The sequence below is a fragment of the Vidua chalybeata genome, chromosome 8, assembly GCF_026979565.1.
Source record: "Vidua chalybeata isolate OUT-0048 chromosome 8, bVidCha1 merged haplotype, whole genome shotgun sequence".
Lineage (NCBI taxonomy): Eukaryota > Metazoa > Chordata > Aves > Passeriformes > Viduidae > Vidua > Vidua chalybeata.
Genome location: NC_071537.1, coordinates 9,658,608 through 9,730,696, shown reverse-complemented (window position 1 = coordinate 9,730,696; position 72,089 = coordinate 9,658,608). Strand labels below are relative to the sequence as shown.

At 40.4% G+C, this 72,089-nt stretch overlaps 1 long non-coding RNA gene across 1 annotated transcript; it reads left to right on the top strand.

The window, feature by feature from the left end:
- The first annotated feature begins 26,964 nt into the window (after positions 1-26,964).
- LOC128791840 (uncharacterized) lies at positions 26,965-61,969 on the top strand. Its single transcript, XR_008432173.1, has 7 exons — positions 26,965-27,048; positions 29,926-30,361; positions 37,349-37,443; positions 48,751-48,863; positions 54,655-54,852; positions 56,260-56,330; positions 60,346-61,969. It is a non-coding gene; the product is annotated as an uncharacterized LOC128791840 (long non-coding RNA).
- The last annotated feature ends 10,120 nt before the right edge of the window (positions 61,970-72,089 follow it).

Genomic DNA, 72,089 nt, shown 5'->3' with positions numbered 1-72,089 from the left:
GAGGTGCCTGGCTTGTTTTTTATAAACTCCTTTCAGGTAGTAGAAAACAGCAACAAGTTCCTCCTGAGGCTTCTCCCTGGCAGACTGAGTGTCCCCTGTGCTTTCCTCCTCTCGTCACACAGCCTGTGCTCCAGCCCCAGCCTGACGTCCTCCAGCTGGGCCCTCCCCAGGATGGCAGCAAACGTGGCACTTCTTGTGTGTGCCACACATAAAGGGGAGTGGGGAGTTTCACTGCAGCTCAAGTGACACACCAGGTATGTCTGAGCCCTGAGCAGTGCTGGCCACATCCAGGCACCTATATTATTTCCTGATATATTCACCTATTTTATTTCCTGATCTCCAAATAAGTCTGCATTGGTAATATCTGTTGTCTGCTCCTTCACATCTCTGCAGAGAACTGGCTTTGAAGGACTAATGGTGGCAGGGAGAATCTTCCTTTTTAATATTTTACAATTTTTAAGATGCTACACTATGGAAGTAATTTCAGGACCTAGTTCATCACAGTTTCTCTCCCCCGGAAAATCCATCTTCAGAGAGCTGCTCCAAGGCACAAGGATGCCAAAAAGAGTATTTCTATTGACATTTGTCCTACTTGCTTTCTATTCTAAAGAAAATCCAATTTTCAACTAAGCTTTCAACTGCATTTGTCATAAAACATGGGCAAATTTCACTTCTCTATTACTTCAGGAGAGATGATGCCAAGGCTGAGCTTCTGTTTTCCTGAAGAACAACACAAAAACCAGGCTCCTTGTTAGCAACACAAAAAGCTCTGTATGGGGAAATGAGCTGTCCTTGGAATGGCACAACTGATATTTTAGCCTCAGAATCCTTTTCTAAAGGACACAGAACAATTTTAAGCTCAGAATATTGCAATGCATTTAAATATCTAAGATTGAGGTTAAACAAGATCTACTAATGCAAAACAGAAATGAAGAAATCACATCCACCTTCTTCATGACAGAATCAACTCATCCCAGGAATAAACAATTGCAAGCAGTGGGAAAATCAAACTGGCCTGTCCATGCCATGATCTTGGCTTTCAGACCTTCTTCCTCACTGCACAGAGGGATGATGATAACCTGTCCAGTGAGGTCCCTGGCTTAGTGGATGAGAGGAGGTTGTTGGTTATCTTAATTTTAGGGAGTGACTTTCAGCACAGACTTTCATGAGGTCCTCAGAAACAAGCTGATGAAGTAGGGAAACAATAAATAGAAATGACATGGAGTGAAACTGGCTCTGCTTAGAGAGAAATTCAGAGCAAGTCTTGTAGCTGAGAGTTTGTGTTTATAGCACAAAGTGATGATGGGCTCATCATCATTTAATTGTTAATTATTCTACAGCAAAATGTATGCTTTTCTGCAAACATTTTTATCCTAGGAAGAATATTTTTGCTAAAGTATTTGAACCTTCAAAACATTCCAGTCAATTTAGCTGTAAGATGGTGAACCCTGCAAAGCACTCTTGTCCTTACTAAAGGATCAATGAAATTGAAGCTATCTCAGTATGCAAGTATTGACTTTTATTCCTAACACTGATTTAAACTGTAAAGGCCTATTAAACTAGAGATCAAAGCATCTATCCAAGAGTTCACGTAGCTCTTTCAAAAAAAAAAAAAAAAAACAACAAAAACATACAGTATTTAGAAGATAATACAAGGAAAGTGATAGAAAATACAGGTTTAAAATGTAATTAGTGATGGAAGCTTAATAGGTGTTCAGTGTGCTAAATCTTGCCAAAGAGAAAGTGGCTTAGACTTTGCCTTGAAAGAAAAGAGCATGAAAAACAAAAGTTTTTTTGCACTTTTACATAACAGAAGATGAAAAACTGAGTTCCAAGAAGAGTTTGAATCAGTATTGAATGCAAAATCTGGGTGTGAGTCCTAATCTGATATATTCACCATAAAACAGTCCTTCCTTGTGCTGTACAGAGATGGGGATAAGATATTCCAAATAATCCCCAGACTGTGCACTTGAATTAAGCAGCATAAGGGAGGGGACACCACTGTGCAAGCAGCCATAGGGTGGTATGAAGATAGATGGTGTCTGGGATGAGACTGGGCTAAAAGAAGAGAAGCAGCATTATGTTTTTTCCATTACACTCAGTCACTAAAAGCAGGAATACACATAAACTGAAGATTTTTTTGTTTTCGACTGCCACAGAGAAGTCATATCAGCAGCCACACAATTAAAGCAACCTGGCTCCTTTCATGCACAGGGAGCAATTGTTCCTTTGCTTGCAGAAGAAAATGCACTCACGTGTGCACACACACACTTAAAAATGTTTTAAAAATGTTGTATTTGACTTCCTGGCTAGTTTGAAAATTCTCTTTAAAAATAGCTCTCATGATTGCAGGCTGGCAGAGCTGTTCCTGCCTGGATTTAAATGGGAAAACTCAATTAGAGTCTGAATCTGTTGCACTGAAATGGAATTGTCTCTTGCAGGCAGAGTACAGTCATGGACACAGTAGCATGAATGAGAGGAGAGGGAGACCAGGACACTGTGCCATTGTGGAGAGCAGGCTGGGGGGGCTCTGAGCTGGAATGTTCCATTTCCTGTCACTCTGGAATTGCACTTCTCCAAACATGTTCAAGGAAAAGTAGCTTCAATCAGGATTTTTCCTGCAAGGGGCCCTGCTGGGTCTGGGGGTGGCAGGGACTGAGCGCTGAGTAGCTCACAGACAGAGCAGTGACTTGTTCCATGAAGATTTTTACTTTTTACCTCCTTTTACTTTACCTCTCTGGCTTTGAACAAATATTCACCTCTCCCCAGGCTCTTTCCATCAGGTTTAAGGATGTTATTAGTACTTCTGTAGTCTAGAAATATTTGTGAGGATCTTGGGAAGGCTGTAGCTTGGGCACAGGAAAAATGGATTTTTGGTGGCAGGTTCACCACAGGGTCCCCCCCTCTCTCTCCCTCCTTGTCTCCATTGCAGTCCCATGTCTCTCCTTGTGGTTTCCACAGCAGGCTTTCAAGCTGTGAGGGTAAACCTTTCAATACTGCCTCTGCTCCTGAGAGCCCTGAGCTGGCCTCAACATTTTTCTCATCATTGTGCATTGAGATCTATGTCTAAAAATAACCTACTTTTCCTTGCCTCCCTTATCTGGGATCTCAGCCTGAGCCTCAGTTTCCACTTGCTCTCTAAGTCATCTGTGTTAAACTGCTCCTCATAAAAAGCAGCTTCCAGCATGAGTTCTTTCATCTGTGGCTTGTATTTGTGTGCGAGAGGGAGAAAACAGGTTCATTTCCATCAGAGCAGCTGGCTCCTCTAATCTGCCCCCTGGGGACTTGGCTGACAGGGAATGTGTGTCTGCAGGTGGGGCAGACCTGTCCTTCTCCAGCTGGGCCATCTCTGCTGTCATCCTGCTGGCAGGGGGCAAACACTCCTTTCCCCATTCCTTTGGGACCTGCTGGACACAGTTTCTGGATATTACGGGTTGGGAAGAAGATGCACAACTCCTTGCAGTGCAGCAGGCTTGAAGGATCCTCTTGTGAAACCTGCAGTGAAGAGATTCAAGTGTGTTCATTGAAGCAGACGACGAAAAAGGCTTCTTCATGTGTGGGAGGGGATGGTGGGCAGGCAGGGCTCAGTCCAGCTCTGATTCCTTGCCCTACTGTGACACTGCCATCCGGTGCTACAGACACCCAGCTGGAGATAGAGTGTGGGCTGCACTGCCCTTTGTCCAGGGGAGTAGGGTGACATTAATTAAATGTTTTGTTGTTGTCCTTGGAGAAATTGTTGCAGAAGAAGTGTTTATGTCTTTGGGCATGTTGTGCAGGTGTGAGCAGATGGAGATGAAGGAATTTTGACAGCCACACACTCAGAGGAGCCCCGGGTAAGGGTCAGTGCCCTGCACTGATGTAGTTATAGATGTCCATCCTTCAAACAAATGCTGGTTAATGCTGTAAAACTCCTCAGTGCAGGCTCCTGCTGCTCTTGCCTGCATGGATGGATGCACCTGCATGCTCCATGTGCTCAGGTTATCCTGTCTTTGACATGGGGCAGCCCGGGATGTTTAATAAACTGTGACAGTTATTGTAATAGCACTCTCCATACTCTGAATCAATAGGTTGAGATTTTCTGTGGTGTCACTTTCAAAAGAGTAAAGGAAAGAATTTTGAAAAAATGCCATCTATGACTTCTGATGGCTGGAAAAAGCAAGGGCAGTTAGCAAGGCAAGAGCCATGGCTTTGTGGTCCAGGGGAATTTTCTGAGGAGGGCATTCACAGCTGTCTGAGGCACTTTTGCAGGAACAGGGAGGAACACATCTATGCCTCTATGAGGTGTGATGGGGCAAGCAGCTACCTGATGTTCCGGGGCCTGAGTAGAGCCCTCAGCAAACGTCAGAGTTTGCCAGTGAAAAGGGGAGATTTTTCTCACTGTAACAAATCCCACAGATTTTTGAGACAAGCAGGGAAATTTTCCAGAAAGCTCTCCTGAAGAAAACTAGCTGAGCTGTGGTGGCAAAATGGTAAAATGAGAAACCAGCTCATAGCTCAGACTGTGGCTCCTGCAGCAAAAGTGGTGACTGCAGGTCCAGGGAGAAAGCCCAGGCTGGAGATGGGGATGAGGTGGGAACAGGCAGCAGGCCCAAGAGGGAACAGTTCTGGTCACGCACTGCAGACACCATCCACGTGGCCAGCTCTGCCTGCAGCAGGAGCTTTAATGATCGCACAAGAGAAAGAGCTGGAGTGAAACCAAGAGCTTTGCCTGCTCTGAGCTTCTCTAGAAAGAGACTCAAAAGAGGGGACAGGCACTTCCAGCGGGGGCCGTCTGCATCGCCCATCGCCTCCCGGGGCTGGGCTGCTCCTGCCCTGCTGCCGGCTCCCCGCCGAGCCGGGGCTGTGCGGAGCCCCTGGTCCCGCTCCCGGGAGCCGGGACAGCCGGAGGCAGGAGAAGGGAGGCTCCCTGCTCAGCCTGGACCCGTGGAAAGGGGGTGCCGGCAGCCAGCGGTGACCGCTCAGAAGGACCAGGTGAGGAGAGATCCATCGGAGTGTCAGGCGGCGGGACCGGCTCTGCGCAGCCACAGAGCCCTCTTGTGTTGCCTGCTGGGCTGCAGACCGGCCAGGAGAGCAGCCTGCTCCTTCCACCAGAGCGAGCGAGGTAAAAAAATGGGTGTCTCACGTTTATTTTCCCCTGTTTAGAAGTTTTCAGCTCGTGGGTGTTTCTAGAAGACAAGAATGGGAGGAGTGAAGTGATCCCTTGTTGGTAGGAGTAGGAGATGTATTCTGTACAACTTCTTAAAAGCCATACACCAGGAGGAAGAATTTACTCTGGAGCTGTTCCCATGTGCTAACCATTATTAATTAATTGATTTTTCAGACAATATTATAGCTTCTTGCAGAAACCCAAGCTGCAAGAACTTATTGTTTCATCTGTAAAAAATGTTTTTCTAAAATGAAAAAAAAAAAAAAAAAAAAACAAAACCCCCCAAAAAAGCAAAAAAAAAAAAAACTGTTCATTTTTTTTAATGTGGAAAATAGTTTTTTTTCTTTCTTTAAAGCAAAGTCTAAAACACACCCTTTGGCTGAACTGTCAAATCTCTGAAGACTTAAAGTTCAGGCAACCTTTCTTTGGACCCACCTCCCTTCACTGCTGTCTCTCTTTAAGGGAAGCCACCTCAGGCACAAGGACTTTGCAGTGGAGGCTAATGAGGTACCGGGAAGCCCTGCTCCAGTGGAGTCCCCAGGGACACAATAAAGTCTTCCCCTGGCAGTCATACATCATTGGACAGGTTCCCAGAAATCACAAGCAGATTAAACATTACAGGATCTTTTCCCTTCCTGGCTCAGGTATGCTTGGCTCTCTAATGGTTGCAGAAAGTACAAAGCCAGAAAGGACTATTAGATCATTTTAATTTACTCACTGATAGTTTTGTGTAATGTCTTCTATTAACTAGAAATTAATTAAACTAGCAGGCACCCACCAGCAAGGAAAAAAAGATGTCATCAAAGTTAAGAATGCTTTAAAACAACTGTGGGAGGAAAAAAAGGGGTAGAAAGGGATTGTGAAAACATCTTACCATGCTGCAGAAAAATGCAAATTTGTCTCTGTTGGCACTAAACTACAATGAATCTGAACAGGGAGGAAATTATTTCCTGCATTCAGATCCAATGGTCTCCAAACCCCTGATAATACAAACAAAGACTTTTCAACTCAATCAGCCAAATACAGTGCAAGGGAGGTCTTGTTTTCAATCACATCCACATTTTCTTATTTACAATCAGTGGAATAGACTCTTCTTGTATATGTCTAAAATGTTCACATGTTAGAAACAGGTGGTGAGGGTTCAGGAAGCTGATGTGTGTTTTGGAATTTCCTGTCTACTGAAATAGTTTTTCTATTAATTCAAGATGCTGTCACATTAAATAAAATTATCCCAATGATGATGCTCTGTATGTGTCAGCTTCTGTTTCAACAATGTAGCCTGAATTTTGGCTGCCTAGGATCAATTTTTGGATAAAAAAGTTATTTTTCTTTATATTGATGCCAGAATTGATCCTATTTGAATTCAGTGTTGGCAACAGAAATGCAAGAATGAGAACCTTTTGTAGTGCTCCCTTTAGTTTACATTGATTAGTTTACATTAATTTTCACCTCAGCTGTTGCAATATCACCTTACCAAAATATTTGGATTGGATTTTTTTTTTTTAAGATTTTACCTTCAAAGTTTAATTAAGTTAGTTTATGAAAACATTTTTACTCATTGCAGATTTGGGAAATACTGCATTATTTCCAAACAAAGCTCCTGGGTCTTTTTTTTTCCTGTCCTCAGAAAAATGTGTTCATACATGACTGAGAAGTATACAAATTTGAAAAGCAATCAAAAGAGCTGAGTATTACAGCATGTCTTTTTGGTGTCATGTCAAGGCAAATGAGGTCCTGCCCACAGTGTTCTTTGCTGTAGCTTTAGTAATTTTTTTTTAGTGGGATTCTTGGCCTTGCCCATGATAAAAGTAGTTATTTGTCATTTGTTAACTGATTCCTTTTCTTATTGTCTTCTTGCAAAGCCACCTCTTCTCCTATCAACTCTAATTGAATTGACTGCCTATATTAGGTTCTTAGATTCACCATATGCTCTCTGCCTAACAATATTTATTTCAGATTAATGGTAACAACACAAAGACCAAGTGGACCCAAAGCCTGGAGGAGAGGTCACAGAGCATCTTGTTGTGCCACATGGTGTTGCAGCTCTCCTGAAAGCTACCAGGTGGGTGTTGCAGAAAGTTATATTCTTCTTTTGAATTTGAGGAAAATTTAAGGAACTGCTATGAGATGATCACTAAAGGCTTCCTGTCCAGAGAAAGAGAGAAATGTCATTTAAACAGTCAGGGAAAGAAGCTGAAGTGCTGTGATTCTCAGTTCTAAGAAAGTCTGTAAAAAGGCCAGAATTTCAAGATTTATATCTGAAACGTGAATTTTGCTTCTCTATTCCCACTCTTCTCTTAGTATTTGGTATGTTTTCATGGATTACTTAAAAAAAAAGGATCTTATTTTCAAACTGTCTGTTTCTGTTTCATGTTGCCCTTGCCAGAAGGTGTCTCACTTGCATGATCATTGCAAGAACCTGTAGGATTATTTACACTCCATGAGCTATCTTTAAGTGCACTACGTATTGCTAGCTTGGTTTAAGATGATGTATTGCAGCCAGCCAGCAATATAATTAAGAGAATATATTAAGCTAACCTGGGTGTTGTGAGCAAGGCTTGAATAAGCACAGCACATCTCACAAATTCTATTTAGCAGCAGAAATATTTTTTCCGATGTAGATTGTGTTGAAAAGAGATAAAACCAACAAGGAAAAGTGAGAAAGAGAGAAGGAGGATGAAAGAAAAAAACTGACCAGTGAAGGGAGAGGAGGAATTTGGGTACTGCAGGGATTGGAGAGCTGAAGGAGATGGGAGAAGATGGGAGTTTGTGTGTGAGGGAAGAACAGAGCAGTGGAGTAATGAGGTCTGGCTGGAAGAGGAGATGGCAGTGGAAGGAGGAATCTGGAGGGATCTCTGATTAGAGGAGAAGGTGTAATCAGGAAAAGGGATTAAGTGTCCCAGACCAACAGCTCTGCTAGTTGTCACATCCCTCTGGTCCCTTATCCAGCTAGATCCCATCCACGAGAGATGTTCTCCCTGGGCTGAGTCCTGCCCTGGCAGGAGGCTCTGCAACTCCAATTACAAAGTAATTAGCTCACTTGAGAACAGGAGATATGATGGAATAAGTGGGAGAGAGAAAAGCATAGCTAAGAAGTTGCTTTAATGAATTTGGCTTTCCTCTTTGAAAGTCTGAAGACATGAAAGATGTTTTCAAGGAAGCAGGAAAGCTTGTTTAAGGAATGGATTATTCAGAGCTTAAAAAGCGTTGATTGCAAATTGCTCTGTGTATGCTTTAGGTTGTTAGGTGTAAAGAGCTCTTAATAACTAAGCTAATAAACTCCTCAGTGTTTCACCTTGATATTTTTATTTATGGTTCAGAAATATGCTAACTTGCTGCATAAATAGCAAGGCATACTTCCTTTTGGAGCAAATGGAAAACACACTCAAAAATTTCTTCAACATAGCAAGAAATGAGTGTTTTTTTAATTAACTTTATTGTCCTTTGGTATTTTTTGTGTTTCCTGTTGTCCTCAAGTGAACATAAACTTTACCTCTGTGATCTTTCTGGAATATCTAGCAGATCTCTGTTCACATCCAAGTGACACGTGAAACTTGACAGCACAGATATGGGGTGAAGGGAGGCCCTTTAAAATGTGGATTAATTTAAAATGCTTGAAGATTTAGGACTTTTTAAGATAACCCTAGCCAGTTAACTTGATCTCTTAATTCTAAATGAAAGCTCTTGGCATTTCTGTTTAAGGAAAAATTCACAGACTGACTTGCAAATAAGGTATTTTCCTGAGAAGTGAGAATTTACAGTGAGTTCCCTTTGTTTGGTGGGCAGAAAGATCTCGAAAAAGCTGTTACCCAGCTATTCTTAATGCCTTTGCCCTGAGGCAGACAGGGCATATTTGGGCTCTACTTATTGATCTGTGTTATGAAACAATTACAGTAGCATTCATGAGCCTTGAAAGCCATAAGCAAAGATAATACGCACACTTCACTTAATTCAATAAGTTTGGTGGGGGGTGTAATATGCCTCTTGGAGCGTAGCTTGAGGAAATCATCTTGGTTAGCACTGCTTGAGGAGGCTCTGATAATGTATTTAATAACAACAACAATAAAAATAAGGCCACCTGGGTTATGTGGTGTTGCAAAACCTCTGCTCCCAGCTGTCATTCACACCAGCCTTGGCTGACCCCAGACCTCCTCTGTGCCTATGCCTGTGGGAAGAGAGGGAACAAGTGCACCCCTGCCTTTCTCCTTTGTGTTGAGTTGGCAAAATAATTCAGGCAGAAACTGCCTCTGTCTGGCTCTGCACAGGACCTGCTAAAGAAAGGTCTCATTTTAGCTGTGGCTCTCAAACATTACAGTAGTACAAATAATTTCATGTAATGATTTCATTTTGTTTCCAATCCCTGGCTTTATCCAGAGACTCATAGTGGAACTATTAGGCATGTCTGGAGTTGTTATGAACCTCTTTTCCCAAAAGTGATTTATCTGACTGAAGGTAATACAGTGTAATTTTATGTTAGTTGTTCTATGTCCTGATTGTTCTAGGAAGGCTCAGCTCCTGTCCTTCTGAAAACCATCTCAAGAAAGAAGACAGGAGCTGCTCTAAACCCAGCCACTGTCCCTTCAGGCTGGGCTGGTGCTGTGCAAGCCAAAGCCTGCTGCTGGATGCATACGCTGTGTAGGTACCCGAGGAGCATCTCCAGCACAGAACAAGGGGGAGGAATGGGATCCAGTGACTGCACAGGGAGTAACAAGACTCTGAACTACTCTGTGAATGAAGCAATAGAGGGGACCAGCTTTGTCTTGATGGAGGGTACACATGGGTCTGCAGGAGTAGTTTGAAAGTGTTGGACTTTGAAAAATACTCTGCAGCCAAGCTAGGAAAGACAGCATTGGGCTGACCTTCTTCCTTAAGCTCCTGCTGATGTGTTGCAATGCCTTTCATAGCTCAGTTCTGAAAGCCTTCCTGTGCAAACATGAAACCTCTTTGTCACTCTTATACCCTAAGCCATCACACACAGCCCATTTTTTGCCATTCAAGTGGTCTGCCCACAGGAAGGAATGGAGCTTAATCTCACCTGGAGCTATCACCAGTGTTCACTGCTCTGTGGCCAAAGCTCATGCTGGGAACAGCCACTGAATGTCACACAGCTGATTGATATGGCAAAGTGGTAGATTTTGGGATGCACAGCTTTGGGTCCTGTCTCCCAGGCTTGTGGAACCTCAGAAGCCTAAGCAGAAACATGTGGTCTTCTTTGATGCTTTGTAGGTTCCATGTCTCAAATGCTGATAGCAAAACAGAGGTAATTGCAGGTGCTGAGAATGAGAAATTGTAAATTCTCATTCTCTGCATATGTACTGCAAACAATACACAGCTATTCAGGAGCACCTGCCTCTTTGACTAGTTGACTCGAAGTCCTGTAGCTTCAGTGAATTTTAAAACAGGCCTTTTCAGGGCATCTTCAAAATACTGGCCTCTGGCAAGAAAGATCCTCATTTGCTGAAATAGTCAGAGCTTGGCATATAACAGCCTCAGCATCCTTTCTCCCTTTGCCCCAGCCCTATATTGAATGAATTTAATGCCCTGCAAAATACCCTGGTAGTTGTGGGGTCTTTCTTCATACAAGTAACTTGCAGTGAGCTGGTCCAACAGCTGTGCTGGAAATACCAGGCTGTCTCTTTTCCCCCCTCCTTCTCTTCAACCTGCCTGTCATTTTTGTTTGTTTGTTTGCTTTTGTTCTTCCTTCTTGGCATGGGAGACCTGTCATATTTGGGATATAGATTTCTGGGGCCATGAAAAGCAAGAGAAAACGGTAAAAATGTAATTGGAGGCTCAAAATTCAAAATCTTAAGCTTGGTTAAGTAAGCAAGTCTGGGCAAACAGTGAGTGCCAGTGATCTGCTCATTTGAAATGGAGAGCTATCTTAGTGGAATAGACTCTGCTTTGAAGCAGGTAAAATGTATAAAATGTACCACCTCAGACACACTTCACGCTGACAGGCACGAGCTATGTGCAGATTGGTAAAATCTGTCTGTGTTTCCCTGGTGTTTTTCTTGAGTACAAGCATTTGTTCTACTTTGACTTTAATTAGTCCCTCATAGCACTGCTCTGACAGACTAAATTAGATGTCAGTAATAATACACTTTGTAAATGCTATGTCTGTACAGAAATTCTCCACGCCCAGGCTAGGATTGTTTGCCATATCTATCCACTGCACGTAATTATACATTAATGTAGGAATAAATGTGAAACACTGGCTAGATCTTAAATTGTGCTATTTCTCAGGTTTTACTCCTGTTACTGATGGCATGTCCACAGGACAGTAAGTCTGCTCCTCAGTCAAGTGAAAGAAATGTTTAATATGAAGATAAGGTGCAGCAATTAGCACTGGAGTCTATTCAGAGCTGATGTGTTTATTTAGTAGAGCTGATCATGAAGTGCAGACACTGAGATTTTTTGCAAACATTTTCCTGTCTGCTGCGTTTCTCAAGCTATGATCTTTAACATGATGCCCAATTCCACTTTACTGTCCAGGTACCCTTGTTATGGGTCAAAATCAGTTCAAGCCAACTCCTTTCATCTGCTGCTGTGAACTTTGGCTGAGGCACTTGTTCTGTTTCAGATCACAGGCATGAGCATGAGTTCAAGTTGCAAGGTAACACATAGGCTGTCAACTGAGATTTTAAGATCAAAATGGATCTTTGAGGTATTTATAACATTAAACACAGAATTTCTTCTGATTAGTCCTGTTTGGAGTCCAGCAGGTCCTGTCTTCATCAAAACAGAGCTTCTAGTGCTGCTCCTGTCTTAACCAGAAGACACCAAGAGGCAGAGATCCTGACATCTCCCTTTGCTGGTTGTTCTGATTCCAGGTCACCCTTTTGGTTATATAATTGTGTACTGAGACAATGGAGAACCACAAGAAAACAGAAAAACATTTGTAGCCTGTAAAAAGCAGCCCCCTCCTTTCTACCATGGAAAAGATGCTGATTTATACATCATCAGATGTTTTGTAGGAAAATGAGGAGTATTCCTAACTGAAGCCCTCTTTCTGGTTGGATTTTCTTGTAGCTGACAATGAAAAAGGTAATCACTGTGTGTTGAGACTTCTCTGTGACAGTTCAGAAAGAGGTACAACGTAAAAACAATATTATGTGGTTTTTTATAAAAAGTTTAATAGGAGAACTTTGTCTACTTTTCTTTCTTACTTGATATACTTTGAATTTATTCAAGGAATTTAGAAAATTCTGGGTAAATAGCAAGTCAAATGACAAGTTTTATGTTTTCTTTTTCATCCTTTAAAAACAGAGCTATACCCTTGTCTGTGTTTCTTTTTCTTTAAAACCAGATTCAATGCTGCAGGGAAATTAGACTGGAGTCACATTTTCTTTTTTCCCCATATTTTGTAGTGTCGTGTTCTAAAATTTGCTGCTTATTGAGACCACTTCAAAATATTTCATATGAATGGGAACTCTGCAGAAATAACAGACTTCAATTTGTCTAGTGGGCTGTTGCCTGAAGAGAGACAGAGCCTTATTGTGGCTTCTCAGTGGTGGCTGCTTTCTCAATAATGGAACATGAAGAACAATTTTCTTACCTTGCATTTATGCAAACCTTAACACTTGAAAAATGGGAAACTTTAAAAAACTTCCCAAACAAGATTTCTAACCATTCTTCAAACCTCCCAGGGATCAACGAGCTTTGCAGATCAATGCTGTTATTACATGAATGAGGGGACTTCAGAAAGCCATCACATATAGGCAGGAGCCTATGGTTTGTGGCAAACCCTATTGGAAATGAGCATCCCTTACCCCTTTGTGACTTCCTATGCTTTTCAAAAGGGAGTAGTTTGAGAAGTGTTTGGGATTCAGCATTTATAATGGAATCTGTAACAAAACTCAGCATGCAAACTGCAAGAAAGTATTTAAGCAGTTTGAGTGAGACTCGGAAACTGGGTTCAAAAGCATTTCCTGAAGGTACAATCACTTCTGGCACCAGAGTAGAAACACTTATGCATATTTCTACACCTTAGGGCAATTTTCAAGAATGTACCTAATGTTAAATCTGAACGCAAAGGGTTTTAATTTTTCTCTTTGATGGGGAGCACTCATTATGCAAATAAGATAGCCTTTGGTCAGCTGTCTATATTGTAAATTTTTTTCTATTTTGGAAGGATGCTAGTTTAAAATGGAAATTTCCATATTGAAGTTACCTATTTAGTCACAGCTTTTGAGTTGCCTCCAAGATGTGAAGTGGAACACAATCAGCTACAAGCATGATTAGTAAAGTCCCATCCTGGAATGAAAGGAGTCTTGTCTCAGTTTGGCATGGCCACTTTTATAACTCCTCCCTGAAAGGGAAATTACAGCAAGCTCCACTTGTCCTTGATTTCATGGCACAGGTAAAATATCCTTGGTTGTCTCCATGTCTGGCCTCTGGTGGCCAGCTACATCCCATACTTCCTGACCTACCTTCACCCAGGGCTTCTGGGGCAGGCACAGTTTGGACCAGGGTTATAATGGTAGCTAATCTCTCTACTCTGCCTTGCAGTATTCTTGCTTTCCTCCTGACATTTGATGTTTAAGAGGGACCTCAGTCCCATCGTCCTGACCAACCTCTCCAGTGTGGCAGACCCACACTGAGCAGTGGGAGATATGGCCATGTGAGAGGCTGGTGGACATTTTGGCCTGTGGGGTCCATTTTTCCCACCTGGTGGATTCCATGGCTTTCCTGGATGCGGACAGGCATGCAGGCATGCTTTGTCTGGTGGTTACAGGAGGTAAGCAAGGGCCTTATTCACCACCAGCAAAGTCAGAGAATGGGCCAGAAGAGACTGAGGAACATCCTTTGCTTGTATAGCTCACATGCCATGACAAAGACAGTAGAGTAAGGGGATTTTACATCTGCAGGGATTTTTTTTTTTTCTGCTGATACTTTCCTTCCAGCACTAGCAGTTCTAGCAGCCTCAAAAATGTTACAGAGAATTCAGGGGGTTTGACCCCCATAACCACTGTGAAATCCAGGGGCTGTTAGGAATCAGGCTTTAGCCTCTGGGAAAAAGGCAGTCCATAAGGAACATGAAAAATTGAAAAGCAAGAAAAGCCTTTAAGTAACTTTTAAAAACTTATCCCCATTGACTACTGTGTTTCAGAACATGGAGGCAGGTACCTAGACATGCATCTCCAGCAGCTCAGTGAGGGTCTGGTGCAGCCCCTCCCTGGGAGCAGTGAAGGAAAAGAACCATCCTCCCTTCTCTGCTGCCTCTTGTGTAGAGGAAAGCATAAATTATCTGACCTAGTACCTGTGATACATTCAGATTTTTCCTCCCCTGGCTGAGTTTCCTTACAAATAACTCTCATTATTTGTGCTGGGCTGGTGGTAAGACATCTGCTTTCTTACATGCAAAAGGGATTTGTTGTGCAGTTCTAAGGAGAGCTTCCTCTGCTGAGTTTGGCTTGCCTAATTAACAGTTTGTGAAACGCTTTGGATCCATCTGGAGGAACGATCCTCCTGAAATGGGGCTCGTTATTCTAACAACGCAAACCGACCTGGGTGAGCAGGGGCTGGGGGACCAAACCTTGTCTATGAGGAAGATGCATGACAGGGGATGGGAGGCTTGCTGAGGGGGAAGCAGGTGGCTCCTGTAAGTCGAGTGGGAGCTCTGCTCTCCTGGGGAGATAAGCAACTGCAGCACAGGTGCCGAGACTGACAGGAAAAGTTAGTGGAAGTGCTTTCCTATGTTGCTGGGCACAGCTGCAGCAAAGTGCTTTACTGTGCTTGAATACTTAGTGCTGCTGAGCTTGCAGCTGGAGAGCTGCAGAGCCAGGCAGGGAAAGTTGTACATGGTGAGCTTCACTTTTCATCCAGCACTGTAAAGTGATCAGGTTGAATGATAACAGGACTCCAAGTTTTCAGAAGTTTGGGATGAAACTAAACAACCTTGGGACTTTTTCAGACAAAGAATGCAGAAGCAGCTCTGAGCAGCCTGGCACACGGATATGGCTTGGTCTCCCTCTTTCCCAAGCATTCTGTTTGCCACGTGCTGCACGTGGTTGCGTCCAAGGGCGGTCAAAGCTATTAATTCCCACTTGCCTCTCTTTAATTCTGTGCAGAGGAACATTGGGGCAGGGCCCTCAGGAGTGTGCCAGGCAGCTCCCAGGGTAATGGCCCTTGGCTTTGGCTCTGTGGTTGCAACTGCTTCTGCTGGGGTGCACCCTGCTCAGCTGTGCCCCTTTCTCCTTAAAGGTTCCCACTCCCTCCTGCTTTGCTTTGCCAGGAACCACCTGAGTGCAGTGGTCAGAGTGTCTTCCTGTGTTGGCAAGCATGTTTTGGAAGGAAGAGAAATGCTATTGCCTTGTAATCAAATAATTTCCCACAGGCTTTTTATGCACCTGCTGCAGAGGATGTAGTGAGCTATATATGGGGAAGGCTGCTGAGGATACAGTTTTCTTCTCTCTGGTATCTGGATCATGCTTGGTGCAGTTGTAAGACCCTTTGAAGCCTAGCATCTTATTTTTCTGACACTTGGAAAAAATAGACCCTGAAAGAGGAACAACAAGCAAACCAATCAAAAACATATTTTCCTAAAATATGCATAAACTTTCCCTTCCAGTAAGAAAATACCCCAAGGATATTGGATCTCAGCATTGAATCCAAGCCTTTAGAAACAGGATGCATAAGACAAACAACACTGCCACGGTCACATGCTGTGTGCTTATGTTGCCTTCATCCTTGGAGAAAATGCTGGGGCCACCAGGAAGATCTGTGCTCCTGAGATATTTCAGGGATACACCAGGAGGAGAAGGAGAGCCAGGACACTTGCTCTTGGTCTTGCTTGGGTAGACGAGAGCCTCCCAGTCTGCTGTGTCCACAGCTGAGCAGTTGCAGTTCCTACACAGGTTGGACCTTCTCTGTTTTTGTCTAAATAAGGGTGTGGAGTGTTTTCTGAGCTGGGACTCATTACTCTGCTGGCTCAAACGAAAACAAAGCTGTGCTTTCCTTTTCCAAATCACACTACAGGCTTTTTCACTCTCCCTGCTGATTTTGTTCTGAGGGAATGCTAGTGAATTTCCTGGTTTATAGCAGAATCAGACATTAATATTGAAAATTTTAGGACTGGCTTGGTATTTTCTCTTCCTTTCTTTTCAGGAATGAGTCGACAAAGTGCTAACATTGGTGACCTGCCTTTATACAAACATACTCTGAGTTTCACTGTACATTTATGGCCTGTCCAGGGAATCTCCCTTCTGTCCAGATGCAAAAAGTTATGGAAGAGCACTCCTAGACATAAAAGAGGCATAAAAGATGCATAAAAGATGCTCAAGAACTGGTTTTATGATTTTCTTTTTGAAAAGACCCAGGTGCTTAATTAAAGGCCCAGAAACAGGCTTTTCAAAAGCTACAGAAGGGTCTTGACCTATCAAAAAAGTACAGTGAAAGAGAAAAGAAAGGACATGAGAAAGTGACTTCATTTTTCCTTTATGCCAAGGAAACATGCTGGTATGATGGCTTCTCTGAGGTTATTAGGAAAGGGGAGATGGGTGGCAGTACCACAGCACTTATCCTGTGTCCCACTTCTGGGGTTTTTGAGTATCCAGAAGCACTTGCACAGAGGTACTGAGTGCCTTAGGACATGAGCTTTCATCCTTCCTCAGAGAGGCACGGATGTACCTGGGGTACTTGAGGTTGCTTAGCTGAAAATCAGAGCCATGAGGCAAAGTGGGATGAAGATAGGTGATGCCTTAGGTTTTAGCTTTTCTATTTTTCAGATTCTGCACTGTTTTAGTGTGTAATTCTAAGCTTCATATTAGGGGATGGTGAGCTCTCTTCACAGCTGGGGACCAAGGACAACTGATCCAAATTTCAGGCCCAAGAGCATGAACAATGTGGACTGAACAGAGGAAAAGAAGAAGGATGGGACTTCATAACCTAAAGCTATAATTGGACAATTAACTCCAATATGCAAATGGACCAGAACTTATAAAACTGAGAGACCCCGTGGCCTGTCGTGCATTTTGTGACCATTTTGGTTCATCTTGGGTGTAGCCCTGGCTGGGCTCTTGTGCTGCCCAAGGCGTATCCATTGAGGCCATTTAATAAATCCCTACTTTATTCTTTAACTCCATCTTCCCCTCTGTTCTGTCAAGGTCAGCCTTGATAAGGCATCATAGGAAAATCTATCAGAGGACAGGAATAAAACCCCATAACCTGACTGTCAAAGGGAATCAAGCTCCTGCTCTGTGCAGTGATACAGAAGTCTGGTGTAAGTCATAGTAGGGCAGTCTCAGGACGCTGTCAGCCACAGACATCTGGCAGGTATTTTCCTATTTTTGACTATTTTGCTCTTCCAAGTATCATCACACAACTTGGCAAATTCTGCTTCCTTGAGTGTTTTTCACTGTCTCCACAGTCATAAATGTGAGAAGGCTGTGGCTGCTGTGGGATGTGCCCATATGCTGTAGAGCAGGTACTGCTCCAGGCAGCTGGGATGGGTTGCTTATGTGCTATGAAGGTTCCTGTCTTTTGCCAGGAAAAGTCAGTTGATGCTTTATTAGGTAAAGTAAAAATTCAGAATAACTTTCAGCAAATGAAATAAAACACAACTTGCTGAGCAACTTGAACATCAGCTGTAATTGAATATACTACTTTTAAAATGAAAAATCAGCTTCTTTCATTTCTTTGCTATTGGTCTCTATTTCTCAAGTTTTCATAATTGCAAAAACCAAAAAACTCACCTTTGCTTTTAATGCATTGAAAAGTCCAGGGAAAGGCTTCAAGATGAACATTTATAATAATTTCACAGAAATCATTCCAGATTTATAGCTGAGTTCACAGGTCTGCCTCAAGTCCTATTTCCTTTTAAGGTATGTCTATCATTTCAAGAAACTTTCTAAAGAGATTTAAATATTTTAATCCCTTTTCTTCTTTTTCCAGGCAGAATTTAGTATTTATGCTAAATTGCCTACAGTTTGGATAAAATAGGTGTGAATTCAAATTGTTACAGACTTTCAAAATTCAGCCAGTATTTTTTGTAAACAACATCACATTAAAATGTTCAAATTTCTTTGCTACTCATAAGTTGATCAATTAGTTGAAGTGCAATAACTTCACTGAAGTAAAATGAAGTTGTGCTAGTTTCCTTTAGGTACAATCCAGCCCATTTTTCCTTTTAGCGCTATTCCATTCTACTTTATTTTCCATAACACTTCTTATGCTGGCCTCTGAATTTCTTTGCAAAAAATGGGGCTTTGTCTGCAATCTCTTTGGTCATAACTTCTGCAGTGACAGCTATTAGCAACAGGATGAACTCATGATTTTTCTCATGATTAAAAAAGCCCTGAATGTTGCACTTCCATCTCCTCTCCTAATAAAAGCTATAGCAAATCCAACAGTATGCATATTCGAAACAAGATACAGCTGAAAAGTGCAGTGATCTCAGTGTTGTTTGCAGTTTAGGAGCTGCAAAAAAAATGCATTCATGATTTGCATAAAAGATTAGTGCTTAATCCTGTTTTCATGGTGTCAGTGGGAGTTCTGCCACCATTCAATAAGGAATGGGTCAGATCCTTAATATATTTGAAGAAGTGGCTTGTCCAAGGATAGTAACTTTCAATGCACAAAAGCACACATAAACTCTGGCCAAAATAAACTGAAGATAAACAAAACTCCTGTCTCTGGTGGCTAAGCAATGCTTCAGATCCTGCTTTGAAAAGATCCTGCTTTGAAACCAAGGCTGTTGTGTGTAAATGATTGAGCAGGTTCAGTAGAGAGGGCACAGAATGACATTTTCCCTGGGAATATTTGATGTAATGTCCAAATTTTGCTACACAGAATAGTCTGATCCAAAAAGATTCTGACAGGACAAGCAGGATACTGGCAAGGCCAAGAGAATTAATGTGGAGCTCAGTTTGTGTCCAGGGCTCCAACTGCAAAGGAACCCTGTTTGCACCTGAACTGTTTCTCTGCTATGTTGGCAGGAATATTTTGTTTTCCTGAATTACGTTTTTGATAAATAACTCCTGATGTGATGCTCCATGTACTGCCATGAAAGGAGGATGCAATGAGGTGGGGGTTGATCACTTCTCCCAAATAACAAGTGGTAAAAATAAAGGAAACTGCCATAAGATGCACCAGGGAAGCTTTAGATTGGCTGTTAGGAAAAATTTCTTCTCTGAAAGGATTGTCAAGCCCTGGAATAGGCTGCCCAGGAAAGTGGCAGTGTGGCCATCCCTGGAGGTATCTACCAGGTGTGTAAATGTGGCACTGAGGGACACAGCTTAGTGTTGGACTTGGATTTAATGGTCTTAAAAGTCTTTTCCAACCTAAAAAATCTATGATTCTATATATTGTGACAGCTGATGCTCCGGCATTTCCTCAAGGTGTTTCTGTGCTGTATTGTCATTGCTATGAGGAAGAATGTGTTTGCAGAGAGATCTTGGCAAATTCTTTGAGTTCTCAATTTTCCTTCTGCTTAAACTCCATACCTCTCATTTTCATAATGAGAACTGAACAGGAAAGGCACAACATAGTTACAGTTTTGTTTCTCCTTAAGTACAAACACTTTTTTTTGAATGACTTTTTAAATTTCCTTTCTGATGCTTTGTGGCCAAACCTGATTCACAGCAGGATGATTAAGCACCATCACAACCTGGTTGTTAACGATCCTGCAGGGGAGAATTGCCAAATATTTTGAGTGGTCCTAGTATCATGTGAATTCAGTTCCAGTGCAGTCCTGCAATGATATGAATGGATTGTAAAAGATACTGAGTGGTCTCTCCAGAGACTGCCTTTAGCAGCAGAAATCCTTCCCAGTTCAGTTCAGAAGGATTAGACCACCAGGCATCACTGCCTGTCTGATGGGTGATTTGTGAGAATTTTTGATCTGCTTAATTGTGAAGAAATTTCTGCCCAGATGACAAAGGGACCCAACACAAGTGAAAAATGTGTCAGGAATGGAAGAGCTCCTAAGGGTTCCTTGAGAGTCCAGGTGGTCATGGTGGCTGGTGCTTTGCTATTTGAAGCAAAATATAAGAAGCTCATGACACTGCTAACCTTTTTCTTTGGACAGCATGTTTCATTTTCCACATTTGTCAGTTGGATGTGTTCCTTGAAAACTACATTTGCTTGGAAAGAAAATATAGTAAGGGCTGGTAAGAAACTGACAGCAGTGCAATAGGGTTATGCAAAAGAGAATGTAAAGAATATAAAATAATTGACTTTTGCAAATCTGAGTTTTTTCATCCTTGTATCTGTCAGCAGCTTAGCATAGAGAGATTCTACAGGAACAGAACTTAGGCAGTAAAGCTGTCACAGCACAGACTTTGGATAGGCAGAAATAATTCTTGTTGAACCCAAGGTCAGTGACAAATACAGAGTCTAAAAGGAAAGCACAAACCTTAAACACAGAAATTAATATCTGCACCTTCACAAAGGAGAATTGCAGGTTTAAACCAACATTTTAAAAGCAGACTCTTACCTGTAGTCCTTCTTCCTCCCACAGAGGTGGGGACTTGGATGTACTAGACATTTTAGAAATACATTTGTAAACACTGTCTTTGTTAAGATCTTCTAGACTAAATGTCTCAATGTGTAAGGTATAATTCTATATATCACTGTAACTCCATGGGTAGATTTCCACACAATTACTTGTGCACAAAGTGAAGTACATGCTTGAATATTTATTAAGCTTGGATATACATTTCAAAATGGACAAAATGAGGGATAATTGGAGAAATATTGGTGAGATCTTTTAAGATATTTGAGCTATTCCCTTTTGTTCTGACTTGAGGCTAAATGATTTCTAAGAGTCTGGTGCATTTGTGTCTCACTCTAGGGTACCAGCTTGTTATTTGCAGTGGCTTTGCTTTTCAAACAATCCCAGGTAGTGTGAGGATGGTAATGAATATAGGAACTTTAATATCATTGAGTCTTAATAAACTTTTCATTGAAGAGACCTGAAAGGGACTACATGTCTACTTGCCTGAGAAAATCAGAAAAAAAAGTAATTTTTTATCTCGAATCACCAAGAATAGCATTTTTGAAAATCTATTACTTTGTATCTCAGTTTTCCCAATATTAGGTCTGAATTTATATTTGCATAATTTGGTTTATTATTGTACAAGAAATCCCATATTCTGTTTCCATTTTTGATACTGTTTTACTGAAATCAATGTGTTCTCATGAAAGAAACTTAATCTGGCACATTTTCTGACAGAAAGATACATTTTTGAAAATCTTTAATTAATTTTAGGCTTCAGCATCCAAATGTGATTAATCAAAAAATCAGCCCAAAAGTTGGCACTCTGTAATGCCAGAAAGGCAACTAAGTGGTGTTTGTGTTGTAATTGCAACCAAGCAGAGCAATGGATCTGGAAAATAGGGCAGTTACAGATACAGAGTTGAAATCCTTTGAGTTTGCTCTGTATGTTCCTTCTTACAGGATCTGGAACAGCTTGGGCGCAGAGAATTCTGTCCATGAGCCTTAGATAATTAAAAAACTCTCAAAAGGAAAGGAATTCCTTTCATACTGTTGCCCGTGGGCTCAGGAGTATGTCTCTGCCAGGTGTGGTGTGGCAAATAGGGTAATCAGAAGTTTTCTGGGAAGTGGCTTTTCCAAACTGCAAAGTGCTTCTAATTTGCCTTGGCCTGACTAGGACAGGCATGAATTTCCAATGAACAGTTGAGAACTATGAGCTGATTGATCCAGAATTGATTTTGACCTGAAACAACTGCTTCTAGAAGGCCTAAAATTTGCTTCAGGTTTAGTGATTTTTGGGTGCCCAGGTTATTAGCTGCATCTTCCAACAGAGAGGACTCCAGTGAAACCTATGCTGTTCTCCTCAGGTACCAGTAAGAGTGAAAAAGAACAGATGGATTGGCTTTTAGCTGCCATCCTAACACAAAATTCAGGAATGCACCAGTTCTTTCTGCCCAGAAAAAAAAAATCCCTTTTGCAAAGATTTTGGCCTATAACACCATTAGATGCTGTGTCATCTTGTTAATATCTGAGCTCCTGTGTTGTATTTTCTTTTTCTATTTTTGCTTCTTCTCTGCACTGCAGACTAATTATAGCAAAGACCTTTTATTCATGTGTAGCACAGAACAGCTTCCTTTTTCTTATAATTTGTATCATGACATTATAATAATGTCTTGATATTTTTTCCTGTTTGCTTGGAGTGAGAATCAGGGAAGATAATGCTGAAAGAAGTCAAATGTTGGTAGGATGGTTTCACACTTTGAAAAGTGTGAAAGATCACACTTGCAAAGATAGAAAACAATACAGAAAATGCTTTAGAAAATAACAGTATCAGCACAGCAACTTTTCACATTCTTCAAAATTTATTACAAATCAGTTAAGAAGCTTATTATCAAGAAGAACATTTCTTGATTAATTCCTGGGTCAGTACAGAAACAGAACTGTGGATTTCTGCAGGAATGATGGCTACAGACAGACGAGTCCGTGAGGTCCCCAGAGCTCTGTATCCTGTTTCTGATCACAGCCAGGGAATGATGCTTGGGAAGCATTTTAACAGCAGTGCCCATAAGGTCTGGTGCAGCTCTAGGTATATTCTTATTTCTTTTCCAAGTTAGAAAGACCCTGGGGTGTTCACTTGCTCTGTGTACAGAAATCATCCCCTTTTACTGTTAATTTTCTAGGGCTGCTGCTCAGTCTGTGAGTTGGGTGGTCACACTATTTGCTCTTACTGAAAGCACCAGAGAGTCAATTAAAATCAGTGAAAAGGCAGTCGTGAATTCATTCAGTCTTTTGATCCAGCTTTCTTTTATGTAATGAAATTGAAAGGTACAGATGATTTTCAGAAAGATGATTAACTCCAATCAGGTAGATAAGCAAACCTGTTAACAACTATGGCATGTCCCCAGGTGCACCTATGAATCAAGACTCAAAAGGACACAATTTAAGAGATTTTAATTATTATTTTTTGAATTTGTAGTTTAGTTAGGATCTTGAAAATGTACAATGATTAATGACTACCTAGTCAAGTGACTGTAAAAATGTATTAAGCCCCTGAGAATGATAAATTTTCTGTAAATGAATACAGACTGACAGTCAAGGATCACGTGTTCTCCAGACCTTTTGATAAATATTCTTGCTTTTATTTTCAATAAACTTTGATACATGAAACTGGATAATTTATTTCCACTAATTTATCTTTGTTCTCATGGGTATCAGCTCCTCTCTTTCCATATTTTCATCTTAGAGAAACACAGTGGAGGTTAGATCATCATCACTAACAACAGGCCTAATAAAATCAACTGTAATATGTGATATAAGTTCAAATTAATAGCATGGCAGCTGCTTGGTTAAATTACAAAAAGAGTGGCAGAGAACTGTGCATTGTGTCTTCTGCACTATGGAAATTCTGTACATCTCAACAATGAATAATTTCATTTTGTCCTCAATTCCAGAATGTTTCACTAGCATATTATATTGCTATGAGGTTCATGGTCATGTTATATGTGCTCTACATACCAAGAATGAAAGAGTCCTGCCCTGATAGCTTTGTAATCCATCTTTCCTGCAGCAAAAATCTCAATTAAAATCCATGCATCCATCCTCTTGTTAATTAAAAAAAAATTGTAGGGCTTTTTCCCCCTCATTTTATATAAAAGACGGGATCAATTCAGTCCCCATACATAAGGGGGATTAAAATTCAGAGCTGTACCTTTACTTTTTGGTTTTACAAGTGATTAGGAATTTGCACTAGTTATCTCAGACATTATCCTCCTGCCATTCTTTTCAAGTATCAAAGCTTTCCCCTTCACTAAATATGATCTATTAAATTAAAAATAAAAATTCAGTGTACTGTCTCACTATGGAAAACAGAAATCCAGGTGAGATATGAGGGGAAACCACTCCAGTGCCAGGTGTTGCAGGCATGTTCATAGAGGAATTAATGGGGCATTTCCAAAGGAGATGTCACCCCTGTATAAACAGAAGTAGAAAAGCAAATCTAACCTCCAAGGCTCTGTGACTGGAACACTGTAAGGTGCTTGCCCCTAGGAGGAGACTGGAGATGTGTCTTGGAAGGCTGAGGACAGTGCATGCTTTCTGAACACCACTCGGGATTCACTGGCAAGGAGATTCTCTGGAACAAAGAGCTTTAAAATTCTTGTTAAGCTGGGAATGGAGCCTGAAGGACCTGCCAGGATGTGAAAAATCTGCCAAGCATGCTGTCCTCAGGTAGAGGAGTAGTGACTTCACTCGGGAGCTGCAGATATCAGGGTTGAGTAATGTAAAAAGGATCTGCTTGTGTTGGTAGGTCAAAAAACCAAAGGTTTTGACATGGAGAAGACAGATCAATCTGAGTTGTAAATTAAACCAAAGGTCAGTTCTTTTCCCAGCATATGTGTCATTTCAGAGGGAAGAAGCTTGTAAACTACTGTGAACAGGGTGTACTGTGTACTGCACTGTACAGCTGGGAAAATTCCACAATGATATTCAAACTGCAGAAACTAATGTTTATTCCCAGTTTTCACTCAAGCTGTTTCAGCTAAATATACTGCAGGATAGTTTGAAAATCTATTATACAATATAAACCACCTACTTTCTTTTTACAGAGTTAATGGGACAATTTAAGTGAATTTTTCTTCTAAGTAATAAATTTGTTTGGGGATTAACATTTTTTTGCTTAGGTAGAACATTTATTCCCCAGTGATGAAGTGCTTTGATCATTAAAATAAGCTGTGACCACAGTGCTATCACATTCTCTATCATTTATTCAAGGTTGTTGAAATAAGACTAAACCTCTTATGAATATTAAGTATTCAGATGTGGGATTTTTTTACTACCTTCAAACTAGTTCTATTTAGGAAAATGAAGAAACAATTACCTTACTTTGGTGGGTCCTTCTGTGTGTAAAGTCAAATCTCACCATTGCTCTTTCAGCTCTGATGGCAAAACCCAGGGAGACGGAAATAAAAATTGTGGGCGTCATTTGTAACCTGAGGGGTCTTTATCTGACTCCTTCCTAGGTGAATTCAGCAGGTCAATCTACCAGCAAATAGGAGGGGAGAGATGAATATGGACTGCTCTGAACCAACTCCATTAGGGCACCAGTTTTTCTGAGGCAAAGTCCACAGCCAAGCACAACCATTACAAAAGACCAGGACAGGGATGGGCCCAGGATGATCCCCCCTGCTTTAAACCACAGCCTGTATTCACTGGGGAAAATAGATGTTGTGTTCAGTCCCAGCCAGAAAGGGACAATTTATGTAAGTAAAAAGATGCTTTCAAAGTATAATAGATCAATAACTTACTGTCAGTCAGTGAGCTATACACAAGGAATGAAATTATATGTTTATGTTTCTAAGTACTTATGTATACCGAATTCCTTCTTCGCTGCATATCATGGAGTGATATTTCCTCCGGCATCTGCCTTCTGCCTGAAAATTTCCAGGATAGTTAGGAATATGTGAGATGAAGAAATTGAGCTCTGCTGCAGGCCCTGAAAAAGTAAATGTTGAGCAGCTTAAATCATGTGCCTTAAATCCTAGGTAGTGGAGTGGCTACCCACAGAGCAAGAGTTAGTTGTCATGTGGTGAGAGATGGGAATGGCTTGTTGAAGTGTGTGCTCTCCTGCTGTGCACTGCAAGCAGAGAGTTCTGCAGGCTCCAAGTGCATCAGGGCCCTGGAGCAATGGTCCTCTGCAGGACACATGGCCCTGTGTCCTTGCCAGTGCTCCAGACCACTTCCAGCCAGGGCTGTATCGGAACAGTGAGGAAAAGCCACGGTGATTTCTCTGCAGATGCAGAGGGGACATGGTTTGGCTTGTACCTGAGCCAATATTGTACTATTTCTAAAAGTGCATTGGAGCCCTTTGAGACAGCATATGGTGATAATTATACAAGATAAATTTCCATACAATATCATCTTTACTGTGAATAGGACTTGGGAGAATAAGATAATTGTCGGCTGCTGCAATTTCTCCTTAGTATAGTTAATAATTAATCCTTGAAAAAAGGTGACTTCTTTTTGTAATCTAAGGGAGGGGCTCTGGCACCATTTAATCTATCTGCAAATATTTAGGAAAACAGGGTCTGTGGATGGGAATGATGGGAGTATGTGATGTTTCATATTGATAGTGCCTTGCTGGGCTGGATTGATTTAATCTCTTAACGAGAGCATGATTATTTTCTTTGTAGAACTATGTTTTTGGGGACACAATTGTTCTTTGGCAGGATTATTTTGGATTATTTCGTTGCTTTTCTATGCAGTATGTCCTTCAGCAGAGAGCTGAAGCTAAGATATTAGTGCTGTACACCTTGTCCTGGTTACTCTTGCAATTACTCTTTTGGAAGGGTTAAAGTGCAACTCAGTGCCCAGGGGGGACATCCTGAACTGGTGTGTTAGTTTGGGACAAAATGTGGTGCTTCCTTCTTTCCTTCTCCTTCCAGACTTTACCAAAACCAGCCTTTCCCCCCTTGAGGAGAGGTTTGGGTTAGCAGCAGCCTCCTTCCCCTCTCGTGCTGGCAGAAATGGTGCCACTGCTGCCATGTGGCTTCACTTTGTGGCTTGGAGTGACTTCAGATGTGACTTCTCCAGGGGGTCCTCCCTGAACTCAAGTTACTGGTGAGCAATAAACTGACCAGATCTGGGATTTTTGGACTAAACTTGTAATGGTTTATCCCAAGTTTTGATTGAGCACTTATTTGTTCCTACAAATACTCACCTCTAGATTTCACCCCCTGTAATTGACATGATGCCATTGCTCCAAAGCATGTTATTTGCCCAGTAACAGCCCCAATTACTCAGGGGTTACTGACTTTGGCCTTTAAATTGCATTAGCTACAGGAATTGCCATGACCCCAATTACTACAAATATATTCATGGATCAAAGACCCTGCAGCCAGACTTCTCCTCCTGACTAAGCATTAACCAGAAGTACCATGGAACTGCCAGAGATTTTTCTTGAGCTACTTTAGTGGTAAGACCATCTGACATGTATCTTGCTCCCTTCATCCTTCTAGAGGACTTCTAAAATATTAGTGAATTAAGATGGACAAGACTTCTGGAATGGTCTTTGATCAACCTATCAGAAATGGAGTTTGAAAATACTTTGGGATGCTAATCTGTCCTATTTTCTTCATTGTTATTGATTGTTCCATTGGCACAATGTAATGAAGAGCAATTTTTTTCTTTTTTAAAAATTTTTCAGAGGTTTGAGAGGCCTGGCAGTGCAGCTCAACAGTGTGGCTGAGGCAAGAACCATAAATCATTTCTTGTTCTGGCTATGGTCTTTCAACAACTTTCTAGATAACTTTAAATTATCTAGAGGGCGGGGGGGGGGGAAGAGAAAGTTGTGTTTAAAGGTAAGTGAGATGAAGAACATCTGCCTAGTCTGTGTGTCCTTTCTGTGCCTCTGACTGTCTCCTGAGGACACAAAGTCAGAGGTAACTTGAACTCATGGGATCTTTTACATGAGCTGTCCCTGAGTTCAAGGTGCATGGAGGTTACTTCAGGGTGCAGGCAGATGGAGTGCCGGAGTGCTCCAGACTACAAGATATTTCTGTAAATGAGGGGACTTTCTGATATGATCACCCAAAATTTTTCACAGGGGCAGAGAGCCCTTGCTGCATTTGTAGTCAGACCCTATTTTGGATCAGCAGGAAATACATTCCTTTACCCACGCAGTAAATTAAAAAAACATACACACATCTACAGAGCCATTTATGTAAGCATTACAAAATTGTGATTGTCAGGAAGCCTTGCATTAAAACCTTCATTCCTGATTAGAAGATGGCATGCTGAGTACTTCAACCCACTTTGCACTTCAAATCAAGCTATTATTAGGACATCTGTCCGTTCACTCTTTTACTTAATGAGAACTGTTTTGTAGAGATGCAATAATGATGCTTCAATATAAAATTTCAGATAAAAGCCTGATTTTGTTAGGCATCTCCTCACAAAATAAAATAGCGAATCCTGCTTTTGCAAAGCTTGAAGAACACTGAGAACGTTGATGTAAATCTGGATCTTGTCATATTCCCTCGAGCATAACTTTGTAACTCCCACATGGAGCTTGGCCCGTCCTCCATCCCCGCTGGACTAATGAAATACTGCAATGCACATGGAATGTGTGTGCATTTAGACCAGAGGATGTGGCCTTTGGGACACTCAAAGGAGCATGCCAGACAGTCACAGAATAGGGTTGGAAGGAACCTTTAAAGGCCATCCAGTCCAACCCCCCTGCAATGAACAGAAGCTTCTTCAGCCAGATCAGATTGCTCACAGTCCTGTCCATCCTGACCTGAAATGTTTCCATGGATGGGGCATCTACCATCTGGGCAACCTGTGCCAGTGTTTTACAACACTTACCATAAAGAATTTCTTCCTTCTTATGATTTAGGAGGAAGACCAGAAAATACAGGGTTCTAGCGCTGAAATTCAGTAGGATTTGCTCATCTCCTTTCTTAGTTTTGGGAAAATAATTACATGCTAAGGAGCATTGCCAAAATGGTCCAGAAAGCTGGGATTCAGGAAGACAATGCAGACAGCAGTGCATGAAGACAGGACTGCTCCTGAGACCAGGTCCTGGGAGCCAGGACCCACTGGAGATAACTTACACAAAACCACATGGGAGCCATCAGCCAGGCTGGACTGAAATTTCTCTGCAATAGCTCATTCACTGGGAATGACCACTCCTCAGCTTGATGCAGTGGTCATTGATTTCAGAGCTTTTCAGTGAGCTTTAAAACCCTGCACTGATGTTCTAGAGGTCACCCTGTATGAAAAAAAAAACATTTTCCTGATGTTCTCAGTATATTTTATCAGCATTACTACAGCAAGGTCTGCTCTCATCACCACAACATCAGGGACCTGCAGCACCTATGACACTACATTTCTCTGTAAAGAGTGTATGCTCTGCTTGGCAGTGGTAACATCCACTGCCCTTGGGTTATGCTTGGTGGAATATTATGTCTTATTTCTCCTACTTCAGCTTCTGTGGGAGTATTGCTTTTGTGACAGCTAGACAAATCATAGGGATTATAGGAACAAGAAAATGTTGAAGGAATAGTATTTTTGTTTATTGTATCCCCTAATTTGAAATATGTAGGGTCCAAAAATGAGTGAACTGAATCTACAGTCTACCATGGCTAATGTTTTATAAATATTAAAATGGAGGCAGATGGATTGGAAAATTGCTGGAGTTAAACCTACAATTAAGCAAATTCTCTTAGATGCTCTCATATCTCTCTTGAACACAAGAGAAAGGGGAAATTATAAAGGGAAAACACAGTGACAATTTCAGATAGAAAAGATAATGCTGTATAAAGAAATGACAAATCATTTAATAATATTTACTTTAAGTATGTATCTACAGACAGTCATGCAGATAATGCTCATAAAAAAGAGTAGAAAATTCTTTTTAGTGCAAATTGTTATTCAGCTGACTTGTTCAATTTTATGTCACTTGTATGTGGAGAGTGATTTATTCATGAGTTTTTTGCAACATTTGTTTTACATTTGAAATGCCACTGATAATTAAGGTGTCTTCTGTGAAATGCCAGCAAAACAAAATCCAGGGAGCACTTGGGATGATAAGAAAAGTCCCCTGATCCTAAACTGGACCATGCAGATTCTTGTTGGAAGGGTATGCTTTGCTCTAGCTCCTCAATATATATGGGGACACCTGTGCTAGAGTGGGGTTCCTTCATTACTGACAAAAGGCACTATTAATCTGCACAGCCCTTTCCTTGTGATGGGACTTTAGGCAGATGGTGCTGCAAGAAAAGTGAGTGTGGAGGACACTGACCTCTGGCTGCCTCCTCCCCCTGGGTAAATCCGTGTTTGTGTATTACAGGTCTCAGCGGCCCAAAGAAGAAAACTGCCAATGTGCAAGATTTCATTAACTTGCAAGGCAGCAAGACAGAGTCCCCCAGGCCAAACTGCAAATCTGCAAATCATGGTGTAAGGTAGAGGTGAATAATAAAGCAGTGGAAAAGGACAACAGAGGGAACAGTACTGATGATTCCCATCACTCCTTGTTGAGGCTGCTCCGAGAGTCCACTGAAATACCCAGGAACACAGCCTTGGTTTTGGGTGAGTGGGAACACTCTTGACCCAGCTTCTCCAGGCCTCCCTCTGTGCAGGAGATTTGCTGGCATTGTCACAGCCACAGACTGCAGGAAGAAAGCTACATAAAGAAGAAAAACTCACTCTATTGCACTCTGAATACTTCTAAGAAGAGCAACTGCTACCTAGCCATGTCTGCACTTCTGCTCTACTGTCTCAAAAAGGTAAGAGCTGTAAGTGTGTCAGTTTTAAAGTACCTTGAAAGCATTGTCTGACATTGTGGTTTCCTTGGAAGCTATGCTGCTGATTACCTGCATATTAATTATAATAATTTATTCTGCTAAGGGAGTTCTCTTTAAGAAAGAAATAGTCTGTGGTTTACAAGCTTTCTCAGCCTCTCTATCAAAGTCCTAAGGAAGCATAAGGATTTGAGCTTCCATGTACCAAAATCTGATGGAAAAGTTCATATATCCTCTGAAAAATATCATTCACTTCTTCACACATTGCCAGTGTGTGCAGTGCTTTCCACTCTGTGAAATGATAATAAATGATAACAGAGCAGGTTGCTAAGAGATAACATAGCTTGCCAAAAGTGTGCAGACATAACCAAATTAAGACACTGTGCACCCTGAAGTTTTCAGGCTACCTTGGCAACACTAATGAATTTTTAATGGTTGGAAGGGCCAGAACAGTTTAAGCTTCTCTTTTTTAAACAAACTTTGAGCAACCTTTGCTCAGATTAAACACAGTCTCCTACCTCTTTTTGCTTTTGCAATAGATTTTTTTTTCTGGGTTGAATGCAATAATGAATTATTTCCTCTGATTCATGGGTAGAAAATCCTTCCACAAGTCTTTTCATTTTGACACTAAAAAGGAACCCACAGTGTGGAAATCCAGGCTGAGTCAGCCTTTACACCAGTTTCTGTGAAAGAATCATCCTAATTTCCAATTATCTAAAGCAGTGGCTGCTAAAGTATTGATGCTTCTAGTTACAGACATCAGAAATTAGCTACTGAGGCAAATTGCCTTGCTGTGCTTCCATTTTCAAATGTAATTCCACTGAAGGGACTCTTGGTTTTCTAATTAAGACCTTTTTTCAGAAGGCTGAGAGCTATCTTGGACATGCAGTTCTCTTGAAAAATGATGTTTTATGGGGTAGGAATTAAAGAACTCAGAATATTGTGGTTCTGTCTGAGGCCACTACTTGACATCACTGTGAACAGGTCTTCTACAGGGATCTTGGCTTAACAGGGCCAGCTGATGGGTCTTGTCAAGTGCAGACTTTTTGGCTCTAGTAATGAGTGCATGAGGAGCACAGCAAAGTGCTGTGATTACAGGCAGGTGTTGTAGTTGAACTCCAGAGCTCCTGCCCTAAAATCAGTTCTGACAGGCTAATTCTGGTGCTTCTAGAACATCAGGAAAGCAGCGAATGATCTGTAGGTAGGGCTCCATTTGTTTAACCTTATTAGTGTGCTTCTAGCTTCCTGAATTAGGCACCCAAATGTCTGTAAAATGTGTAAGGAAAAAATGAGAGTTACAAACCCACACCCCATTGGGCAAATGCCATATGCTGGTAGAAAGAAACACTGAGTGGGTAAATGTGGTCTTTTTTATCTGCCAGCAGCTCAGAGGTCAGATGTGTGGCTAAGAAGGAGCTCACATCCTATTTAGCACATCTAGCTCATGGAAGAGAATTGTGTGAATGCCATCTCTTCTCATAGGTGAAATGAGAGAAAAGAGGACAGTTCTTCTCACCTGTACCCTTGTCCAGGAATACAAAAGCACCCAGGCTCAGATCCAGCATCTCACCCTACCTGCTCTGAATGTAGCCAGGGTTTGGGCCTGACTCTTGATGAGAACAGTGAGAAATCGGAAAGCTTGGGTGAGGTGCCCCAGATGGGAGTCCTGCCCTGAGTCAGTCCTCTGGGTTGGGGAGGAATGTGCTGGTTCTGCTCGTGTGTTCAGCAGCTCACATGACCTGAACCAGCATTTAGAGAAGCTTCAGAGCTTCACTTCTGAGGATATTTGAACAAACAGGAATGAGAAATCTCTGTGTTAGGCAGTACCTCAAGGATGTCTTGGAGGACCTGGGTATTTACATTTGTCTGTACATCTGGTCTTAGGTCACACACTTTGTTCAACAACTGTTCTCAAATGTAATAACTTCACCACTGTAATGAGACAGGGTCCCTGGTGTTGTGCAAATGTACTGCATGAATATAAGTAAACATAAAGTGCACCTGCACTCCCTCACTTGCGCTTACCCAGACAAATAACATCCTCACACTTGCAAACCATTTGGAACTGGCAGATGTTGCTTTCTCACAGTCACCTGTGTGTGCCGGGTTTGTGCACGTGATGGGAATGCTGCTCTTCCACAGGTGGCTCACAAAGCAGTGGGAGACCTAAATTACCATCAGCATTTAGAGAGAAAGAACTGCTAGTCTTCTAAGGTCCCCAAAATGGCAGCTCCATGGCTTTATTCATCCCATTCTAAAATGGACCAGTAACACTTCCTCTCAGAAGTCTTCATGTATCGGTTTAACACAAATTGAGTGGAAAGCACCAAAGGAAAAAAAAAAAAAAAAACAACAACAACGAACAACAATACTGACAAAATAAGAGGCATTTTGGGGCAATCTAAAATTAGTTAATTATTCAGAAATATTTTCTCATACGCTTTCCCTGATCTAATTTTCTATTTTCAATTTAATATCAGACATCTTCTTTCAGTGCCTTAATTAGTCCATCCATAAATATGGATTAGTTATTATATATTGAAGTAATATTACAGTAATCCTTTTTATATTAACTTTCACCTTAAGACCAGCAATTCCTTTATTTTGAATTAGTTCTTTTTTGTTATAGTTTAGCTTAGAACTTTTGTGCAATATGTGGTTTAAATAATTACTACTTTTCATTTTTTTGGCTCTGTTTCTTCATTAGTACTTTTGAAACTTGTCAAGTTTTAAAACATTTCAACTTCAATTTGTACTTTATGATTAAGAGAAAGTAAATTTTGCTTGTAATCCAAACACATCTTTAATATTAAAAAAGGTCTCCTGCTCAAGCAGGAAAAATGTGTCTATGTGTGTGTGGCCACACTATCACACTATGAACAAACTGCCTGTAATGTGTGTATCTTTAATATTCAAGAGATCAAATATAAAGCAGCGTGCATTTCTTGGTATAACAAAATAGCTTTGCTGCACATCTGAGAAAATCCCTCCAAAGATTTCCTTCCAGTCTTCTGAACCTCTCTGAGGCTCTTAAATTAGTGCAGGGGTTTCCCAGTGGATGGTGGCAGAATGAAGCACAGATTTGTTCATCTCTCTGTATATATTCCCACAGAAAGCTGTAACACAAACTCTGGGGATGAGATGCCAGAGCGGCTCTCACTGTCTCTATTTCTAGTTTCTTATGCTCTTTCATCAAGGATTTGTAACTGACATATACAAAATATCAGGAAAAAGAGTTTTGGGTTGCTAAATATCGTTTGCAACCTCCATGCAACTAAAGACACTTATATTAATATATGTTTTTAAAAACACTCTTTATTTTAATCTTAAGAAGATAAATAAAAATAATACAGTTAAACACAGAAAAAGGCCTGCATAGGAAGCTTTTTTCATACATCTGGTAGGAGAAAGTAAAATTTTTTTGCATCATCTGAAAAGCAAAATTCTTTGAAAGCTTTTAAGAACTAGGATAAAAAAGGACTGATAAAAAGCCCCTAAGTAATATTCTAGGATTTCAAGTCAAATACTTTCAGCAAATAACAGGAAGTCCTATAACAACAACCAATTCAACTAATAATATCCATTAGTTGAAATCAAAGGAAAAATTCTGTAAAATATCACTTTAAATTGTAATAATTAAAAAAAAATTGTCAGTTAGGGTAATGTGTTACAATATACTGGCAAAGATAATTAAATTCTCTTGCATTTCTACTGCCAGGCCTTGGCTCCAGCTGAGAAAAACGTCCAGAAAGGATCCAGGGCTAGTGGGATTCAGTGGACATTTTGGTATGTAGCAAAAGAAGGGACAATATCAGATTCAGAAAACAGAAAACATCTTAATTGAATCCAGCTGTAATTCCATCAAAGTCACCATTCCTCTTTGATTTGAACCAGAAGGTTAATTGCTGCTAGATTTCCAGCTCCCTCTGGGAATGAGCTTTGTGGAGACCCTTGAACCATTAGCTTCTAATTCTGAGCCAGATCAGGTCTGTTTTGGGCCTGCCCTTCAGATGGGTATGATCCAGTACCTAATGGAGAGATGCAGGAAGAGCAAGATTTGAGAGAAATCACCTTCTTCAGGCACTGTGTCTCCTTTCTTTATCTCTGAGCTCTTGATTTTGGCTATAACATCGTGATGAAGTAGAGGACTGGAGCAACAAACAATTTTTGACATTCAAAATTAGGTAACATAACTTCTCTGGTCAGGAAATCCCATCATAAAGCTTTCCTCCTGGACAGAAGAATGCAGGTAGACTGCAGCAATCATGTTGAGATTGCTGAACAGGCCCTTGGAGTCCTTTGGAGAATTTGCTGTTCACACATTGCTGCAGCACGTCAAAGTGTTCTGCTGGTTATTTGGAGAGGGGAAGGCTTGCAGCTGTGATGGGACAGATGGAGCAGAACTCAGTGCCTGCTTTGGTAGCTTTGAAATGTGAGAGCAGGAGTTTGTGATTGTCACCCCTCTCCCCATCCCACACAGCTGCGTGGAGCAGGAGGGGGTACCCTCACTGCCTGGGGGCCCCAGGACTTTGCAGTGGCCTGCAGCCAGGGTGCAAAATTCCCTCTAGGCATGGTGGGAACCCAGGGAAAGAGAGCTCACAGGGCCAGAATAACAGCTTCAGTTCCTTCCATTCTATTTGGTCCTGGAGGAAAAGAAAGTCCAAGTCAGCAAGAAAAAAAGTAATGATGAAAGGGTCATCCATTTGTACAAAGCCACTGTTCTCGTAGCTTCCTCATTCTCTCAATCTGCAATTTTGGAGAAGACTAATAGCTAGATTTTCTTTAAAAACAGATTTGAAGACCTTTAGGGTCAAAGAAATTCACAATTTCACATTTCTAATGTTTTTTTTCCTCATTCTTGTTAGTTTAGGAGAACATAAAAAGAGTTTTGTTTAAATGTACTTAACAAAGAAATCCAAGTCACCTCAGGCTGGAATTTGAAAGTCTGAATTAAATTCAGATGAATTTTTAAAGATCTATTCATAATGCCTTAAAGGGTTTGTGTATGAGGAATGCTTTTATTTTTTTTTCCACAGTCCTTCCAAGAGCGTAAGTATCACATCCTTTTTCTTTAGACTAGTGGCCTATTTTCTCCTTGATGTATCTTCTCATTTAGAATTCTAAATCTAATGATTTTTTTCCTCATGCTGACAAAGAGAATAAAAGGCTTTGCACTGTTTAACATTTTAAAATCTCAAACAAACATGAAAACTGCAAGAAGTCACTTTAAAAGAGTTATATTAAATAAATGCTACAGCAGAATTGGGTCCTTCTCCTGAAAGTAGAACAAAAGAAAATGAAAAAAAGCTCTTCAAATAAGCATTGAATTTCCCCAGGTGGAGATGAAACACTGACTGTTATCTCCAAAGCCATTTATGTTAGTCAAAGTGTTGTGCCCTAAGAACCTGAACATCTTAGTGTTTGGAGATCAAAAATGGGCTTTAATTTTACCTTGCGCCCAGCCAATGGCCCTAGAAATTGCCCAGCGTGCTGCCAGCTGCCTATTCAGGTAAGATGCACAGCAATGGAAAAAAACCTCTCATGTTCCTTCTTTCCTAGGTACTGATGTGCTGTGCATACATCTCATCACAGCCAGTCAAAATCCTTTCCCACCGTACTAACGAATGTATATTCTTGCTTCACAAATCCCAACCCATGAAAAATAGAAATTACTTCCTTTTAATGTCCCCCTTCGTATCTCTTTCCAATAATTCCTTGGTTTTGGTTTTTGTCATTACAACAGTTGCCAACAGAAACACAAGAGTGAAGTTTTATAACAGCTTGCATTATACCGTCTTGTTTCAGTATTTTTTTCTGCAGAGATAAAACTTTCCCAAATTTCTCATTGTAAAAGAAATTTTCCCAGGCTTGGTTATATTTAAAAACGAAATTATTTGGAAAGTTTGAGTTAAATCTCATAAGTGGCTTTTAAATGAGGGGAGAATGAGAAGCATAGGAAACTTGGTAAGGTCACAGGACGTGATCCTGCTCCCACAGACATCAGCAACAATGTTCCCAAAGTCCTCCCAGAGGATCTAGAACCAGGGACAGGGACTGTCGCTCTGCATGCTTTGTATAGGCAGAGTTGCCAAAGAGTCTTGGTGCAGCACTGGTGTGAAGTACAGACCCCAAACTCAACAAGGCAACATGAGCCTGCACACATCACCACGGCCTCGATGAACCACTGAGCTACACAGATGACCCAAGACTCCAAAGCTATTTGGGTCTCACTCAGCAAAACCCTGCACAGTAAACTCGCCTGTTTATCATGGGTGGAAGAAAGCAGAACATTCACCAGACCCTTGTTTTGTGTCTTTCCATACCTTTGCTTTTTCCTGAAGCATTTTCACTTAAAAGGGAGAAAAGAAAACAACCAACCACTACCACCACTAATAATGCTAACAAAACCAGCAAATATATTGAATAATATAATAAATAATATAATATAATATAATATAATATAACATAATATAATAATAATATTATAATAGTATAATATTATAATACTATAATATTATATTATGTTATATTATAATATTATATATGACACAAATACTAATATATAGTACAATACATTAATAATACATACTATTAAATATTATTGATATGTTCTCTATATTATAATATATATATAATAATAGAAATTGCTTATAGTGAAATATAATTATTAAACTGTTATTGTTATTAAAACCAACCCACTGATCAAAAAATTCCCTTGTTCCCAGTGAAGAGATCCGCATTCTTTCAATCTTTATGCTGAAACTAAACTCTGCTAGTGATCAAGCAGATAAGTTTGTTTTTGTCTCTATCCATGTTATGACAGAAGTCTGTTGCAAGGATAGCTTCATGTTTTATGCAAGGAGTCAGTCCTGTGTAAATGGCCATAGTGAAAAGGTTTTGGAAATTTAGTATACAGTTTTGCTGATGCAGCTGTAACCTTCTCTATTTTTCTGTACTGTTCTCTTCCTGCAGAAGAGAGAGCTCCTTCTGCCACATTTTTTCTCTATTTCACAATGGGCTTCACCAGCAGAACTGGGGAGGATCATCATGGGACCAAGACTGCAAAGGTATCAATATATGTATGTCCAAGGTATATAACTAAGTACCCAACATACAGTTCAAGCAAGCAAGTGTGCCTGAATAAGGACTTGGATTAGCTAACTCTTTCCAGATCTGTGGAAATCCTTATTTATGAAAATGAGAAACGTGTTGCATCCAAAACTGTTTGTTGATATCAAGACAACCAAATCATCCCAGAATCCAGAAGCACAGCAGGAAGGTGGAGCAAAGATAAATCAGGGTCCCATTTTAAATGGAGTTTCTGTGAGTTCCCTAAAAATAATTAATTCAGGAGTTACTGGTAAAGCCAGACAGGGAGAATGTAGGTAGAATGTGAAAGCACTGCATGAAAATCTCTCCCCATGGATGCACTTTGATGGGAAGATGTTGCAATCTGCCAGGCAACTAAAAACCTACTACCCCAGAAGGTAATTGTTGCTTCAGCCTTCAGTTTCTTCTTTGCTTGGATCAGGATCTTTTCTTTGCAAAAGAAAACTCTTCAATCTCATCACAGCGACTCCAGTGCACAAGGCAGGATATCTCAGCCTCTAAAATACATAATGTTTATATCTGTTGCATCTGCTTCTTCTCTTAGTTTAATCATTCAATCATCATGAGGAAACCTTGCTTACAAAACATATATTGTTTATATTGTAAGCAAGGACTATGTGCATCTTTTCCTCTACCCAAACATTTTGACTAACTGTGATACCAAGAGATTCTGGCAGGTCTCCAAGAAAGATTCAGGATGGAAGTTAAACAGCTTGAATTGTTACAGTTCACCAAGCAACATTTCTTTTTTTTTTTTTTTTTTTTTTTTTTTCTGATGGATCCTATAGTTTCTTAATAATTTTGGACACAGAACAGTACTGTCTCACACCTGGGTGTCTCTGGATTGCTATAAGAGCCATCAATGCAGGGGATTGTGTCCATGGACTCCTGATGTCCAATGGAGTTTCCATTGTAGATATTAATTTTCCTTACTTTTAAGCCTAAAGCCTCATTTGTAATAGATGAATGCAGTCAAACTGTTGCATTGGGTTAGCAGATGAAAGGATTCTGGTGCACAGGTTGTACCTCAACTCTCAAAGACATAGCAGTCCTTCAAAATATAAGGCATTAATGAACTAAAATTTACCAATATTCCTTCAGAATAATACACTTTCAGTCTTGCTTTTCTTTTGCAATTTCTTCCTTTAAGTGACTTTAAAAGTAGCTTCTGAAGGTATTTTTTTAAAAGGGAGTTAAAATTCTGAATAAGGACTTAATGAGCTTCTTAATCTATCCACTAGTGCCCCCTCCCACCCCAACATCTAGAGAATTGCATTGCTTAGATTAGTGTCATATTTCACTGCCCTCCCTGTGAGTTGGGACAGGTCACCCCTCCTCTAAGAAAAAAGGCTGGTGAAATATTTATTCAGTTAAATTATCTAAGCTGGAGCCCGGCACGCAGATGATACAGATTGCAAAAAGGATGGGCAGGTGCTTCTTTGGGTTGCAGGGCTGCATTTAGCCAGTCTCTGAGGTTCAGAGAGGCCTTCTCTTATGCCAGTCATTGAGAGCTGATGATCTGTGCTGAGGCTTCCAATGTTCAGATGTCTTGGCATAATCCAGTGGGGGTTATGCAGGGGATTTGTCTCTGTGACACTGCAAAGGGCAGTTCATGCTCCAGCAGACCGTAAAGCACAGTTACTAAACGGATGGACTCATCTCTCTCTGGATATGCTCAAAGTACATGCACTCTTCATGAATTTTTGCTGTCACTGGCAGTCACTGAGGACATCTTAATGACCTGGATACTGTGCTCATTTGACAAAATCTTACATCTCTTCCTGGAGATAAATCTATTTTATTTCAATTTTCATCATGCAATGTGAGAAAGAGTAGGAAAGATTAACTTTTTAATGCTGGCTACTCTCCACCATCATGCTAAAAATATAAACAAACCAGCCTTTTCCTTAACTTTCACTGACATTTGAGAGACTAAAAATGACAACTTTAATTTCTCAGTAAACACTAGGTCTATGGGAGCTGGCAACATTCCCCTTGAAAGGAATTTAAATGAAAAAGAATCAAATCATTTCCATCTCCAAGGGTGTGATTTTAAGGAGATAGACGCCCTCTGTATGTAAGTCTTTGGAGTTGTACTGTTTTGAGAACTGACTGACTCAGTTGGTTCTTGCTGGTGTGCAATTAAATATCTGGGGGAGGGAAATTCATACCACTGCTTTCCTCTGCTGCCTTGCAAAGCAGCATCTTCCACCTTTGTCTTATTCAGGGAACAGTGTAGCATATTACCCAGAAGCTGAACACCCTCCTGTTCCTGCTTTCTGTTTCCTACTCTGTCCTCTCATGTACCTAGAGAATCAGAAGAGGTTCTCTGAACACTTCTAATTACACTAATGCAATTTCTTCTCTCAGCCAGTTTAGATTTCTGTTTTATCTTGCATTCAGGAGACCAACCACATTATGCTTCTGGGAAGCAAAAGACCCGTCTCTGCCTAAGAAAGCACTATGGCAGTGTTTGCAAACCTGTCTTTTCTCAGGCTTCAGACAATAAAGTCATGTCAGAGCTCACCTTTTAAAACAACCTCCAATTCACCTTCTAAAATAAGGTCTGACCTGAGGTTTCTAAGTGGGGAATGAGGGAACTCTGTCAATACAATACTTCAAATGAGCAATCATTTGGAGGGGCAAGTGCCTCAGGGCCAATCTCTTTTCTTTGTTATCATTACAGTCCACAGGGGAACTTTCTATTTCCCTAGCATGGCTTTCAGTTTGCACATGGAGAGGTGTAAGAATTCATGTCAGACATGATAGCATAACTCTACAGACTTCACTTACATCACAGAGATGATTTCATCAGAGCCAAGTGCCTACATTACTTGGGTCTGGGTCTATACAACAAGAATTATTTCAGCTGTTGTTAACTTCAGCCTCTACAGTCTCCCTTGCTTTTGTTAATTCGAGTGAACAGTGAGAAATGTTTAATGCTTTATTTCAGAGCCATGACCCAGTGAAGGGTCATGTCAGACTCTTGTAATGATTTACCACTGAATGGTGATGGTGTTATTGTTCTGTAAGCCAAGTTTTTTTCCACCAGCATTCAGAATTTCAGTCCTGAAATCTGCAAGAGCTGCATGTGGCTGAGAGACAAACTGGATTTAAGGCACAAATTTTGCTTGTGAGTAGGATACCTCAAAAAATTTAATAAAATTCCCTAAATCACTGTGTGCCTCATGCAAGGAGGTTCAACCCCACTTACCCCCAATCTACTCCAAACCCCACTTATTTTGCTGGCTGTGAGATACAGAAACACCCATTGCCAGCATCCCAGCTCACTTACAGACATCACGTGCCAGCAGCTGATGGCATGTGCTTCCTGAAGGCAGCCTTGCTGCAGCCTGCACTCCCTGCTGCTCTCCCTTCCTTCAGCAAGGGACTCCTGCTGGGCTGGGGATGTTTGTCAGCTCCCCAGAATCACTGAGCTGATCCTTGGCTGCTCAAGGCCGGCTGCTGGGAGGTTGCCTTCTGCCAGTGGAGTGCCACAGGATGTGTTGCAAGCTTTCCATATTAATGGCATAGCATCAGGCTAAGCAGCAGGGGCTGCTGCCTGAGAACCTTTCAAGACACCAGCACTTTTACTTATTTATTCTTCCACTTTGCTTATAAAATCATCAAGAATCTTTTCACTGTTCCTGAGAACTTCAGCTTTGCCTTCTTTTATGAAGAGGAGGAGGAGTTGATACCTCCTGCTGCCTCCTCTGACCCTCCTGCTCCTTCTCTACAATCACATCACATGAGTACAAATCCTTTCCTTCAGGCATCTTTTTCACCATTTTTGCAGGTAAATAGTGAAGTCTCTTTGCCTTTTTTAAAATTTTATTTTTTATTTGTTTGTGTGTATATGTTTATGAATTTATGTCTGCACTGACTGCTGAGATTTATACCTTTGCAAAGGAATTGGCCATTTTAAACCATCTCCTCACTGGGATTTTTGCTGGGTTAAGATTTGCCTGTAATAATAGCATTGGGTAGTAATAGCTGCCTACATGAGAAGCATGCTTTTCTATCAATAATGTTCTGAATGCAGAGTTTGAACTGACCAGCTCTGGGGACAGACTGAACTGTTCTGTACGTCAAGCAAGAGACACTGGTCACACCTCAATCAGATTATAAACTTTCTTTGCTGCTCCCTTGCATTAAGCCAAAAAGGAAATCACTGCAAAACAAGGAGAATGATGGAAATTAGAAGATGTTCCTACTTCCTGAGACATGGTGTCCCTTTGCACAGTCGTTGTGTTTAACACAAGTGTGACATGTAGACATCTGGAGTGGTAGAATGACCGAAAAGCTGATGTGTTTCTAGACACTCCAGATTCCATCACTTCAGCAACAAGAGACCGAAGTGCCCTCCAAACTTTGTCTTAAGACAGGAGATCTCTCTCCACATTTTGCAGTCACTGAATTCAAACTCAGCATCCATAAACTGTTCAACCACTTGCCATTCAGGAGGAGGAACCATGCACACTGATGAGATTTGAGATCAATAGCAATTTGGAGTGGAGATTGTAGCTGAGGAGAGAATGAAGGTACAGGAGATTTCATGAAAACAAAAGGAAATGTCCATTTACAATGGACAGACCCACTATTGAAGACCCTGCTTACACACAAGTGTCAAGCTGAATTCTACATTTGATTCTGCTGCCTTCATCTAATGATCAAGTGTAAAAGAGCCACAGCAATCTGAAGGTATGGTTCCTGGGAAACACACCAAATTTCTTACCAGATAACTTCCACAGCCAGTACCAGACCTCTGAAAAGCCCAGAAGAAAAGGTCTCTCAGATCCAAGCAATTTAAATTCAATGAATGTGATTTGGCCTGCAGTTAGTTCCCTAGGAAGTAATGAAAGAGGTAATTAAAAGACTGGACGACTGCTTTAAGTAAAACATTATGCATTAGAGTAAGAGCATTTTCAGATAAACTGTTTCCAGGCCATGAAAGCCAGCTCTATGTCTTTCTGTGCATCACTACTGTAACCCAGTTCCAGAAGGGGGAATGAGACCTCCTTTCTGAAGGTCCCACCACTGCCTGCTTCTGCTTGAGAAAGAGGAGAGAGACTTACATTAGAACATGGAGAATCATCCATGAAATGCTAGGATTTTGTTTAACTCACTCCTCTCCCACAACTTTACTCCCTGATTGCAAGCTGCAGGCTTACCAGCCTCTCTCACCTAACCTCCTATGTCATCCTCAAAGACCTGTCCTCAACTTTCATCTGGTAAAACAGTAGAAAAAAAGAATCCCTCTTCCAGGAAGGAGGTGGATTGCTTTGAGTTAAAGATCTGTGGGATGCTGGGAGGAGGCACTGAGGGTGAAATGGTAATCTGGGGAAAGTCTTTGACAATGGAATTTGATCAGCACCTTCCTTTTGAGAAAGCAAAAAGTACTGCTGGTGTCAGGAAGAGAGTAAATCCCAGCCATGACAAGGACAGTGCTCCAATGGCAGCAGCAGAGTAGGCAGAAAATTGTTCTCTGAATTTAAGGGGGGAAACATTTACTATTCAGTCAAGGAACTGGACAATTTGCAACTTCCTAAAAGCTATTTCCCACGGGAAAAAAAAACCCTCACCCAATCATTAAAAATACAAAAGACCCCTTAAAATAAATTTACCTATGTGAAGGTGAATAGCAGCAGAACAACATCTGTGCAGGCAGCAGTGCTCCCCCCCACCCCCCCAACCACGGTAGTATTTTTAAAGACTATTAAATGGAAATGTGTAACTTCATCTCTGTAGTGGGTTTGAGTACACCCTAACTACCAACAACATCAGTGCAATCAGCCTCCACGCTGAGATTTTTTCCTTCAACCTTCTATTTTTACTAGGTGACAGTAAATCTCTTTTAACCTGCAAATACTGATCCTTAGTTAAGATAAAATAATCTGACCCTGGAAATGTCTGACCTTGAGCACCCCAAATGAATCACATGAAGGAAAATACTTGCTGCCTTTTCCTGTGGAATGAGTGAAAGGTTAGACATTGCTTCCTTGCTCACAAAATGCCTTAAAAACATTTTTTGCTGTGGCATTGATTCTGCAGCCCAGTCAGTGTGTGAATGGGAGTGCCAGTGTCTACAAGGGATGCAGAGATGAGACAGGCTTTGCAGGGAAGAATTGCTGTTACTCTTATGGCATTTGTGGGATGTTCCTGTTGCAGGTTCAATGACTCAGACCTTTGTGGGTCGGCAGGGTCCTTTCCTGCTCCTTTGACTCAGGGCTGATGCAAGGAGATTGTGCCTTGGGAAGGAATGGCCTGCCAACCACCACACTGTGCCTTTAATATCGTAGTGAGAGGAATCAGGACTAATCAGGAAATAAATCAGGTTTTCATCCTTGTAACTGAGAGACTGTTTCACCTCTGCAAATCAGTGCAACGGTGCGATGAAAACACAATTAATATCTTCTAGAAATTCCCTGGGTGCATCTTTCCATCAAGATTATAGGCAATAAAATTATTAATGTTTCAAAACAATTAAGCCATAATTAAAATTAGTAAACTTTCCCCATCCTTCTGCCATTATTATTGATTAATTCCATCACTGAAACTTTACTGAGAACATTTTAAAGTAGGACAAACATCAGTAAGGCATAATTCAAGTAGAGTTGATCTTGCCTTAACAATCTAGTGACATCTTGAGATCCTTTCCAGAACAGTTTTTCTCCCAAAGCATTTTGAAAGTCTGTTTTCTCAGCAGTGATTTGTATTCATTTCACATGGGTAGAGATGAGGACACTAGATTCTTGAAATAGGGAAGTCAATCTCTAACACATTCAGATCAGGTCCATTTTTAACTTTTAGACATTGAGATATTCAAACACCTGAAAAATATCTTACTTTGACATAATGCATACCATTTCGTTGATTTTTAGCAAGAAAAATTTCCTATTTGATACATTCTGGTTCTAAAGTATTAATTGATAAGTAAGCTTAAAACATGCAGTCAAATATTCTTCCTGTATCTCAACATTTTTTTCATTCTGCTAATTTTAATCCTTTTTTTCCACTTTATTTAGCATTTCAATTGTAGTTCATCTTGAACGACTTAGAAGGAAATGCTTTTGCAGAAGAGTAAATTATAATTTCCTTCATGTAAAACAATTTTTCTTTTCTTAATCAAACACAAACGAAGCAAAAAGCCAGAAAAGATGACTGTTATTTTTTTCCATATTCTTTATGACAAGATGAATTTTTGAATTTACTTTCATTAGGACTTTACATAACTTGTTGTATACGAGTTCTTTGTAATCTTTTAATCATACACAAACTAAACTTAAGTACTCTTTTAAGTGTCTTTATTTGTAAACAGTTGGAAAGAAATAGTATAGAAAACAGTACAACAAAGAAAGTTATCTAGCTTCTTTTTTGTTTTTCTCTGTGTGACACTTCCCTTCTGTCTGGGGACCTTGGCTCTGGAGGTGCCAGAAGATGTTTGCAGGCATAGGTGGCTGAAACCACTGTTTGGGTTTATGTTCCAAGGACCACTTGGATAACTGTTCTGGATACATACAATTTCCTCTCAGCTGTAGGTACGAGAGTTTTGGAAAACTCTGTCTTGTGCAGAGTGTGGTTGTCCTTCAGAGTCAGGCTCTCCACAGACAAGGAGTTGTGTGCATTGCCAGGAAGGACCCCAGGACAAATGGGGATGTGGGTGGACTAAGGGACCACAAGGGGATATGAGTTTGGATCTCTCAGGGGACTTCTGATTTGCCCCTATAAATGTGAATTGATGTTATCTCTCTCTCCTGCACAGAAATCTTAACCTTGCATGAAGCATACAGATATAGACAGATAAAATGGATTTCACTCATTTTTTAAAGCCTAAAATCATTAATTATCATAACCCATCAAGTGAATCAGGATCCATTTGACACATTCTTAAGTGAGCTGAATTGCAATGCTGCATTTCACAATAGCCTTGCTTATAGATTCAAAGGAGAGAGAATGTTCTACCTCCTTCTGTGGAGCACACAGGATTTCATCATGGATTACACCTGGTACCAACAGATACTTTGTGCTATTGCCAGGTTATATCTTAGGAGGAATTCAAGGGTGAATCACTGCAATTATTAACAGCCCTATTGTTTTCTTCATGGCCACTGGATGCAATTACCCCAACAGACTCTGCCAAAGATAAGGAGAGACATGCCTTTTATTTTCAGGCTTCCTCTGACCTTGCCCTTCTCTTACAAGGCTATTTTGTAGGGTGATGGTATGTCTAATTAAATCAAAAGAGGAGCTCTTTTCTTTGGTAGCTAGATACCACTTCAGACAGTCAAAGAAATCTTTTATTTATTTTCATTTTAAACTGGGTTGCTGTTAAAAAGTATTATTAGCCTTGAATGTCTGATCTATGATCAGATCCTTTCCCAGCTTTGGAAACTCATAAAATAAGACAAAATTTATTTGGGGTCACATGGTATATGAAGGAGCTTTTGCACAGGGAATGACAGAACTGCCTGGAATTTTGTGAAAATGTAGATACTGAGCTATCAGCATGCCTGATTAATTATCACTTGTTTATGTTCTGTTTCTTTCAACCTTATTTCAACACCCTAGAACTGATTCCACTAAAAATCCTTTGAGAGTTCTTTTTCCTTCCAGACACTTAACTCATGATTGCAAAAATCATTACCACTTTTGATTATAATCTTTAATTAGCAGGAAAATATATGTGGTGAATTATTTAGTTAGCATTCATTTTCATCGTGATGTTTTGACAGCTTTTGCATTAATAAATGTTTCATAGACCTGAAGACCCTGGATAGCCTTAGATGTAGCTGTCTAAGGATTTCTCTTAAACACTTTTCCTTCCAAGGACCTTAAAGCACAGTGTGCTACCCAGGATTTTTCACTCCCAGGTGAGTTTCCTAATCACTAGCCCATCTCTTCTGCTCACTTTATAGCTCAATGAATTTTTAAGAGCTTTCCTTCTCAAAACCAGGGGAGGAGATAACATCTCGGCTCAGCCTGTCATGCAAGAGTGGTTGTGTGGCCTGAGGCCAAATCCATCACTTGTCTGCTGCATGGCCTTCTGGGTTGGTTCTGGGACTGTTCGATTGCATTTACAAGGAGGAAGACTTTGATTTTAGCTTATTCCTTACAATGTTCTCAAAGGCCCCTTTACCTGCCTCACAGAAGTGCCTCAGGGCTTCCGTGCTTGATCTATTATCCCATGATCCCATTTCTGTTAAATCCACATTTTTGGTGGGTGAGAACATTGGTTCAGATTCTCAGAAGGCCCTCAACATCTCTGTCAAGGCCTTTAGGGCTCTAGGCAGCAGAAGTTAAGGGTGTTCTATGGTTTGATCCATTTATGTAAAGCAAAGTCTGTAACCTGCAAAGAGCTTCAAATCAGAGGATATCTGGTTTCCTGCACAAAACTACATTAGTCCCAGTGGGGGTCCCTGCCAAGTTGTTATGTAAGAAAAAAGCCTTTTAGACTGGGCCTAGACCTGTTATTTAAGGCATAACACTGTCCCTGCTAGTTCAGCTCTAAGCTTGCTATCCCAGCCAGCACAAAATGCTGACTGCAGCAGCCAGTGAACTGCAACTCTGTGTTCTCAAATTCTCTGACAACATTTGAGTCTATCAAGACTTTGGGCTGTAGATAGGATGCTGAGTTTAAGGTTTAACCTGATTATTGGCTTGATGTGTTTCTCTGTTCAATCTGATGAAATGTCTATATCTACAATTGCAAGCATTGTGGGCTGTTATTTCTAAGTGAATGTAATTTATTAACTTTAATGAGCAAATAAGCACCTGACCACCACAGAAAGAGATGCTCCCCAAATCTTCAAATAATAATAAATAATACAGCCTCAAAGGAGATCTCAGACTGGAGTAATTGCCCCATGTGCCATTATGCCCATACAATAAACAATTTAAAGCTGTTTTAAATGCTTCCTGTCATCAGTGTAGAGCAGAAATATTTTTGCATGGTTCATTTGCTGCAGTACTTAGTTTTCTTTGCTGCTTCTGAAAGGAGTGATTTTTATGAGAAAAATGACTATAGCAAGACTGTGTTATTACATGTTTAGTTTCCATCAGGAAATTCTCAATCCAGATCAAACTAGAATCAATGCATCGGAGGAGTGCTTGCAAAGAAATAGCACAATTTGTTCAGAGCAGGGTGGTGCTGACCATCCATCTGGAAACTGGTAAATTTTAAAAGACATATGAATTATGCAAAAGTATATATACTAATAATGAACTCTGTTTGTGAACTCGTTCTGAACAAATCCCAGTACTTCGATATATAACCTGAGACCAAATCATAAAGTTTGATAAAAACAAAAAATTAGTAATGAGAAATAGGGATTTCCTCTAGTAAGTTTCTTTTGGACATTTTCTGATTAACCCTCAACCAAATATCCAAACCCCTCAAAATAAAAAAACCCGAACATCCTAACTTTTTACAAAAAAAGTAAGCTAAAGTGAAATTCAGACATTCTGCTTCCAAGAGTGACCACTCAGGATTTTATTACTATTCAATAACTTCACTTAAAATATTTATTCAAATTGATTCTCCTGGTTGTCCCTACATTTCAATGTACTGAATGCAGAAGTATGAGCGTTGACAGAAGAAATAACAGGTGGATAGAGATTCTTAGAGTGTTATGGTGTTAATTTAAACAGTGTAGGTCTTTCCTGTACAATTTGAGTAACATTTAATATTCCGAGAGCCAAACCACTTTTTGAGGCATCCTTGAATACAAGATGCTGCATCTCAAGGACTTAGTACCAGACTTGCATCCTGACAAATTAATCTTTCCAATTCCTTTTTCTGCTTGTCAACTTTTTATGCTGGTCTTTTCACTACATGAGTTGTTTATACTCATCATCCTTCATTTAACTTTAATAAGATGTTTAAACTGTGATATTATCTCTTTTTTTAAGGGACTTGCAAGTCTGGCATCTCTGTAAGGGTAGAAAGGATTAAAATAGTATTCCTGACAGCAGAAATTATTAATACAAGGCTCTTGAGAGGGCACTTTTGTGTTCACAGTGTTGGTATCATTATGTTTGCTGAGATGACTCAATACAGCATCAGAAATGCAGAAACTGTGAGCAGCCTGTTACCGAATTTCTAGTGTCTGTTGCACTCTGTAAGCCCACAGAGCTCTGGGAAGTGAAGGAAATATCTGGTCAGAGCAAAGATTTGATGGGTAAATGCAGTATTTGTTTTGAATAAGTAGAAAATAAGTGAGCATAACAAAGAAACATCCGCAAAGCTGAATCTGCCTCCTAAGCAGCAGTTAAGCACTTTGCCTGGTGAGAAGAGCAGAAGGAAATCCGTTCACATGGCATCAACCCTGAGCAACCTGGGGATCAGAGGACCTTCAGAGGAGGTGAAAGAGAGCAAGAGGTAAGAAGAGCTTTTTGTGGGTTGTTTGACTCTAGGCTTCATATATTCCACGTGTAAGAGATGTCAGAGGGAGAATTAGCATTCCTGAGTACACTTCTGAAGAGCATTTCTGCTTCTGCTCTGTATATGACCCTGACTACCTGCCCACTAATGCAGACTGGCATGTCTTCACCACCCAGTGTCTCCCCAGCTTGCAGGGAAAATGAGATTCTTACAGCAATGCCTCCCTGTTTCCCTCCCCCTCCTTGCCCATCACACCCCACAAAAATGTGGTGCTTCTTGGTGGTACTTGGTGTGAGCCCTTTGGCTGTGGTCCTCTTCTGGGCCTCCCCAAGGGAGCTTTGTGGTGCTCCAGCAGGAAAGGTGATCATTCTCCCCCGCAGCTGGAGTTGGGAGGGATGAGAGTCAGAGATCCCAACCCCACAGTCAATCCCAGCTACTGGCAGCCACTTTGTCCTTGCTCTGTTCTCCTAAATAACATGGAAAGCCCCTCACCCTTCTGCTTGAGCCAGTGCATTTGTTCTCTGCTGCTGTTCCACCTGTCATACTCCTGTGGTTGAGGGAGGACTCTCCCACTGCCAGTGGTATTAAACCCTTGGCTGCTGGGTACACTAGAAGAGGAGTTGGTGAGCAGGAGGGAAAGAAGTCAGGTTTAATGTCAAGTCTATGGAAAGCAGAGCAGGAAAAATGAGACTGGGGGATGGGGATAAGGAGTGATCTCCTGGGTTGTGGAGTACACTACTGTCATAGGCAAACAAAGTAAAAATCTATTAATTAAAGAGGAAGTAACTAAAACCAAGTTAATGGAAGATTAGCTGATTGATAATTAGTTACATATACATAACCTATACTTTTATAATTAGATTTATTGATAAATTACATTGATAAATAACATCTATTTATTAAAACGTAGCAAAATTTTAAGTCTCCAGTGAGTTTGCTGTCACTATTTTTTTTTTGCCTGATAACAGCAAATCTTCCTAAATTTTAGCTTTAAGTAGTTACTGACCACATTTAGGCAGTTAGTTCTCATCTCTCTTTAGAGAGGAGTATTTGTTTTGAGTGGATACGATGGCACTGTCAGCTGTGCCTTGTGCACCCCAAGTGCAAAGGTGTAAGAGGTTACCAAGACAGGTTTGCCTGTCCCTTCTCTCCCAGGGTGCTTGAATCAGCAGCCAGAGTGAAATCAGCAGCTCAGCACTGAGAGGGCTGGGCTGCTGACCTGTTATCTTTTGTCAGGGCACTGAGTATGCCCTCAACCTGTTTCTTTTAGGGACAAATTAACCCTGGACTCTTTAAATTTGTGCATTATATTAGTATGACAAGATGCAAAGAAGTTTTGTACTCTGCTGCGGGGGAGAGTTCGCCTGCCAGCTCTACAACTTGACTTTCCTAGTTCCTTGTGTGACAGGTTGCAGCTCCTGGTCTCCTTTAGAGGTGGAAATTCTCAAAAGAGCCAGGAGGGAGTTGTGATTTTGGCTGATATCTCAGTAGGCATTTCCTGTCCATGAATGACTACCCTAAAACACTTTGCAGCATTTGACCTCTCATTCCTGAGTAGCAAGCTCTTATTTATTCAGCTGACATGTGGGGCTCTAGGCCTATCCACTGGCATTTCCAAGATATTTAATAGTGACAGTAATTATTATAATCCTTCCATTCAGTAGCAGGCTTGAAGCCTACTCTTTTCATTGACATAGTTGATCTAAGTGCAGAATAAGTCACATGTTGACAGCTGGACTGAAAAACCACCCACAGATCTTGCTTAAGAGGAGCCTGAGTAAGTCCACCTACTGCTGGTACATTTAGTCCTTCTAGAGGAGGCAGGTGTATATTCCAGGAAATTTTCTAGTTCAGCCCTTACAGATATGAATCATTAATGTTCAGTGCATAGAAATAATGTCCTTTTTACCCATGGGGGAAAAAAGAGTGAAGGCAACTGGGAGACAGCTCACAAGCAGAAAGTAGCCAACTTTTCTTTACACCAAAGCTGGCTGCTGGTTTTCACTATGAGAAATAACACAGAAGCCTCTCCCAGTACTCTGAGATATTTTTTCATGTCTTACCTGGAGCATTCATGCTATCTGCAAGACAGAGCAGAAGCATCAGGCTCTGAATCACCAGAAATAATTGGACACTGCTCCTGCTGGTAGCTCTGGGAGGTGTCCTGCTCTAGTTTTGCTTGAGTCAAACAGTGAACTTGGAGTTTGTATGTCCATTGTTGTGTTTCTCTCTTTGTCTGCTGCCTTCCTATCACACCTGGGCAGGGGATGGCCCAGACTTTGCCTGCCACAGGCTGAAAGAAAATGGCACCAGGGGCAGAAAGAGAGGGTTGGAGTTGAGGATCATCCTTACTAAGCAGTGCTGAACACAAAAAGGCCCACTGGCTTGTTTTTAGAAGAGGCTTCTAGTATAAAGCCCAAAAAAGTCATCAACACAGAACCCTGTTTATTCCCACAGCCCTGAGAGAGTGCTGAAAATGGCTAAGTAAATAATAGCCTAAGAAACAAAGAGAAGCTACCTTTTTTTCCTCTTTTGCATTTTTGCTCATTGTCTTTCTTAACCTTTTCCAAAACTGGAGTATTTTGTAAAGTTAGAGAGACTAAAACCTCAAAAAGTCAATCAATTGCGATGGGGAGAGTCCCAGAGCTGCCATCCCAAATCTCATCTTTGAATGTGAACTTTGATCCAAAAGCCATTAGCTTTCTGACAGTACTGGAACATCACCTGAATTGTGTGACCTTGGAGAACCGGGTTCTTTTGCCTGTGCAGACTGGCATTTTCTGACCTGTGTGCAGCAGCCCTGCGCTGCTGTAAACTGGCTGGGTGTGTGACTCAAGACCATTTCTTCTTTACGACAGTTCTCTCTCTTGGTATTTTGTTCATACTTCAAAAAAGAACATTTAAGAAAAGAAACAGAAAGAAAAGGGCATTTCAGTTTGGATTAGTGTGATTTACTAGAGAGATGACAGGCTGTGGGGCTTCTGGCTGGCCCCCACAAGGTGTGTATAATGCAATTAGTCACAGGGCAACATAAATAGACAGATCTGAACTGTAAGCACTCACATGACCAGAAAACGTGCAGCAGCCTCCTCCGGGAAAATGGCATTTTTCCTAGCATTTACAACACTCCTGGCAAGGTGGTTCCTGCTTTCGCCCAGAGCTCTCAGTTATGGAGCCACGAGCTTCACTTGGCATTAACCAAGAGCTGAGTAAGCCATACATTTTCATGGGATTGTTGACTTCTTAAGGAGGTAGACAGCATTCTATTTCCTTATCTATTTTTGTTGGCGTGAATATCCTTGTCCTGAAAAAACTAAACCCAAAAATCTCTTGTTATTTTTTTAAAGCCCTCCTGGGAAAAAACACTTGACTCTGGGGATGAGGAATGGGTTGTTTTGTTTCCTTAGTTAGGCCAACTGTTTTGGAATATTCATTCAGTGCCTCTGCTCTTTGTCAAACAAGTGGGAGAATATTAACTCCAGCCTTGAGCCATTTTGGGGTCTGGCATGGGACTGCTGGGAAATATCTAAGGAGAGTCAATGGCAGCTGATTGAATGCAGAGTCACATTATAAATACTGTGTTGGGGAAAAATCGCCACCAAGTAAGATTTCTTGACCAAAAGCATCACTGTGTTTGGAAAATTAAAAAAAAAAATTGAAGGAAGAATTAGGCTTTGTAATTTGATAAAAAAGAAAATATGAACCTTTAGATAAGACTAACGAAAATGAGCTAGTAGAAACATCAGGCAGGGCAGACCTAGATGGATTTGACTGCTGTTGCCATGCTTGTTACATCCCTCCTTGGACTTTGCAAATAAGGCAGTTTTTATTCAATGCCTTGAAGCCCTTAGATTGAAGGTAAGCCATTCTAAAGAAGAGCAGATGGAGGTTGAAATAAAAAAAAAAAAAATTAGAAAATGCCACTGTACTAACAGATGGTTATGTACCTGAAGAAATGACCAATTTGCTATTCTGTTGTTGAAGGCCTACGCCAACAACCTGAACTTACAGGAGTAAAGTTTCCTTTTCAAAGATGCAAATTTCCCTTAATCACAAGATTCTACAATATCAAACTTTTCTCATTTAACTAGCTTCAGCACAAATAAAATCAAACCTGTTTTATCAGCAGTACCTCTGAGAACAACACATTATAGAGTCTCTTTACATTAAATTCTTAGGCTTTTTGAGTAAGAAACATTTTAATGTGTAGTTTCCTGACATATCTTCTAATCAGTTTGTCCCCAGCAAGACACATGAATTCTATGTGCCATGTTTCATTGGCAAATTCATAAGGACAAAAAAAACCAGCATCAACATATAATAAAAAGTGCAAAAGCATTGAACACTTAATTACATCTCAAGTTGCTCCAAAAGGCTCAGAGGCTGAAAAGTTGAAGAGATACAGTTTCTAGGAGTGGTTGTCTAAATCACACATAATTTTCTGAGATCTGTTGCTATCAGTGATGATGAAATCAGAGGATGAAATGAACAATCCCCTGTTGGCACTGATATACAGGAGAGGTGTGCTTCAGAGCACACACCAAGGCAGGTCACGTGCCTTGAGGTGCAGCCTGAGTGGGTGTGTTTGGTCTCTTCCTTCAGGTAACAAGTAACAGAACTAGAGAAAATGATCTCAAGTTTCAACAGGGGAGACTTAGATTGATACTGACAAAAATTTCTTCAGTGAAAGAGTAGGTGGACATAGGAACAGGCAAAGTGGTGGAATCACTATTCCTGGACGTGTTCAAATAATGTGTGGATGTGGCCCTTGGAGACATGGCTTAATGGTAACATGGTGGTGCTATGTTAGACTCAATGGTATTAGAGGTCTTTTTCAACCTTAATAATTCTATGAAACAGTAAGTTCTACCTCAGATATGCCTCAAAGCAAAGCAAAGCAAAGTTAGATGGTAGGGATTGCTTCCACACATGAGAGGCAAGATGCTGTGCAGGACCTGTTCCAGGGTGCTGATGATGGGTTTTTCAGTGGGTGTTGTTTAGTGTCCTCATATGGACTGAGAAGATCAATTCCCACCACACTTCAGACTTAAATGCGTGACTGAGCCTGTGGTTTGGTGAGTTACTGTCTTTAGCACTTCTGAGATAGGAAATTTCCACAGCAAATATGAAGTAAAATATATTAGTTTAACCCTCTTTCTTCAATACTGTGATTTACTCCTTACTTGTAAAGTCCTTGGAAAGGTAGAATGGTTATTATGTCTCAAATTTTAAGACAGTAATTTATCAAACCAAGAAACCTCAATGCTGGATCTCACAGAGGCACCTGCAAGAATTTTCTAGGATCATACTGCACCCCAGGGAATCATGATGGCTGTAAAATTTCTTCCAGGAAGGAGCTCATTGAAGAAACTCAGAGGAAAGCAGGAGTCTTTGATTTCACCATAAATAACCTCAGAGCAAAGAAGGGCATGCCACTTCTGAAGATACAGAAGGGAAATGTGAACTTTGCTAGACTTTTGTTACGAATTTTTTTTAGGAAAAGGATGGAGGTTGAATAAAGTAATCTTGCATTGTAACAGTGCACATGGGAGCAGCGTGCTCCCATCACTGGGGGAAGCTGTTGTCAGTTTGGGAAGGGGAATGTGTGTCAGGAACTTGCTGCTGGCTTCACGTGGAGTGGAAATGCGAAGGAGGGAAGCTGCAGCATGTCTTTCTGCTTGGATGGGGGAAACCAAATAGAAGTGCTGGTGTGTGCATTCCCATGCTGACAAAATCTGGGAGCTGTTAGAGGCAGTGACAAGCTGTTCAGTGTACCCTCTTCCCACAGGATGTTTCCATTTTGGCTGAGGTGGTTTTTGGATGTACGGGAACACAGCTATGGCCAGCTTTCTCTGGCCCAGCAACAGCATGAATTGTAAATTGAGTTTTCTGGGACAGCACACTTCTGCTCAGCTCTGTGTCAGGAACAGATAAAAATCTGTCTCTTGGCTCCAAACACGTGACAGCCCTCAAGGAGACTGGCAAGGTAAGCAGGGGCTGTCAAAGAAGCCTTTATTCTCTAGTCCTTTGCCTTTTTGCCCTGTGAGATTTTTTACTGCATTCCCTCCATTACCTCAGAAGCTTTCAAGTCTTGAAAACAATTTAGTCATTTTTCTAACTTTAAGAAATTTGGGCTTGATTGCCTTATTTTATGGCTTCCTTGTAGGTTCCTAAATGCTCTCTTTGCAAAAAACAGTGAAGTTCGTTTCTGAGCCTATAAAGAAGTGTTGGAGAATATTTTTATATAAGCCAGATTAATGGTTTTAGAAGACGATACATTTATCATAAGACAGCATTTTGGCAGCAAAGTGAGCTTCAGTGAGCAGTTGTTTTCAATCTTGTCACGCGTTTTCGAAGAGCTAACCTGAATTTCCTCTTGAATTTGGAGTTTTAAAAAATCATGACTCAATCCCATTAAAAAAAAAAGACAGAAAGCAAAACCACCCAACATCTTAGAAGTATGTATTTTGATAGAGAATAAAAGATTTAAAAAATTCCTTCTCTGTATTTGTCTGTGTCCTCCTAAATTGCAATTTCTCTTAGTGGAGCTAAACTAATCATGTTTATGATTAGTTTATGATTTATGCATTACAAATGAAATTTAAGACAATACAGAAATTTAAGACAAACAGAAACTGTAAAAGTTTGAAGACAAATCTTAATGCAGTATTTGGGGGGGGTCACATATTGTAGTTTCTATTTTAAATAGTTCAAATTGGACATCAACACTTGGTAAGAATTACAACAGGAATTGGAAGCAGCATTTCATCCTGCGTAAACTACAAGCAGAGAAATTGTTCAAATGATAAAAAAAAAGTCCAACACCAAATAGCTGTAAATTATTTATCACTGTAATTCTATTTCAGATCAGAAGTCTAATAAACCCCCTAGAGTGGTTGTCTGCAATGTGTCCCTTGGGAGCTCATAGGGATGGTAATGTGCCACTTCACACTAAAGCAGGAGCAGAGCAGGAATTCTTCCCCTTAATGACTGTAGCTCTGTGAATTGCAGTGTGTGAACTCAGCTGGACCTTGAATGATGACAGACTTTCCTAAAAATGACTTTTTGGTATTGTGGCGAATTCAGAAAATTCAAGGTTGTTCTCTTTGGTACATTCATCTTTTTTTTTTTTTTTTTTTTTTTTTTAATCTCCAGATGAAGCCTAAGAGTAGTCCATTATGCCTCTCTTCACAGTGCTCAGTGGAACAGTAAAAACCTGAGAGCAGAAAGACCAAGTTTGTAGCAGAAAACTGTGGTGTTCTTGTGGGGGACAATTAAAACCTAAAACATGGGGGTAGGGTTATTTAGGACAAAAAAAAAAAAAAAAAAAAAAAAAAAAGTGTGTAAAACAGACCAGGAGGTCTATGACAGAAAATTTCTATTTCTATTTCAGCAACAAGCTCTGGGGCTGTGCTAGGGATCACGTACACCAGAAAGGAGATGTGTTTCATGCTGGATTTCCAGGTATTTTGCTTTTGTAATGCAACATCCTGAAAGATGATTAGGCTCGAATAGAGTAAGAGTGAGAGGAGACAGAATGGCAGTGTTTAGATTCTGGTTTCCCCTCCCTCACTCTTGTTCAGTGTGTTTTTCCTGCTGGGATCCAATACCTCTGAAGTGTAGGTGCTCTTTGCTGTGGTGTTCCCTGGCACCCAGCACAGGCTGGCACAGAGGTCCATGGCACAGCTGGGGTGGAATCTGTAGGGCTGTACCCTACTGAAGTCAGAGCCCTTCCCACAGAGAGTATTCCTCTGGATGCCAGGAGCCTCGGGGATTAGAAACATGATATTATCACTTTAAGTAAGACTGTGGTTAGCTGTGAAGGAGGAGACACCATAGCAGTGACCTTGGAGTGTGAAAGCCCCTTCTGAGTGCCACAACAGAGCCCAGGGCTGAGGCAAGGAGGATGTGGCAGACTCCCTGGGGATTCCTCCGTGGAGCTGAAAGGGAAAAGCTTTCTGTTTCAGCTTCCACAACAGACTTTGACAGATGGGGAGGTAAAAAAGGCAGCCCCACTTTCACATGTAAAAAGTCTGCAGTAATCTGGAGAATGTCAGGAGGCTGTTCCTGGAGAACATAAGGGACAGAGAATCCTTCTAATCCCACTCTCTTCAAGATGCCCAGCAGCAAGAGCTGGAGGGTTTCTATTCTCCCCCATTGTCAATAATTCAATAATTCCACTGTCAATAATTCCTTCCCTTCCTCCGTACCCTGAGGTTAGAGCAGCCAGAGCAGCAGGATCAATTTTTCTCCCCAGAGCATCCAGAACTGGACCATAACCATGTAAACTTGCAAGATGCTGACACATTACAGAGTACCTTGCCTAAGGGAAATTTTGTTCTTTATTCCCTTTCAGCCAAACTAGATTTTTATCCTAAAATACATGTTTCCACCTCTTCTAAAATCCCTTTAAAAGAAATTGGACATTTGCAGACATTTTTTAGAAATGAAAGTAGGTGGCTGCATTTTATTTAACAGATGTGTGTTTCCTTGTCTATAGGCTGTGGATTTGCTGCAGGGAGTCTGAAAACTGTGGTCACATAGCAACTGTATATTAACTAAAGCTTTTGAGAGTTGCTGAGATTAAAGTTTCAACAGTGTTCAGTGTGCTGGTCAATGTGCTGATCTGCACGTGTCCAGCTTTGTTTTGTACTACCTGTCAAACGAGGAGCCAGGGTTTTGCAATAATTATGACTGTTATTCAGGGAATTGCTTAGAAATTAAAGGTCATCTAGAAAAAAAAAAAAAATTCCATCTTCAAAAACAGAAGACAGTGATGAAAACATCTACTACTAGGAAGCTGAAAATGCCCCAAAGCTAAACTTTAATATTCTCCATGGAAACTAGACACAGGGGTTACAATGTATTTGGTGACTTTACTGGATTTTACTGACTGTTCTCTGGACTGAAAACAAATGCAAATCACTTGGGGAGCAAGTAACCATTGAAGGCTCCCTTCCTTTCATTCCTTTTCTTGTAATTTCTCTTTCAAATCCTGATAGTTGCTTTGCAGAGTTTATTATTAGCAGCTGTGCCTGAGACTAGGGATAATGTTGCAAGGGGAAAACTATAGATACTTTTTTCTTTAAATAAAATCATGTCTCTTTCTTGGCTCTGAATGTCTTCAGTAACTTCATTGTGGTATGGCAGGGTTTGGGAAATAGAACCAGTGATCTTTGAAAAATCACCTTGAAAAATCCATTTTACTTCCAGGCTTGGACTGTATTAATCTCTGGCCTGTCCAGCATCCCTCAAAGTTCTGTTGCCAGTTTATAGAAGAGAAAATTGCTAATACAGGTGTTTGCAGTATCTACTGTGGAAGGTTGGCATTCAATTAAAAAGGGTAAACCAACACATTTTCATTTAATACCAGATATATAGAAGCAGCACAGCTGTGAATTGTTTTACTAGGGCTTTGCCAGACTTGGTAACTCCCAGCCATAATAATCCTAATAATAAAGTTTGCTGCTGAGTCAGCCCCGTTTCCCAGTGAGACAGTCAGTGAAGGAGTGTAGAGCAGATGCTGCACTGCTCCAGGGCGTGTTTGTCAGTGGCCAGGAGAGAATCAGGGCAGATGCTCTTCTCTGCACTGAGCAGTGCTGGGAGGAGGGGAAGACTCAAGCCAGAGCTGCTCTGCACTGGTTAAATGCCTTGAGAGCAGTGCTGCTGTCTGGCCCATGTAGCCAAGTGTCTTTTTGCAGAACTCAGAGGGAGAAGTGGGGCAGGGTAGATCTCATCTTATTGTGTGATCAGGGCACAATTATCTGAACTTCCTATACACAGGTTCAGAAATGTTCCTGTTCCACTATTTTTAGGAACTGTTTAAGCATCTTCTCTTAGAAGTCAGTAAATCCAGGATAATATTGAGATGGTTAGAATGCCTCATCTTAATTCATTTATTATGCTGGGTGGAATAGTCTCTGTTACATTGCTGTGAGTTATTAACTCTCGTTTCCTAACTAGAAAAGAAATGTGGAGATTTTTTTTTTTTTACAACTTTCTGACAGATATTAAAACATGATAAAATGAAAATGGCTTCACACTGGAATGCACTGGCACATTTCTCCTGAGAATGGAATTGAGCAATGCAAAATTAATATTGATTTTATCATTGTTGCCTACTCTAAGGAAAAGAGTCCTTGCAGATTTGAAAGAATGTTCTTTTTGTGTGGCAATCTTTTGGGAGTTGTGCTGCCTGTGTTTAAAGTCTCTGAAGGTCCAAGTCGCTCAAGACTGAATGGAGTCCTAAATGACGATCAGTGTGATTCAATGTCTTAACAATTTAAGCTCTAAGAAAAGGAACCAGTGTAACCACAGTGAACATCTGAAGGCTTGCCCCAGAGCCCATTAGACATAACAACTCTTGGACCAGTCTCCATCCAGATTTCCTTTCTTGTGGTTACAATTGTAGATGAAAACGTCTTGCAAGTCTTTGTGTTTTTCTCTTTTCCACAGTACTTTCAGCTGATCAAAAATTAAGCTGACAGAATAGAGTTTAGGGGGATTTTGGCCACCATGATACAACCTGAACAACATATATTTGTACCAAGAATTTTCAAACTTCAGCTTCCAACCACAAGAAATGTTTTCCTGATAGCTCCAAACCTGGTTTTGTGTGCACGGATCACCAAAGTCTGCATCCTGCATGGACTGCAGGGAATATGGAGACAGGAATGAACAGTGCACAGACCAGAGTTAGGTAGATTACAGAGAGCTGTTATATGACAGCCTGACTGCTAGGGAAAGGAGGTCAAATCTGACATTCATTACCTCATTCACACCCTCTTAAATCAGTCTCTGTCTTTATTCTCAACTGTTTGTCTTTTGCCACCCACATTCTCCCTGACTCTATCATTATAATGAATAATTCAATGAGTATTTTTAAACTCCAACTATTATTGACTATTCCAAGCTTCCTACTTTATGATTTATGAGGTTTTCAGGGATTGCTGTGTGTCTCTTCTGAGTGGTTTCATAAAGGACATAGGGAAGAAGCAGTTGGTGTTTGTTAGTATAGCAAACTAACAATTCATTGAAAGTGGTGTAATTGATAGACTAGAAAAATATAATTACAACAGTGAGTAAGAGGGAAGAAGAGACCAGAGAGTCCTTGACGGTTAAAAGCAGCAAAAAGACAGTAAATGAAGAGGAACCATTTGTGGCATTTACGAGTGGAGAGATTGCAGGGCACTGAGATTGACTTGAAGGAATACATGGATGAAGCATCAATTATTTGTATAGGTTGGAGGAAAAAAAAATCAGGGAGGGAGTTGAACAGGAACAGGATAGCAAGGCCTTGCATTTTAGCTTCAGGGAATGGTCTAAATGAGATACTCAGGCTGTGACTGAGGGAAAAAACCAGCAGCAGTTGGAGAGAGGAGAATGAGAGGGACAAAAAAGAAGAATAAAAGCAATTCTGAAGCGGAGCAATGTTGAAGTTCAAATTACCCTCACCTAAACCTGTTTTGTTCTTTTATAGTTTACCAGACAAATAATGAAAATGAAGTGTTTGCCTTGGAGCCACCCCATGCCTGGAGAGCAGTGACCCTGCAAACCATCAGTGTGCAAGGCTGATCTCTCACACAGCACCGTGCCTCAGTGTTACTGTGGCACCCTCCTGGGACTCCTCTTGCTCTCCTCTTGCTCATCCACTTACTCAGAGCACAGAATTAAGAAAAAGGAATCAAGTTTCTGTTTGCTTTCCCATTAGAGATGGTTTCTGAACAGTTTCCAAAGTCTGGAATATCTGATGTTTCAAGGACATCACAACAACCTATTTCACTTTCTACAACCCTCACTATGTTTTTCCTGTTTCTAACAGTCACCCCCATTCTCTAAAGCTTTGGGAATTTTCTGTATAGGAACAGAAGGTACACTAGGAGTGAAGTTCTTAAGGAGAAAAACCCAAAGAGCTGATATTTCCTTCTCTTCCTTATTTCCCTTCTCTCAGCTATTTGACTTTCCCCTCAGTAAATATTGATGAAACTGAATGTTGGAGAGGTAGGGTTCTCACTGTTAGTCATACCAAAAGATATCAATACATTAAATTTTCAAAATCTTACCCTATGTCCATTCTCCAAGTGTGGCAACTTTCCCATTACTGACTTAGATATTTTGATATTAAAAAATTTTCTATCTTATAATTTCTATATGTTATTTTCTCATACAATTTATTAAAAAAAGCAAGATACAGTAAAAAGTATTTTTTTAAGTCACCAAAAAAATAATCCAGAACTATGCTTTTGCCCTAGGAAAGCTATAAATGGGTGTTAGCAGTTTGTAGCAGGAAAATTTCATGAAGTTTTACAAAAATAATAGAATTATAGAGATATGGGTAAATTAGGTACATGAGAAAGGATTAAAACAGCTTTCTCTGAGGGAAATTAAGTCTCACAGAGGAGTCAATGAGTACAGCTATAACTGTGACCCAAGTGAAATAGCGTAGTTCAGTTAACAAAACTTTTTGATGAGACATCTCCAAGGACTTCTACAGTAACTAGGCTGTCATGGAATGAATGTGGATGTTCTCTCCTGAATTAACTGTCAAAAGATAAGAGACCAAATGAAGGAATAAATGGACTGCTTTCTCATGGAGAGGCCATCGGGGGAACAGTGCTACATCTGTGCTTGTCAACCATTTCTAAATGGTCTGAAAAAGAAGCTGAATTCAACGCTAATGAGTGAGAGTTTATGGAAAAAGCAAGCCAGCAGCAGCATGATGGAGAGACTGGTTCAAAAAGGGATTGAACGGGCTCAGAGAAAGAACAGTCTAACTACAGCTATCAAACCCAACCAGACAAATGCATCTTCCAAAACATCTCCAAGTCTCCATCAGAAGCCGAAACAGTTTAAGAGAGGAAAGGTATCCCTGTGGATATCCTTTCTGCTCCTGTCCTATGTTTCTGCTACCAAACTCATCTGCAGGATGCTGACTGGAGTGACTCTGGTGAGGTGCTGGACCTTCTACAGTTCTCATCATCTCATTCCTACTCTACACAATTCTCCCTTCAGGGAACTGGAAAAAAAAATCAATGGACTAAAAACAATTAAGTCAAAAAGAGTGAAAAACATACAGTGTTTTTTGTTTTTCTTTTTTTTTTGTTTCTGTTTTTTTTTTGGTTTTTTTTTTTTTTTTTTTTTTTTTTGTTGGTTTTTTTTGTTCTTTGTGGGATGTGCGGATGCTTTGACAGACAGCCTTACTTCAGAAACATCAAAAGTGTAATGATATTAATAGAATCACTTAGGCCTGAGAAAATAGAGATAATCTGTCATTTACAAGTAAATGACAACTCAAGATTTGTAACTGCTGGACTGCATAATATGGCCACAAAATGCTTCCACAAGCATTGTCCAGGAAATTATTACACAAAATGCTTCCCCAAGCATGAGTCCAGAAAATTATTGCACAGCTGTAGCACAAGTGTGGAGGAGATTAGTAGAGACTTTCAATAGATTTTTAGGTTCTCCATCTTTAAAAATACCTTTCATTCTCAATGCAGCTTGATTGCATATAGTAGCTGGCATGAAGGCAATAAACAGCTATAGCAAAGTCTTGGGAAGAAATTGCCAGCATATTTGGATATGCTGACAATGTAGCCGCAGGATGGAAAAAACTTTCAGTATCTGAATCATAGGAAGAAGGACAGGATCATGATTCTGCAACCTTAAACAGAGGAGGAAGTCTTTGAAGGAAATTATTCCCCCCTACTCTGGGTAAGTATTACAATCTTTATCATATTCAGTCCAAGAATCTCCTGGCTGTAACAATTAGATTTTGATTGTAAACAGGCAGAAAGAGTCTGTGGAGTCCTTTGTCCAGCTGTAATGTCTGGTGCTATGCTTCTCTTGTCCCCAGGCAGAGATGCAAGCAGAAGGTGATGGATGTCTTGGGACACTATTTCCAAATCACTGGGACAGCACATTGGCCAAGGGTATGGTGGTTAGATCTGCACTTATCTAAAAAAATATATTTCCCTGCTTACCCAAAGTAAGAAAGTTAATTATCAAGACAGAGACTCTCTTCTTTCCCCTCTTCTCCTCAGTTAACTTAAATCTGGTCCAGGCTGAAGAGTGGATTGTCCCAGGCTTGGAAATGATCCTTACATTTGTCTCCAGGATACATCAAAACAGGAGACACACAGGCTCACATTTGATATTCATAGGTAGAAGAAAAGAGGGTGTCTTTGTAAAGAGATCCCAGTTTCAACATACTTTATGACCAACTCTTCTAAACTATCAACATGCATGAATTAAATCCATGGAAATTCCACTATACAAATTTGGTGTTACAAACTAGAATAAGCTGGTCATGTCCTCAGTTGATCCTAATTAAAACTGAACAGAGGGTTTACCCTGGCTATGCAGATGTACTCTGGTGGAAAATTCAGCTGCATGGTTTTTGCTTGGCTTTGGGATTATGACATGTTAGATTTATTGGCTCATTTACTACAGTAAGTGAGAGGCTCTGACTTGAGCAGCCATTGATAGCAGAGAGGTGAATGGGCTGGCTGAGGAGCAGGACAGGAATGGAGAGAGAACATTTGTTCTGAAAGACAGAACACAGTCCTCACACACTGTCCTAGTCCATCATGACTGTTTTCCAACAGCCACTGGACATGATCTGCTTTGCCACTTGAAATGAGCAAACAAAATTTTTTTCTTAAGTGAGAAGTGTTGTAATGAAAAGAATCTGACAGGTCATAGAATCTACTGCAGGAGCTTTTTTGAAGTGAGCTGGCTTCCCTACCACTAGAAAGAAAAGGGATTTCCTGGTGCTAATTTCCATGCTAAGAATTGAAGTGTAGAGAAGGCAAAGGATTTTACATATTCTTGCACAGGGAATAATGGTGTTTGGTTTTGCAGTTACCTGCTGTGCTGAGATATCCAGACATGATTTGGGAATCATGAGAATTTGAGACACTTTTGCCAGTGCGTGTAGGAACCTGAAATTATGGATTAAAAAGATCATATTTATAAGCCTAGTGAAAATGAGTAAATAAAGACAGATGAGACATGATGACTTTCTATGTGACAATATGAAGCTGATGAACGTGATGATCACATGCAAAGAACAAGAAAAATATTTTCCTATGATTCAATTTCTGACTCAGAATTTAAATCTTCTCCTGAAAGATCCCTAACAAGGGGACACTTTAGTAAGGAGGGAATCTGCCTAACTTAACAAAATTCAGAAAATGAGTTCCACAAAATATTTTAGAGCAATTGCACAGAGGCAACTGCAGATGAGTGCAGGTTGAATGCCAGAGGAAGGACTCTTCCAAAATGTATTCCCTATTTTGTTACCTGATCATTAATAGAATATTGCCTTAACCTTATGGTAACTGGTAATGATAATTGGTAGTAATAACAGCAAATTTGTAGCAGGTGGTTTCTAGTTTGCTGTATGAGGATCTGAGCTCCTAGAGAAGTCTCACGGGTTGGCCATGGCCCCTGTGAGAGTGCAGGGTGGCAGTGTCCAGAGCAGATCAGATGCAGGAGAGTAGCATATGGAGAAATATCATCCACTTGCTGTCTGTCCCAAACTTCCACTCTTGTCCTACTTTGACTGCTGAACCATGAGCCTTCTGTTCTTACAAAACTTTCCCTGAGGCAGCACCTCTCACTGCTCAGGCTCATGTCCTGCATGTGCTGTAATGAATTAATGTTGTTTTGCTGCGAGTGCAGCGTTGCCATTGCCCTAATCTGTTCTCATATCACCTGGGGAGAAGTGTTTTCTGCAGTGCTAGACACAAGCCAAGACAGAATTTGATGTGAGTACCCTTTGAAGGATAAAGCAACTGGTACCATAAAATGATTTATACAGTGTCCTGGCATTTTCAGCTACCAAGATGAACTGCTATGGAGTATACAATAAAGCTCTTTATCAAACCTGGCTTTTCACGTCCCTTTCAGCTGTAAAGAGAAATGTGTGAAAACACAGTTCCATTGGCTATCCCCAGAGGAACAGAAGGACAATTTCTTCAATACAATATTTGATGCTGGCAGTGGAATTGCTTCTGGATTATCAGCTTTTAACAAAGGAATTTATTAATTCTGAGAAGTAATATTGAGCTCAATCCATAATCTATAACCAATTTTAAAAAACAAAGGTGGACTCAGCAGAAGAGAGGATACAAGTGATTACTGTGCCAATTACTCCACTGGTGTGAAAAAGTGTGACCTAGATCCATGGAAAAGCACCAATTGGTAGGAGCTGGTAACATGGCATGGCATTTACTGGGGGGCAGTCAGACTGTGTAACACTCGTGGTTTTTTTTTTTTTTACTTTCCTCCACTCTAAATTACAGAATGGGTCAGGGTGGAAGAGATGGAAGAAATACTCACTTTGTTTAAAATACTAAAAAGAAAATTATTTTAGATGATGAAATTGAATAAATTACTTTCCCTGTGATTTTTCTGTGGCTCATCTTCTCCCCCTTCAGGTTTTTTTCTAACCCTTCTGTTGCTCTGTACATTTGCAAAGCCTTTGTACTATTTCAAACATCAGAACTACTAACTTGCACCATAAGTCTGGATTTTCAAAGTTAGCTTAAATTTTTGAAATTACAAATGGTTCCAAGGAACAGCAATTCTCTCTCAACCATGCATTCTGTTCTTTTTTACTGCTTGAGGAAAGTAACAAGGAACTCAGTAAAGCAAAACACTGAAATGTCCAGTTGCAACCAAAGGTGGAGTATAAACGACAAATTTTAAAGAAAAAAATTGTTAACTAATTGGTAAAAAGCCAAATCTACCTCTCATCTTTCTGTGATCTTCACTAACACCAGCAGTTCTAATGGATTTTTCCTTGCGGAGTGAAACAGTTGGCATAAACTTAAAGAAAAATAAATCTAACCTTCTACCATTAAGTGTCAGGTTACCAGCCTGATGGTACAAGCGCAGGAGAAGAAACCCCAAGCCTGCCTCATGACTCATTTCAGGAATTCCTTTTAACACTGATTCTTATTAATGGGGTCCCTATTTGATACTTCTGCACGTCCCTCTGAGGTGCTGTACTCCACTCATGTAATGACTCCAAGTGTGGAGAGCTGCATGACTTTCCCAAGTGAGGAACAAGAGGGTTTGTGTGGAAGAGCAGGGAAATGGATCCTCTTGGCTCTCCTTGGCTGTGTGGTAAGCTGTCATCCTTTCAGTGCTAGAGCATAATAGTTTAAATACTGTACTTGCTGCCAAGGCTCTGCTGCCCTGAAAAGTTGTTTTTCCCTAGTAGTACTGAGGAGAAATCTCTCAAATATGAGTACATTAAACACATGAACAACTCTCACAAGCGGTAGAGTAACATTTTTTTTTGTGTGAGCTCATTTATACTTTATTGAATTCATCTATTGGCTGACCAACAGATCCATCAGGTGCTTTGCAGCAGTCAGATACAGAGACATGACCTCAAGTCTGAAATCAAGCCAAAAGGTCCTCCCTGCTTCTTTACAAAGAGGTAAAACAAAAATTTCAAGTAAGTAGAGGTGTTCTGTCACCCTGACTTAACACCACATGAGGTGCAGACAAAGCATTAGCATTTTTTCAGCTGTGTGGCTGTGTCAAGCTTTGGCAACTAAGTGTGCTGTGGATATGTCCGAAGTACTCAACAGTTTGATGTGGCAATAACAGTTAATAGAATTTTAATCAAATTTGCCCATTTTTCTCTCCCCAGGTGTAAAAGCTTCATTAGTGCAACAATGTGCAACCTCTTGCATTCATTTTTCTGTGCAGCTTCAAGGGAAATTATGATGTGGTGTTAGCACACTGATAAGTAACAAACTGAGGCAGACTGCAAATTTACCAGTGAAATACTGAAGAAGATGACATTTTGTCTCTATGACTGTAAAAGGGGAGAAATAGGTCATTAGAAGTCTACTTTTCTACAAGGGAGCCTGAGATAAGCCCTTCATTACTGGCCACACGTTTACACAGCTATTACAGTAAAGAAGCCATTACAGAGAGAAATGTTAATCTATTCCCTGAGGATAAAGAAAAATGTAGGCTGGCTTCTCCAGTCTCAGCACTGCACTGCAAACTACACGTTAAAAATGTATTGTACAGAGTAAATGGAACATGAATAACTGATGAATATCACAAAACAGAGATGCTGAGAGCTTTACTGCAGTATTGGATAAGATTTGGATATTTGCTACTGACACATAGTAGGAATTTGGAAATAATAAAAAAGGAGGCTTTCTCTCTTCTTGGGAGAAGCTCAGGGCTATCATAAAAATTCAGGCTTAGGGCCATGGAGGTATGTTAATAACTGGCTTTGCTCTCAACACTTTCTTTTGCCTGTGTACAAACAGGTGATCCCAGACCTCCCACTGCTCTAGCTCCCTTAGGTCCCTTTCTACAGCATGACTAAATCCACACACACCTGGGTCTAGGTTCTGTTCCTACTGTGGGCCTTTGGAAACAAACCCTTACTGTGGCATGGCACTTTCATTCCTTCTCATAGTAAGTATCCTCTGTCCCTGTGCAACCATTTTCTTCTGAAGGCAAATCAATCCACCAGAACTGCTCTTTTGCACATCTTTTGGATCCTTAATGAGCCAAGATGCTCATTACTGTCCTTTTTGTGTAAACTTGAGATAAAAAAATCCAGCCCTTAGAAAAAATTCTAGCCTTAGCTAGGGACTTAGCTTGCAACTATGAAATAACATTTCTTTTAGACCTATGAATTTTTTCTTCTCCACTTCTTACTGTGTTTTCCCATGCCACAGAGGAATTTATCCTTGCTTATTGAAGTATCTTCTATCTAGACTGCCTCCAAACATCAAACGCAAGCCAGATTAATTATCAAGGAGATCATCACAATTTATAATAAGTCACATGCTAATTACATGTACCCTATGAGTATTTTACTCTCATTTATCTTGTGAGTGCTCATTTTGCAGATTAGTAATGAACATGACAACTGCAAGTGCAACCACTACTGTGGACTGTCAAATAAAGACATGGAGGAATTGGGTTCTTAATTAAAACTGGTATTTGCTTTGCATTACAAGTGCAACTACTGATGTTGCTTTCAGGAAAGTATGTTTATTAAAAATCTATTATTCCCAAGAGGCAGATAAAAGACACTAAGACACTCAGGCAACACCAAAAGAATCACTTAGTATTGAAAACTCTTTCGTAGCAACGACAATTTAGTCTATGAAAAATACCACCCTGTTAGACCTGAAGAGCAACACACTCTCTCTTATGCTGTACATATGAGCTTTTCTCCTCTGTCTGAGCCATTTCCAAAGAACTCAAGCCTGCCTGTGGTTTCCTTCCTCCAATTTGGTTTGGCCTAGATTCACTCACTAAAGCTGTCTGTAGATCTCACAAGTAATTTCTGTAGTTGAGAAGTACAATGAACTTGGCTATGAGTGGTCATCAGTCAGAAGACACTTGTTCAATGCCAGCTTCATGGGCTACATGAGAATCTGCAGTTTGGAAGTGAAAAATGGTTACTTATTTTTTTAAAGAGCACTTCATTCCTCCTCACAATCTGAAAAACAGTACTCATGGTTTTAATACAAGAAAAAATGTGGATAGAAATACCTCAGCATCCAATGCTTCTGAGAAAATAAGTCCTTTTTTTGGGGCATAAATGCTCTTCTGGCAGTTTATGGTCTGCTTTGGGATGGATTTCCTTTGGCTGGATGTAGGTTTATCATGGAAATTACCTCTGAGAGTGATAACTTTATGTCAGAAAAACAGTCCTGCTTTTCTCAATTCTATTCAGCATCCTATTACTTTTGACATTTTTCCTATACTGCTTTTCAGATTATCACCTGTTTCATTCCTTTTAGTAGCTTGGCTAAGTTTCTGATGAATATTTCAGCAAGATCTCATTTTTTCCTCTAAAAAGCTCCAAACTGAATTACTCTAGAATTGTGCCTCTGCATGTGCCCCCCTTTCCCCTCCAATAACTTCACTAATCTCAGGGTTGAAATTCAAGAAGTAATTTCCAACAAGAAACAAATTCTCTTACTCACAACTAACAACCCTTACATTTCAGAAAGAACAAGAATGAAAATGACCTCTTGTGGAATGTCTTTAAAAAGCCCATTTCGTTTTGCCCTTTCCATACCCCAGAAGAGATAATTAAAACTCATGTAATTTCTTGTTCACTACTTCATGACTCTGTGACTCAGGTGATATATCTCAAATCTTGGGTCCAGTTCTGGGGCCCTCAGTTTAAGAAGGACATCAAGCTGCTGGAGCAAAACCAGACAGGGCAAAGAAGCTGGTGAGAAGTCGGGAGCACAAGTCCTGTGAGGAGCAACTGAGGGAGCTGGGGTTTGTTGGCCTGGAGAAAAGGAGGCTCGGAGGTGATGTTACTGCTCTCTGCAACTCTCTGGAAGAAGGTTGTAGAAAGGTAGGGGTCAGGCTCTTCTCCTGGACAGACAGTGACAGGAGGAAAGGACACAGTCTTAAGTTGTGCCAGGGAAGGTTTAGGTTGGACGTTAGGAGGGAATTCTTCAGAAAGGATAACTATACATGGGAATGGGCTGCCCAAGGAGGCAGTGGAGTCATCATCCTTGGAAGTATCTAAGGAAGGACTGGATATGACACTCGGTGCCATGGTCTGATCAATGTTGGGTCATAGGCTGGACTCTATCTTAAAGGTTTTTCCAGCCTAATTGATTCTGTAGTTCTTTGATATGTTACCAGCTGTGCATTCATCAGAGACGCAGGACCAGACCAGTCTCCTCTGCTAGACCTTCCAGCACTGCACAACTCCCCTACATGTGTCTGGCGCTGTTCTGGACCTGTCCTTGCCACTGCTCCTTTCTTTATTCCTGCTTTCCTGCTCTCACTCTGCCAAACCAAACTGAAACCAGCTAATATTGCTGCCAAATGTCTTTCTTTTCCTATCAGTACCAATCTGAATACAGAGCAGGCAGTGAACTTGTTGACACCCATACTTAAATCAGAATAACGTTTCTTATCCAGTACATTTGTTTTTATGACCTTGATGACATATTTATAAAATTTGGTTTTTCTGGTTTGTGTTTACTCATGCAGCAGCTGTGCTTTGTCCTTTAAAAATACAGTATAGTCCTGATGCCTGGCTAATTTTAAACTACATAAATCTCACTGGTCATCTAAAAATAAGTTTGTAATGCTCACATGTAGTATACATAGAGCCATTATTTGACCAAACATGGTAGCATAAAGGGGCCCTTATCAGGTCTTTGGCTTCTTCTATAATGGCAATAATGACTTTAAAATACACAGCAAAACCATAAACAGGCCCTGTACTTCCTGTTTGCAAAACACCATGAGAAGAAATTAATGTTTTTGTGCAAATAGAATCTGGGTTAAGGACACAGTTAGACTTTTCCCAGCAGTAATCAAAAAATAATATCTTATACTTCCCTGAAAGATCTTGTTTATTATAACCCCTGTAGATCAATGATGGTGAATATTTCGAAGGGAAAAATAATGCTGGAATGTAAACCAAAAAATTCTGATCCTTTGAAATACCAATTAATTGTCATTCTTTTAGATAAGCATAATCCAAACATCTTGTTATCCAGCACCCTGATCAGAATTATTTCTTAAACCCAGGCCCTGGATTTTAACTATCCAGGCTTTCTCAGCAGAAGTGTACTGACCTGGATAAGAGAAAATGCCATGGGTCATCTAACACTGAGAGAGATGGGCTATGAAGGCTTTAGCAATATGTTTTAGTTTTCATTAACTGGGCATTTCTTTGACAAAAACCAGAATGGAAAAGGTTTTCATAAGAAACCTTAAGAAACCTGTGTCCGTCACAGTTTAAAAGAATACCACAAGCAGTAGAATTAAGAGTGTCTGGCTTTGTATTGATTTGTGTCCCAAATGACCACCTTGGTGGACTTAATCATTTTTAGTAAGGGGTAAGCAGATGGTTGAAACCTTTCTTTTCTCACCGTCTGTTCTTTTCACAAATCCAATAGGAATTGTGTAATTTTGAGAAAACTTTATTTCTTCAAATCCTATAGACAGCTGCATCATTCCAGAGTTACTGGGAAAAGATAGTCAGAATGGGGTAGAGAAACAAAAAGCACATCACTACATCAAAACGGTTTTGGGTGCAAATTCTACAATACAGACATTTACCATTACAGGAAGCACAGATGTTTTGCTTCTATAGCTGTACATCTAAATGAATATGCTCCGTCCCCCTGTTGTTTTTCTATAGACAAGCAAAAGCATCAGGTTAAATACGTTGCACAGAAAACAATTAAAATCCAATTAGCAGGAATTTTGGTTGCTTAAGGAGTAAAGAATTAATTCTAAAGACCTCAATGCAACTGTTTGGAAAGTAGTCAGGGCTGACTTATTGGATGAACTGTACTGGAATATGTAAGTCCTGGTTTTGAAAACCTCTCAAGAAATACTTCAGTATGACAAACTATGGATCGTAATGGGATATTTTCAGTGTCATGTTTGAGTGCATTACAAGTCTGCTTGCATTCTTTCAGATGAGGATGAGTCATTACCCACAGAATGCAACAAATTTAACTTGGTTTTTTTCCACTTAAGCAATATTATGAAGTAAAACAATTTCCTGAAATGTGTACTTTATTGAAATTCATTCTTCACTGAGACTATATTTTTAACTTAATATTTCTGTCATGTGCCTAATAGACATCTGACCCACCACAGACCTTCCTATGACATTAATGCAGTCTACCTGTAAAAAAACCATGCAGATTTCAGGGAGAGCTCAGCACCCCACACTGCTATGAGATCCTATACTATGACTGTATTTCATAGGTCTTACACTATTTTTAAAGCTTTTCTTTAGCTTCCCTTTAACCATTTCTCTGCTTTTCTCATCACCTTCTACACTGCTGGTATTGGTCATTAACAATTCTCTTTTTTCAAGCTTTGTCAGTATTTGTCCAGCATCTACAATATTAGAGTCCTAGCATCACAGTTGTGCCCTATTGTGACAGAAATAATAATAAACCCATCTTTGTTGTTTCTTTCTGCAAAATGTGGGTATGGCTGACACTTCCTTAAACATTCAGTGTTGCACTCAAATGAAAAAAAAACACTCTGAGGATATTGCCATCTGATTGAAATGGAAAGGGTTCTCCCTGTATGACAATATGAAAAACCATTGTAAGGCATGGCTTCCCACAAAACAGAAGAAAAAAGTGTTCTGTGGTTTCAGCTGAGCATGTAAATTTTACAACAGCATTTCTGGGCTTTCTGCAGCAACAGTTTTCATAAGTG